Consider the following 72089-nt stretch of genomic DNA (forward strand, 5'->3'; position numbering starts at 1 on the left):
TATTCTACACCTTTCTTAACCTCTTCTGCGAAATGTTTCTTACATGAAGTTCGTACAAAAGATTTATGGCCGATCCACTTAATCACTACCTGCCCGATGATGAATTATAATTCGCACATAGTTTCTATCCATCTCAGGGCAACGTATCAAGTTATTACTTAGCTTGCAAAATGAGCACTGACAAGAAGACTACTATGATTTGCTGTACTGATGATGCTGGTGGGGAAGTATGCAATTATTTAATTGTTCTCATTCATCGCTGAATGTTTTTTAAAAGCAGGTTAGCAGTGTGTATTCGCTTCAGGCTGAGGGCACACGTTACACTGTCATGATATGTTGGCATAACGCAGAACAACACACTGTATAGACACAAGTTTACAAGGAGCGTAATAGTTTATACTTCACCTTGAAAGCAACAGTTTGGCACAAAAAACTACCTAAAGGGCAACTTCACTGTTGTAATTATAATTTAGCTAGCATTTTATTAGATTAAAATAGACTTTTAATGTTTTTATGAAATTCGAATTCCATGTTACAGGCATATAAACATTGGTTATAAATACAGAATTTACAATTAGTTTTTTTTCTCAACAGTTTATACAAAACAACAACATTAACAAACGTGATTATTGTCAAATGTTGGCTTTGCATTGAGGCAAATATCATCCAAAAAGAATAGTATAAAACAGATATAAACACAAACCAAATAATAAATTGTAATCTGTTTTTTTTTCTTATTATAGTTGTTATCCATTGTCTTTAACAGCCACATGTGCGTGTAAGGGCTTTAATGATTAAGAGACATGACATCGTTAAAGATACATACAGATATAATAATAATTGTTCTCCTAAAAGAAAATGCATGAACTGAAGAGGAGCAGCGCGGAGCGAGGCACAGCCCTGACATCATCATCCATTCCATAACCATGATGCATTGTGTTGTATAGACTCTCTGGCAATGACTGTCCATACGTTTTATTTGGCATTTTATAGCTGTTAGATCACAGCAGCTTAGTGCCATTCTCAAAGGTGGCCGCTCGCTGATAGTCCACAGAGACCGGGCTGCGAGAGGGAGCCAAGAGATGGAGGGTCGGGGGAACATTGGCAACATTGTTGGGGAAAAGTGAGAGTGTGAAAGGGAGGGATGAGAGAGTGAGAAGAAAAAGAGACCACCACCACAGTTTCAGCTCGGTCCCTCTGATGCCGAGCCGGCCTTTCATCTTCTTCACGAGGATTTCCATCCTATTTCCGCTCAGCAGATGCGTAATTGCTAAATGACAGTGAAGCAAAATGGCTTAATACGATCCAAACCCTCTCTTCTCTGTAATGGAAAAAAAGACTTTAAAATGAAAGCGGAGGTCTGATGCCTCCTCTCATGTTATGCTGGTTTTATGGTTATGTTTTGAGGTCATTGAGGATTTTAAAATAAAGTATGTAAAAGATGTATCTATAATTATCCACTTGTGACAGCTGGTAAAAAGGCTCCTTTACTACTTTAGTCTGATAAGCTGAAATTCAATAACTGTTTTATTGAGAAAGGAAACAGTAATTACAACAAAAAAAAGTCTAACCCAAACTGAAATCTTTCTCCTTAACTAGCCGTCCAGTTTTTCTTTTTTCAACATAATTGCCACGGCTTAGTTTCTGAGATCATACTTTCACTTTAGTTCTGTCCAACTAAAATACGAGTGCAAGCAAGGGACATTTTTGAGTGTCTCTGTTGTTGTTGGAGAGAACAGAAATGTGTCTGAGATTTGCATGAAAAACTGACCAATTGGCCCAACGGAGGGAAGTTGTAAGCCTCACCATCGCCAGGAAAAAAATTGAAATTCATTGACTGAATACTGAGGCCAAGCAAACAGTTCAAATGTAAAAAGAAAAATGTGTAAGTCCTTTTTAAATGTTCTTCCTGCTCCATATATTATTCTCAAATAATCTAAGACTGAGTACTGTATCGTTTAAATATCCAACTGTGATCTATTGAAGCCCATAACTTTCATCATAAATGGAAAGTAAACATACTTCAATGCAGATTAAAGGTCTAACTTAATGCTATTACGGCAAAAGACATGTCCCCCTATTCAGATATTTTTTAACTACCGGCACACCGTCTCCAAACCCAACTTTTTACGACCGGCTTCATAAATGAAACCATTCTCCTCAAATGTGCCCGCGTCCTCTCCTGTGACCAATAATAGCCCTCAGTCTGATTGAGTGTGCCATACTGTAATTTGGATATTAGAGTGGGTTAGCTTCATATGTATTGGCAGACCCTCTGGTCTCTGTGCTCAACTCAACCGCAGGACTTAAGGATAATGTTTCCCACTACCACCATTAATATCAATGGCTTTAAATACTGCCGAGACTCAGACCAACAAGTAATATCGGGCCTACCTGGCACCTCGGTCTGTTGACATTAAATCTTATTTCTTATTCAATCTTGGATGCCGTCATTTTAAATGTTTCCTTGGTAACATTGACTGTTTGGTAACACACTGACTGGGACGGTCATTGAGTCAGAAGCAGAGTGACTTTATGGAGAAGGTATTTGTCTGAGCAGTCACAACCTTGAGGGCTGTTTTGAAAGATGCGTCATCAAAACAATCACTTATTGTCAAATGCATCAATGCTCTCTGCATTGTACACTCAACTCGGATTTAATTAAAAAAATGAGATCTGCAGTCCAGTATTCACACAAATAACCTGTTAAGCCCCAAGGTCCCCACCGGCGGGTACCCTTGTTTTTTGTTTCACGACACTGTGTCTCAGGGGACCTTAATATTTAAGAACCTATTAATGTGTTATACCAGATTAACGGGAATAATCTCAGCTAACTGACGAACATGTCAAAGCAAGATATGCATGCAGAAAATACAACTACAGATGCATTGTTGTTATATTTGTTCTGTAAAGGTTAATTGTCTTTTTCCAGGTATACATTGTAAAACACAAATGACTTTTCTTAAATTCTAATAAAATAGCTTATTTACTTTGTCGTCAAAACTCAACCCCTACAAAAAAAAATGCAAAAGCCAATACTAATTTATCGTGACTAACCTGCAGCATTAGTCATACCATTTCCAGATTCTATTAACACATTTTCTGAAAATCATTATTTATTTCCGTGTGTTGTATTCAGATAAATATGTGTTATGTAGGGATATGGAACGTGCATCACGCAGTAAAGTAACAGAGAGAGAAAGGTAAAGTTCCTTCTGAGATTCCTGGCATGATGGCACCCTGCAATCAGACAGCGGGTTTTCGGTTGCTGTATAAACAGTTCCTTTTCAGCTGTGTGACTCATTTGATGTGCACTGTGTAATTCAGGCTCGCTGTAAGTATACCTTGTTTTAAACCGACACTGACCGTCTTTCATGACAGAGCCGGATGCATTATCTAATCATTGTCAACTCCAGAAATAAAATTACAAGGCCGGTGGATGTGTTTTCCAAGTGTAATTCCCAAATTAAATCAAATGTAAAAGCATCTCAATAGGCTACCTCTGCATGCACCTGCAAGAAATGCTGAAGGTCATAGATAATAAACACTTGCATGTGTCACACATACCTTAAACCTGTGGATGGATTTATTGCATACATGATGGATTGATGGGATAAATTGATAGCTGGCTAGTTGAATGATTTATTGGAAAAACAAGTAACCTCATTTTTGAAATGTTTCTGTTTTGTTACGGCTTAATAAGGAATCACTGGCACACGCAAAGCAATGGACCTCTGTGCTAATAGAGGGTTAGGGTATGGACTTTTGACCTACTTGTGTGTTGATTTCTGACATTGATTTGTTTTGTGTCATCAGGCTAACGTATGCATGACTGACAAAGCCAATGGATGTTGAACACAACCGCTGTGTGCACAGATTCAATCTGCAACTGTTGGGACACTCAACAACAGTCAAAACAAGGATAAAGGGCTTGGGGAGGCCCACCACCTCCTCAGATTTGTCTCGAGGCCCCGTCCCCCCCACTTTGAGGGCTAAATGAATCCAGCGATTGTTAAGTTTCACCTGCTGCAATGTCACCCCAAAAAATACAAAGCTTCTTTCCAACTCCTGTAGCTCGCTGAACTACTTAACCCACTATTACATCATTCCAACTGGATGTGCGCCAGACAAAAATGGGCTGACTGCCAACTTACTTTCTATCGCTCCGTCCTTCTTTCTTTTACTTTTTTTTTTAACTGCACACAGAGGCAAACGTTTCTTACACTTTCTCTTACCACTTGTATGTATTTCACCACCTGTTGGACACTGGGTTTGCCCCCCTGTTGTTGACAGTTTGTCAGTCCTCCTTGCAAGGTTGACAGGTTATCTTTTATTTATGCCAGCTCTCACCTCATGTGTGCCCCTAGAGAGACAGATGGACGTGTGTAACACCAGATTCTCTGCTGAATGGGGAATTGTATGTCTCTCTAAGTAGGCCCCGCAGGAGAATGCACGCTGAAAGATGCCCTCCTCCTTATCAGTCAATGGACGTAAGTCTATCAGCGGCTTAGGCCTGGAGGAAGGGCTCTGTTTTTTAACTGTTATGAATAGGTGCTTTTCTTGCTTCCTTTTCCTCGAACTCTTTGCCCCAAGGCAGATACTGTAGATGTCTTTAACTCCACAGAACTCTTAAAAGAGAACTGATACAAACAAACCTGTGGTGCTTGAAGCTCGTAAACTTTCCTAGAAATGTGTATGTTCCATACTAAAGTTTTATTGTTTGTCAAACAGTTTCTTTGGCAGATCTTAGTAAACTCAACAATGTGCCGCAGAATATTGTTGTGTTGTCAAGGTTGAGTGTGTTTTTATTTTTGCATTATTCAAATACACGTTTTGTTTCCAAATCCCATTTTCGCTTGTAACTCTCCTTCAAAAACATTGAAAAAGTAAATGTTATTAAATAGAAAAAAGTAAAAGCAATGGTTGATTGTGTATACTAAGTCTATTCATTCGCAAAAGTGTCTTTCAAAACTACATTTACTTTACATTTTCAAATGAGCCTATTTGTATTGTGTCTATAAATAGCTTTTATGCTGATGTGCTTTGTACAGAATATATAATAGTAATCTGCAAAGTAACTGTTAAGATAAAAAAAGTGCTATTTATTCCTCTTTGGTATGATTTGAGTTCAATTACCAATTCAGTAAACCTTGAAATTGTACTTTAGTGTTTAGTATTTGAGTTAAGGTAAATTCAGAGAGGCCAGCAAGCGGAACAAACTACTGACGTGAGGTTTAACAAGGACTTTCTTTTATAATGAAACTTTATTATAAAGACATTTATCATTATGAGCAAAGAAGAAAGTCCTCAATTCAACTTGTTACCTTTTAACTTATCCTTGATGATTTTCACCTAATACGTATTAAGACTTAATGATGGAGACAAACAACTGTTTTTCCTCCGTCTGCATCATTATTTGTCATCATCATGATCCCATGATGAATGTACCTGTTGATGGAGGTTAAGTCTTTTCTCTGCTCTGTTAGCTCAGTGCTATGTCCAGGCATCAATCTGTCTACCATGGATTTATTAAGCATTATCCCTTAATACTGTCTACTCTGCTGTCAGAAACTTCTAGTTAATCTCAACTATGCACATAAGGGCAAGGCAAATATTGTTCATTGTTGGGCAGGACTGTGAATTTTTTTCTTCATATTTGTAAATCCTCTTAACTTGTCAGGAGGGACCTTGGTTGATGCTTCCAGGTGAAAAAGAGTTGAAATCTAATCCATGGTTCTTTTTTCTTATGATTATTGCTCCTTAGCAACAACTCCGAAACCCCTATTCGTCAGTTTTTACAGCATATAATAAATGAGTGACAAGTATTGATCGGTTGGGATCTAATCCTGTGAAATGTAATGGAAGAAATGGCAGCAAAGTGAAAGGGGGAAATCAAATTGAGCAGTGGAAAAAAACAGCATACCCATCTTGTAAAATAGAAACAACCTTGAATTCACCTGGCGGGGGAAAGAGCAGAGCATGTCCAGTCCTGAGGATCAATGCCAGTGCCGTGATCTCACCTGTTTGATTAAGCGCTCAGCGGCGAAAACCGTTTATGCTTCATATAGCCGTGAGGCATCTCATCTAAAATCAAGACAGTTTGCTTGTAACTCTTTGATAATCTTCACAGGCATCTGATGAATATATATCAGTGAGTGGCGACTGTTAAATAAGGACATGCAATGAGAGAAAAACAAGCTCTTAATCTGAGATTGTGCATGTATTGTGAAGCAAAGCTCTACATATTATGACAAGTAAGGCCTGGCTCTTTCTCCAGAGAGGAGGATTTACAAACCGCTCACAACCAGCCTCGTCCGTGCCTTATGTGTTGACAGCAATGCCAACATGTCAAACTCAAACTACTTTGTCAACCAGTTGTCTAATTGTTAACTAATTTATAGACCCAGAACTCCCCGCAGGCAAACTGCAAAAGCAGGCTGTTCGCAGGGTGTAGTGATGAGGGATTTTATGCATGGGCTATATGACAGTTCACGTACAGCCCGTATCTCCCAAACAAGGCATGATTGATGGAGATCACGTTACACCCAGACAGGTGTCTCCATCCCCATGAATCCTTACATTAATGTTGCCGTTTCTCCATGGTTTATCATGCTTAAAGAATTTGTCCCAGGTCTTCAGACACATGTCTTCTTGTGTAGAAACATGGGGGGCATACCTGGGGGTAAAAACATGTGGACCACCAAGCACCACAGGATGTGTCTTATTAACTGCAGCACAGTTATTAGTGCAGGTGTCAGGTATTAAATTAGCATTGTGCCACGAGAAGCTGAAATTCTCCGAGGTTTATACGACTACTTTTTGCGTTGCATTTTTTATGTTTTGAGCAAAACTACTTCATGCCTTTGGATGATTAAAGCCAATACAGCATTCCATGTTTAAAAAGGTTCTTTAAAAGTCATTGTATGTTGCATTCTTGCCCTTTCAGTGGCTAAAGGATGCATGCAGGCCTCTGTTATTTGTGGGAAGGCACACGTAATAAGATAAGAACACATTAAAATCACTTTACACGGAACAAAAGGTGTTAAATCTGAAGTGTTTTATACATGAATAACTGGGATTTTTACCTCAGGCAAAAGGAAAGTTAAAAGACGTATCTAGAATGAAAAAGAAAAACAGGCAATTAAAAAACAATAACTATCAGATTCTGACCGATCCATTAGTTTAAAAAAAAAAAAAAAGGTTTTTCTCATACAATATATATTTCCACAAACTGGATCCATTTATTTAGAACTAATACTAATAGGATAATTTGTATATTTCAGTACATTTTCAAATGAGTAAACTTAGTAAACTGTTCATAATTGTATCCTTTATCATGTTTTTGTGGACAGTGACGAGTAAAATGTGATTTGAAACATTCAAAGACACACTAAATCTGCTGGGCTCAGTTGAGCTATTGCATCTGCAGCAGACGTCACTGGAAGGGCCTTGAGAATCCAAACGAGCAGCGGAGGAGGGAGAGTTCCAGTTGAAGGATACACCTGGGCCTTTAGGAAAGACTTGTCAACGATTCACCAGTCGAGCCATGAGATCTCCCGGGACGCTCTCTCTGCTGAACGGCTTTATTAGTGCCTCTGCAGTCATTCCGGCTTCTCTTAAATGGAGCAACACTTAGAAGTGCGATGAAGTAACGCGGGGCCCATTAGCTCACTCCGCAGCTCGGCACCGCGCCGCTGGTGCCGAGTGATGTTGCCAGCAGCTGGGCTGACAACATCCAGCCCGCATGAGGCTAGGAGCTATAAGGTGACCAAGAAAAGCAACCGCTCACTTTCTATGCATGCGCTTTAACCTAAACAGGAAAACGAAACATCTGGCTTTTAGAAATAAGTTAAAGTGTCGATATCTGGGCCTTGTGTTTAAAGCCTGCAGCATGCCAGCATTGATTAAATCTATTTCGACCCTGTCTATAAATAGCATGTGGTGTTTGTGTGGATATTTTCATGACTGAATTCAAGCTTTCCTTTGAAATCCGAGACTTTACTTCCTTGAACTTGTATCTGGTACTCCACTTGACTTGTTTGTCAGACACTGCCAAATATTTCAGGTCAACAGGGTCACTTTGTGAAACTGATTCATAAAAGTAAACTGCTCGAGGAGAACTAGTGAAAAGGACGTGTGTGTGCGGTCATTAATGTATGCCTGTCAGAGGGAGATGATCCAGAGGTGCTGAAAAACAGGTCACTAAGCCTTCGTCGTCTTTTTGTGCACAATCTACAGCTTAACATGTCAAGAAGGGAAACACATTATGAGATGCTGCTGTCCCTGTGGGTATGAATTATGCATGTGACCGGGGTGTGTTTAAGTGTGTTTAAGTGTGCCCTGTTCCTTTGAGGAATGTCCCCAGTCTGCCCGGTCGAGCGAACAGCATCGAAACCGGAGAGCAAGTATCACTTCAGCTCCAGCGGTGAAACTGACAAGGCCACGGTTTAAGATCAGATAGTCTATCTACATCTCGCATTTTTACTCTTCCCTTTTAACTTGTCTGTCATCCTCCGGAGCAATTTAGGCGGAAAGAAAATTGCAGGCTGCGAGCCGAGAGTTGACGCATCGCGCAGAGTTCATGTGCGCTGCTGCGTGGCTGTAATTTGAAAAGCATATCCTCGGCTTCGAGAGGTCAAACGAAACAGTTAACCTCCCACGTGCCGAAAGTGAAACGCTTCTTGTTTTTAACAAGTTTGAGCAGGGTGACAGAGCAGTGATTAAAATGCACGGTTACAACGTGATCATTTAAAGTAAAGATTAGCAGAGGAGTGCTGCAAGAGATGCTGATTATAGGTGACTGGGGAAATTCATGTATTAGCATAGTTTATACCCAGAACTATGTTCTAAATAGAAGCATGGAAAAAGCATTTTTGCAAGTAATTAGGAAATTAATGAAAGGCAATTTAAGATGGTGCACAGGAAATGTTGCCCAGAGTTTTCATGGATGATTAAAATAACTTATCTGCATGCCCTGTTTCAGAAACAATGTGACAGATGGATGGATAACAAGAAAGAGAGGAGAGAGAGCGATGAGGCAAAGGTAAACGATTAGTCGCTGTTATTTCACGCGGGATGATACTTGGCTTGGCCTCTCTTGTGAAACTGGCTCTCTGTGCTTCAGCGACTGGGCCCTTGTCCCTTCAGGCTGATTTACACCCAACCACATCTTGGCTGCGCTCTGTTTGTTTGTCTGTTCCTTAGCAACCGCAGCTTGTTTTCTTAATGTACCTTACTGTCCTGTTTATCTTCTGAAAAGCAAGTTACATCATCTTATTTATTGCACAATAGCATTTTTGTAGCCTATTTGGGGACAGTTCGACGCGGTACACATGCACTCTTCCCGAAAGAAGAACAAGCATCCGTCTGTCTTCAGTCAAAGTAACACTTGCAGACAGTTTAACACACCGAGCCTGAGTAGGTTGTAGGCTACACATAATTTACAAATGCTTGTGTTACGGCAGCGGTTTTGGGCAATTGCAGTATTTCAGTTAACAAATGGCTTGTAATTTGGTATTTTTGTGAAGTAACTCACTCGTGTCCTTTTATGAAAACAGAGTAAAAAGTGCAGCGCTGCTCTGACTGACAAGCTGTTGGGTTCGCTGATTCCACCGCAATGCTTTAATGCTAAACCATTACATGCTTGCTCAATCAATCTTGGCATGACTAAAGGCGGTCCTTGTCCGTGTAAATACATCTGCGGGGATTTTGCAAGAGTTAGGTGCGGTCATTGTTGGGTTGAGTAACCTGCATTGTGGACATGGGAAGGTAATGGGGTGTGCGTTTGGCCCTTTTCATCCTTTAATGCTGTTATTGTATTTTAGAATTTATCTTAATCTATCATTCCTGTAATGTTCTGTCTCTGCACGATTCACGATTATGAGTCCACTGGGTTGTATTTGGTTTTACACAGAATTATGTCAACTGCATAACATTTTTTCCAACTGTGTCATAATATGTTATAAGATCGAGGTAATTCAAGCAAACTTCTCGTGTTTTATTTCCTCAAAATGCACACATAAACACGGCTTTGCATGTTCCACCTGCAAGTCGGCAGCACTTTTAAGAGCGGTTGTTAATGGCGAACGCTCTCTCCCGCCTCCCTTCCATTACCACAGCGTTAGCCGTCATTTGCACAGTTACCCATGTAAATAACTCCCGTTTTTATTAACTATCTTGACACCGTTTTCTTTTAAAATTGCCTATTTTTTTACGGTCTGCTTTTTAAAGATAATTGCATTTTAGTGAATTACTGCACACACGGCTGGTTGTAAAGGGCTTTGCAGGGACAATAAAGAACCTCCTGGGCCATACACACGTGCAGGGACATCTTCTGCCAGGGTATGAAGTCATGTTATAAAACTCAAAACACATTTCACATATGGGGCTTTAAAGTGAAATTGCTCCTTAGGTGAAAAAATAAGAAAGGTTAGGAAAACAGAGTTTAATCTTATAAATTCTCTTTAATGTTGTGTTATATAAATATCCCAAATTGGGCCTGGACTGTCCCCTTCCAGGCGGCTGTATGAGCAACAGGTGCAGCCCACTGTCTCCTCTGATGGATATAATAGCTGCTCTCTGGCTGGGATTCTCAGAAGCAGCGTAATCCAGCTCTAATCTCCCTGTAATTCAGGGAGGATTGGGTTCTTCAGATGAGCAAGTGGAAACCTTTGTTGGTGTGTGAGAGCTGAATACGTCTATATTGACCCCACATGAAAACCAGGCACAGGGTTTTTGTTTTTCATCCATGCCTTTCTTTTTTTTAATCTGTTTTAGTCTACAAGCAAAGCGGTATTCAGGGATTTGGTTGTAAAAACAACTGCTGTTTGTAGTGTTGCTACTGTCAGACGCCCTGTTTCACTCACTGAAGCCTGTATGTTTTACATCTATCTTTTGGCTGTACTGTATCACAAATGGGTTGTTCACATTGTTCGCCAATATAAATTAAGCATTATGGTAATATTCAGAAAAAATGAGTGTGTGAGTCATGTGTTAACAGCACTATAAAACAAAAATATTATTATCGACAAACCATGAACTGTTTTGGAATATCTTTAGTTTGGTTTAATATTCTTAATACATTGTTGTAAAAACAAGATGTCTCCTTTTTAGAGGAAAAGTGTTTAATTCATTAATTCCCTACTGCAGTGTCTTTTGAGCTCTAATAGTTTATTTGTTTATTTAAATAAATACTTAGATTTAACACTTAAATATGTCATGGCCTGGTTTTACTTTCGAAATTCATAAGATTTTGGTTTTAAATACGGCTACTAGTTGTGGGATTTCTACCGAGAGTTAATCCACTTTAATGTCCCATGAATAGAATATAGTGGTGGTAGTCAGTATCACAAAAGTCGTCATGGGCCAGATAATAAGCAAACCTCTCAACTTGAACTGAAAATTCCCCCATTTGTCTACAATATTTGTAATGTCTCCTCACTGATCAACTTATTTCCACAGTCATTTTCCCAGATATCCCTTTTCCTTGCGGTGGGAATTTATTAATTTCCCAGACTGTAATGTCAATCTCAACTGCAATAAATTAGGTGGGTTTTGTATCTATCTCCCCCAAACACTTACAAAAATGATTTCCAGGAGTTTCCTACCATGGAATAAAATGCTTTATGGATGAAAATGTTAACCCAGAAATGTCACAGTTGCAATAACTGTGTCTTGCATTTCATTAATCTCCAGAGATCCAATAAAACATAATACATCATAGAAAAAAAACGCTGGTGGGGACGAGAATTTGAGTCATTCGTATTAATAGTTAAGATGAAGTTACAATGTTTAACTATACATATTAGTTCTTTGCATCCTATATAACTGCAAAGTGTGTTGGTTTTGCATTCAAATGTATCACCCAGTGCAACAGCAGATTGTTCTGGGTGAACATATTGCTCTATTTAGGTATGAAGGAAAGGATAAGATAAAAACGATTTCATTTTTCATTTAATCATTTATTTGGCAGGGACAATGCACAGTAATGACACTTAAAGGTCCCATGTCATGGCAATTTCTACTGATCATAATTCCATTGTTGAGGTATATATTTATATTGCGCAATGTTCCGAACTCACATTGGTTTCTCAGATAGCATCTCTGTACAGTATGTGTATTCACTCTCTGTCCTAAACGGCTTGTTGGAACTCCTGCTCCCCCTCCCTATGAGCCCACTGTGCTCTGATTGGTCCGCTCGCCCACTCTGTTCTGATGAGTCTACCACCGTTACAGCGGAACATCAGTGATTATGTGTTACCATGGCGTTTGTTAGCAACCAGAAAATGACACCAAACAGATGAGAATGCTGCGTGGGGTCTGGGTGCCGTGTTGGCGGGACGTTGCGCGGCTCGCTGCTGCGATGAGCGGACAGTGTGAGCTGGGTTCATCTCCTGCTTGCTGCGTGGGATCTGCGAGACAGCGAAACATTGCGAATGGACGCGGGAAGCGGGGGGTGCTGAGGGGGCTGCAGCACCCCCACCTGCGAGGCTCCACTAGCCGCAGTTTTGCCGCGAGAGAGTGTGTGTTTGTGTGAGGAGCTCGACGGATTGGTCAATTTGGACCAATGGGTCCATTTGGGTGTGGGCACGTCACTGTACCCAGGAAGAAAACAATGGAAAAAGAGAAATCTCCAACGAGGCGTTCTGGGGCAGCAGACAGGTCTTTTCTGTGTTATAGTTTTACTCGCTACAGGGTGTACTTTGAGGGTTTGTGACCCTGCAGACCGTTTACATGCAGAACATCCTTCATAACACACAAGGGGACGGGTGATAACCGTGACATGGGACCTTTAAAACATTAAAATGTATCAAGCGTAACAGTGCCAGATTTAGCTTTGAGCTCATTTCCATCCGCAGTCCCTCACATAAAACATTTAAGAAGTTTACATTTTACAAAAAAAACAAAAACAAAATACATGATATGCAAAAAGTGCGAAAGAGCAAGAGCAGCATACACAAGTATTTATGACATGGTAATACAATATAGCAGCAACGACATGTAAAGTGCAAGAGAAGATACAAGAGCTACCATAGCTACTTCAACTGAATCTGCATGATATCAATTATATTCATAATTTATCATCAAAATAATAATGTTTGGGTGATTTAGCTTTATAGTTTTCCACTCCCTTTTTGTATGATTTTTTTAAAGTATTCCAGACGTTGGAAAAGGCGTTGTTTTTTTTGCATCAACTTTGACAAGGTCGTCTTTTTGAACTTCCTTCTCGCCAAAAAAGAGACAAATAAATACTCATCCAAGTGTTTAACTTCCTGAGTGTGTGTCAATAAATAGTTAGACATGAGTGGTGACTGAACAGGATGCCTTCTGCTGACATGTGTCACAGTGTCATCAGTTCAACGCTCTGGGAGCTCTAAGCTCACCCAGCAGGTTGCTGTCAACACCGACCCAACTGGCGCAAACAAACACACACATACAGCAAAATGCACACACCTATGCATACACACATACACACAGATCAGCAAGGATTACTGTCAGGGAGGTTAGTACATCATGGCTGACTGAGCAATCCACCTACATGTGCCAACAATTTCCTTTCACCTGGGGACAAAGGAGAGGGGAGGAGGAAGATGATGGCGAAGATACCAATTGTTTATTTATATGGTACATCTTTTCCGAGGGAGATGGCAAATGAAAAAAAGATTTTATTTCCTTCTGTAATGTATTGTAGAGATGATAGATTTATTGTCCCAATAAAAAGGAACAAGGATCCTTGTCTAATAGCTATTGAGAAACTGAAGACCTTATGAGATGGAAATCTACACTGATGCAGCTCGTTGTTTCCATTGTCTTGATGTGGGAGGTCTCCAAACTCACTTTGAGCTTTTAATCCAATTAAGAAAACAATAATCTATGTGTGCACATGTGCCAGAGGAGTCTGCGAGACCTTTGTTCTCAATAACTCAGGCCTAATGCTCTTTTTACAAATGAGTAGCGGCCTTTAGATCCTCGCTGATTGAACTGCTGGAAGAAACACTTAACAGACCCAACATAGTACTTTTATTTAATCTGTGAATCAACAGCACTTGAGAGTAAAAGAGATACAAATGCAAATAAAACTTTGTGCAGGACTGTGTAAGCAAAACAAATCCTAAATGACTCGATGGAGTTCAGACGTATTAAGATCTGGATTCTGTGAAGACATTTTGAGCGGAAAGAACTCAGTGTCATGGATGACAGTTCATGGAAAACACACAAGTATCAGGTGTTGTTTCGCTGTATCTCTTGGCTGCTGCTCTGTTTGGGTAACGCTGAACACGGACAAAAACATGCAACGAGGTGTGCACATGCTCCACAAAGCCATAACACCCCTTGTGAGGAATGCACGAATGAGTATTTACATTCTGGAGGTGTGTGTGTGCATGCGTGTTGGTGTATAAGCGTGTAAAACAGTCAGGGTTGCATGTGTGCAGTGCATGCTTCACATCCTCATGTATACTGAAACATGCATGTTTGTGAGTGCACCCGGTGTCCTCCAGGCTAATGCCAACATGCACAGCGCCCTGCCCTGGTATTAAAGCGGAGTAAATCATTTATGTCTCACAGATTGTGTCAGTCAACGTGGAACACTGTCTTCCTTTGTGCTTGGCCGAGCTAACAGATACGAGCAGATGTGTTTTGAGCCTGTGTAGATAGCAACCATGAGTGTTTTATCCGAGGTCTTCCCTGAACAATAGTCTCCATTGTGTCTTGTTGTCTGACTCACCCTGAAAAGACTACCAGATAATTTGATTGATGGCTATTGACAGCATTTCATTCAACATTTCCTTCGGAATATTTTTCATTTCAACTGAAAATTCACGTCACCTCAGGGTTTTCAAAGTATTTCATTTGAAACTGAGTGGATCTGTGATTGCACAATTAAACACACTCATAGACAACTACACGCATAAGATATTCAACAGTACCTTGGGGAAGGAAGAAGCCTTCCTCAAGTCGCCTCACGTCTGTAAACTCTATTTACATGTCAATTCAAACTAATTAATGAAATCTTATTCAACCTATAAAACCTGAACTATTATCACTGCAACCCAAATCAGCTCAACATAGTAGATAACAGTTATTTATGGCTGTATTAATATTGTGAAGTCAGCATTAGTGGATTCCCCTAATGTGTTTTAAGTGTCTCGGCATTCAAAACAGAAATGTGCTGCAGTGCTTCATCTTGTATCTGACCGCAGAACAGACGGGGATGAGTGGCCGTGATCTCCAGAATCCTCAGTGCTGACAGCTCCAGAGTGATTTAACAGCAGGGAGTGGAGCGAGAAGGGATTCAAATACAGGGTCGGTCACGAAGAAAGTGGAGCTGAAATGTAGGAAAACAAAGAGAAGCTGTAAGGTTGAAAAAAACTAAAAGACAAAGGTCCATTTGTGCTATCTTCGATATCCAAGCTGCAAAAAGACCACATCTGATATTCTGATGTGGTCATTTCGCCTCAACAAAGGAAATACTTAGAAGCAGGGATCCCATCCTTCAACAGTCGTAAAAGCATTTTCTTTCCGACTCGCTGAAATCCGACCCTCTCAATGTTGAGGAAGGGTCACAGCCCCGTTAGGATAACTTGGTCCGACACGCTGACCTTTGACCCCGGCACCCCGCTGCTCCGACCGCTGGATGACGAGTAAATCTAAGAAAACACTCTCCTCTACACCTTTCTGTTGTTTTTCTATATCAAGCCGTGACATCAGTTTGCCCCGCAGCCAAGAGTCGCCAAGGCCTCTCGATGAATCCGTGTGTGTGTGTGTGTGTGTGTGGTCATGTGTGTTGTGAAATACGTTTGAAGGCCCAGAAGGGTCAACGGTCTCTTCCGTCCTCTTTCTTCCCTCTCCGACGGCCCAGAATGCCACAGCACATGAGAAGACTGAGGATTAGAGAAAGTGTCCTCTCGGATAACTCGTCCATCTGTCCCCGGGATCGAGTTATAAGGAGTTGTGATATTGGGCCGATTCATTTCAATCAACAGCAGATCCAATTCAAATAAGCCCCTCAACTGTGAGGAAAATCCCCCCCGGAGGCTCTGTTACCGTGTTCCTTTGGCGGAGGAGAAATAGCACGGTGACATTTTTTTCTGTCTCTTTCATTCGTTGATGAACAAGCTTGGCTGTTCCTTTGCTTCATCAATCCCAGACCTAATCGCGGGGCCATTTTCTTCTTCTTCTTCTCTTCTTCCCTTTCTTTTCGCCTCCAGTTTGGTCGCTAATCAGGAAGCACCCAATCCCTATTTATCATGGAAATTGAATCATCACCACCCACACCACAGGAAAGACAAACATCGTCATTGCCTAATGCATTTTGGGACTGCAGTTATAGTGATTTCCATTATGCTTTTTAACAGATGCTTAATGATAATGCTTTGATCTTCTTCAAACGAGTTGGCTCGTGATGTGACCTTTACAGGTTTCCATGTTAGAGCTATCCCGCAGAGAAAATGATATTTCTATATGACTGATTATTTCCTCCCGACTTATATTCACAGTGTCATAATCCCCCCTTCCCCATTCATGTTTTTCCTTTTTTATTTTGGTATACTTCCCTCTGTCTCTTGTTTCAGATACTTCCTGTGTGTGATTGTTTTCACCTGTCCTTCATTAGCCCGGCTGTCAACTGTCTGTCATTATCGCCCTACTTTCATTGTGTAATTAATCTGAGTGTTCCCTTTATCTGTTGCCTTTGCATCCTATCTGTTTCAGTGAGAATTCAATATAGAGCTGAATCCAAGGTTGCGTTCCAATAGTCCATTTAGCTTAGGAACCTTCCTAACGGAGTGAAATGACCCAGAAGTACGTCAGTGGCAGCCATGATAAGTGCCGTTCCAATTCTCTAGATGAAAGGAAAGGAGGTTTCAAACTTCCTTTATAACCTCCTTTAGCTTAGGAACCACTGGACCTCCCTTGCCAAAAGGAGAGGATAAAATGCTGCCCCACAATGCCTTGCAGCCGCAGCATTTGCCGTCACTCAACAGTCGGCCGTTCACGGAAACAACCGATTATGACGGAGAAATTATATCATGAAAGTTACGGTGCTTATTAAGCATTTTAAAAAGTATGTGGTAAGTTGCCAAAGTGCTTTTCTCTGAACGTTCATCAGTATTATAATCAAAAAGAGAAATATGAACGTTAGTTTTTACTGAAATGATCAAATAAAGTCAACATTTCACAGTCTTTACTGAGCTGTGTGGAGTTTGTTCAACTTTTAAAAGATGTTTGAATGGTGATATACACAGTGATAGATGTTAAGGACTAACGTTTATAATAAATACATCTGTATTGATTTTAAGATCTTTTCATAGTTCATACAATCTTTGGGATCATTTGTATAAATGTGGACCGGAGGGAGAGGGTGACGAGCATAAGTTTCACTTTCCTTTTTTATTTCAATTCCAACTTTGGTCATGAAGAATATGTTTCTCTGTTGTCCCCGTTCATAAAGCAAAGCAGCAGCATCAGAGCACGGTGCAGAGTCTCTAGATGAGTTTACAGTAGTCCCTCGTTCTTATTAAACATCCATGTTGTAGTCCGCTGTATAGAAAACTGTGGTTTCCATAGTTTCCCCACAGCAGCAGACGCACATTCATGACGTCCGCTGGCGCATCATAAACACGTCGGATAGTGAAAGTGCAGTCGGATTCTCTAAAGTACCGCAGTCTCTTCTCCTAAGTCCTTTTGAATTCTCCTATCCACTATCCCTTAACCCCGTGACGTTTCACTCAGAGGTCAAGGAATAGGAGATGGGGTTAGAATTTAGGAGCTGATTTTTGGATTATCGGAACGCAACCCAAGTCACCAGAAAAGTTGTTGCTATTTCACATCTCTGCAAAACCATGGAAGAAGGAAATGTCAGCATTTAAAAAAACATTTCATACCAGCGTCGTTTCATGCTTGTAGAAGTGCAACATAGCACATGATTAATTGGTTATGTTTAGGCACCAACAATGGTGAATAAGGATTATGTTTTGAGGTTGAAGGTTAGGGTTAGGGTTAGTTAAGTTATTCAGTGGCATCAGGTGACATGTATCGCATTACATAACGTTGGCAAACTCTTTCGTTTCCCATGGCACAGGAACAGCAGCGTCATCAGCTCGTTTGATGTTTAATATGATCTTATCTTGTAATTCATCACGGCCCAGAAAAGCGAAGGTAACTCGAATTTTTTGGCATTTATGTGAAATAGAGCTTTAGGCTGACTATAAACTCTATTGACCCAACATTACCATCAAGTTAATACACTACTCACTACAGCTGACTTTTGACTCAAGCTTGTTGTTCTGGTACAGCACCATGGTTCACTACATGTCATTATAAAGAAGACAGATGCCAAAGCGGCATGTCTCAGGAATATGTCAGCATCTTTACAATTGGATGATCTATGTGAAAGATGAGGAATGAAAGATGATTGATTATTTCCATTGTATGACAAAAGGGTTGGACTCGATGACAGAAGCCTTTTGTTGCTAAAGTGCAGCACTACATGTTCTTCCAATATCATAAAAGTCTAATTGTAGGTTTCAAGAATGTTGGCAAGCTCATCATCCTGCCAATTAAGTGACTGTTGTTGACCAAGTATAACATTATTTATGAATGATGATTCACTCTTTAGTGCAGTGGCTGTGACTGGAGGCAAAGTGAAGTATGGCATCTTCAGAAATCGTAAACTCCTCTGAACACAGGTTACTAAATATATTAACCGTTCTTAAATTTTATTTTCATAACATAAATTATTATTTTCAGATGCCAACTATACACTGATGAGCTAATTCAAAAACAATTGTATCCAGAATCTTTGGTGTTTTATAAGATAAGATTTTACTTTTATTTATCCCGAAGGAAATTGTTGTGCCAGAGTAACAAAACACAATACACCCAGCAGCAGAACAGCAACACTGTACACTAAAAGTGCAGCAAAAAGAGAAATTAAACATCTACAGACAACATGAAACATAGAAACATAGAAAAATAGATGGTCACACAATCAATGCAATTATTAGCAGTAGTTAGTAGTGCACAAAATAAAACATAGTAGCAGTTACATAATTGCACGTTTTCATAGAATTATTAATAATACTAGTAATAATAATATTGCACATAGTTATATATAGCAGCGAGTGTATTGTAATGATGGTAATTATATTGATATGGATATTGCACATAGTGTTGGTGTGGAAGTTCTCAGTGCCCTTTAATTAGGGGTGAAGAGTTAAAGAGTTTGATTGCCACTGGGAGGAAAGACCTCCTGTGGCGCTGGATGGTGGTGATGGGTGATCTCAGTCTGTGGCTGAAAGTGCTCCGGTAGGAAACCAGTGTGCATGGCATGCAGGGGGTGAGACCCGTTGTTGCGTAGAATGCTGTAAATATAGATGTGTATGTCCTCAAGTGCAATGAGGACACTTTATTTATCATTCCCAATATGCAACAGTTTCAGACCCAATGACTTCCTCTTAGTCTCCCTCTGAAATTCCCCTCTATTGTTGCACACACAGAGGAGCAATCTGATTCGTGTTTATAGCGTTGATGCTTTGCTTACTGATTGGTTACAGAGACTTTTTACATTCTGGGTACTGTTGATTGTTGATTGGTCGTTTTAAATGCATCAAATCATTTCCAAACAACACACAGGCTTTCAGTTTGGAATGATGTGTCTTGTGTCGATGACCTTGGTTAATCATTTGAAACTAAATTATTTTTTTGAATTTCTAATGAGCAGAAAACGTGTTCATAGTTGATTATACTGGTCCGTTGATAAGTATAAGACTTGGTTGTTTTAATTATCGTGCCACAAGTACCAGGACTTTGTTTCTTGAAAGAAAACTGTAAGCCTGCAGAAATGAAATGAACATGAAGTGCTTGAAATCACAAGTTAATACTACACGCCTGAGCTGAAAGAATAAAGAGCGTTAATGCAAAGCGAGATCAGAACAAATCAAATGATAACAGTATTGCCTCAGGATGTGTTATGCATTGTCAAAGGCCAGTGAAAGAATGTATTTCTTTCACTGGCCTTTCCTTTTGACACCTGCTGATACTGTGATAAAGTGCGTCTGTTGTCAGTTAACACACACACACACACACACACACACACACACACACACACCATGGCCTCATGTTTCATCACCTTTAAGTGCTTATGAAATGAAATATATTCACTGATGGCTCTGAGCCTTTTCCTTTTGCTTCACCAGCCAGCAATGTTGTTTGTGCAGTCAGTCCTCGGGGGAAAGAGAGCTCACCTTGTCAGGGCCGAGGACGAAGATACACCCCCCAGCTGCAAACCCCTCCTCATTTCCCTCCTTTATTTGTTCTACTTCTCCACCATCTCTTATAATTTGAGTGTGTGTTTGTGAATAACTAAGTGTGTATGTGTTTCGGCCTGTGCATACACCCTGAGTGCATGGCACGGCGCCAGATGCAGGCAGATAACATCTTGAAGGAAATATCACAGTACCACATACTCAATTCAAATTACTCAAATGTTTATAGCAACCAGCGCCACAACAGGTGGAGAGGGATGAACCTTTGGCAGGCTGGCGGACTTGCTTTTCATGGAGCTGTGGTTTCTGATGCCTTATGACAGCAAGTCGAGAGGAACTGACTCACTTGAGCATGTCCCACATAAAGGAGGTTTTGTCTGCAGCGGCGAAAGGACTCAAAGTGCGGCGCAAACCTGCTGAATGCGTGCTCTTATATTACCCAAGTGTAATTTGCAAAACAACGGCCATTATGAGTTCATCTACTATATATTTTGTGGTACTGGCTTGCATTTAACTTTAAAACTACACCCTGTAAAACAAATTGGAGGTTACAATTATTATTATTATTATTGCATTTCCTTCTCACTTGCTTCTTGTCAGGCATACTGAATTGCCCTTTGAATTACTTTTATTATGGGACTAGCTGTGAGTAATTTCACTGAAGTTTCCCACAAAAACGAATAATGTCAACCTCCGTCTGTGCGATGTGTAATTCACACTTGTAATTTACGACAATCATAAGTAATATGTGGTATATTTTTCTTTGGATAAGCTTCACATGAGTCACACATGCATCTGCCTCACGTGTAGCAGCTTGTACATGACTTGGCTACGAGCACAGCTGTTTCAGCACATCTCATTCTCATAACAGCAGCATAATTATCTTGATTGAAAAACGGCTAATAACTATATTTAAGATGTTACGATACTTTTAAAAGAATACTGTGTTCATTTCATTCATAAAAAAAGCACATATTGGGATCAGTAGGAGGTTTTGCGAAGCAGGCCAGTGTTCCGGGCTCCACCCCCTCCATCGGTTGAATCCACCCTGGAGCTGACGGCTGACCCCTGGCTGCTCCCTGACATCAGCCAGAGTGCAGAGCCCCTTCACAGGATCCCTGACATGCTCTGCTGTCAAAGCAGTTGACAGAGGAGAGGCTAAACATGTTGAGAAAATAGAAGCTCCTCGCAGCGTGCCAATCATCGAAACCCACTCACTGTTTATTTTTCTCCTTTTTTTTCCCCAAGTGGAAATATTTGAAGAGGGCACAGATCTCTCACCTGAGCTCATTACCTGCCTGCTGGTCCAACACAACACTATTTAAGTGACATTAAGTCCTCTTCTATACACACTGCCTCACACACACACACACACACACACACACACACACACACACACACACACACACACACACACACACTCACGCGCGCTTGTCTTTGTAAGTCCACTCGTAGAGAAAAATGAAAGTCGACTGTCAGCACAGGAATGAGGCCTGGCATGGATTTGTGTCAAAAAATAAGTCTCTTTCAAAGAAATGTTGACAAGTAGGAAGTTTTCTTTGCTCTCTCAAAGAAGAGAAGACATGAGTTGGTAACATGTGTCTGGATGTGAATACAGAACTAAGAACATCTCTTAGAGAAGGCAGAGAGAAGAGAAGACCAACACACACACACACACACACGCACACACACGCAAACGTTTCCTTGGTTCACTTCGTTTTATTTCAGTTGGGCGCAGATCTATGAAATGAGCTTTCAACAAATACGTAATTGCTCAGTCATTCTGCCACTTGGTTGATCCCGCATTACACAGCCGGCACTAGTGTAGATTTTCCCAACTCCCTTTGACATTTACTTGGCTTTTTTTGCGGCTTCCTTTATAAACCCGGGACTCGGTATAAAATGTGGATTACAAGCCTATTGAGCTCAGTTTTTCATGTACTCTAAATGTAGGGCTTTAGGAGCTGCTCTTTGCCATTAGGGAAACCATGAGTGAAAGCCTAGAGGAGAAAGAGAAGGTTGTGTAAAGAAAGGGACACGACGGGGAGGTGAAGTTAAAATGTATATGTGCAAAGAAGTATCCCTCTATGAGTGTGTGAAATCCAGTTAAAATGCTTTGTTTTGCACTTTGTTTTGCACTGTAAAATATAAAACAAGCTTAAGTTCCATATTTAGTTATAGTATAATAAGTATGGTGGTTACAACATGCAACTTTCTGCCTCATGTCGGTTTGGGAGAAAGAGCTTTTCTAGATATATGTACAGTATCTGCCAGCTGAAAACGATCTCCCCTGTGTGCCACACATGTGTTACTGTAAAGCAAAGTAAAGAAAGAAAAGGCCATATCAGGTCATGGTAAAAAAGAAAATCAGAACAGCAGGCTTTGCAGGATTTTGTATGGATTCCCTTGTACTCAGCTGTCCCTGAGAATGAGATATGATCACAGCGAGACGAGTGGCCCTCGTCTCGCTTTGGATTTTTACAAAACTTCTAGTTCTAGTTGTTGCTCTTTGTAAAGGTTTTGTCATTATTTTCTGGAAGCACAGAACCACTGGAAGGTTTTCTATGGGTTTGGGTCCGTGGTTCTCAGGTTAACGTCCTGCAATAGTTTGCACTAATAATCGTCTAATATGAAACACATTGTAAACATGTGTATATTTCATATTGTGTGCTTGTTGTTGTACTTTTAAGCATCTTTACATATCATTGATGTATTCTTGATACCATGACAACAACAACAACAACAACAACAACAACAACAACAACAACAACAACAACAACAACAACAACAACAGAGCAAATAGATTGGATGTTCAGATGACAATGCAACAGATTTTTTTCAATTCCACATCCTTACATGAAGGGAACAGTGCTTCCTGCATTGGCAGTCGTTGACATTATGTCATTAAAGAAATGTCGATTAGTTCAATGCTATTCCTAGGGCTGGTTTGAAAGCTCTGAATTATTGGACAATAATTGGACAGCTCATCTTAATGTTATTTAAAACGGAAATAACTATCGACACGCAATGATATTGGTCCCCAAAAATGTAAAGTTTATCTGATGTGAAATCAAGAAACAAAATCTTTCAAACCTGACCGTTATCTTTTACATTCACACATGTTTAGGCTGTTAGCAGTGTAAGCCCATTCCGGACAGGGATCTTCGTGGAGGTCTCTGGGGTTTGGGGGAGTCTGAAGTGATTTGGACATAGCCGTAGCTTCTGGGTAAAACTCATCTGACAGGTCTATTACCGCCCACCTCCTCAGCAGACGGATATACACCCCTGAGCTAGTGATCATGACTTCCATAAGCCCTTCGATATCCCTGCAGCAAAACAGCATGCAGACACACACACACACACACACACACACACACACACACACACACACACACACACACACACACCATGTATACATCACTTCAGGGGACATTACATTGACTTACATGCATTTCCTGGAGTTGTATCCTAACCTTAACCATAACCAACACATGCCTAACCCTAACCCTAACCCTAACCAAGTCTTCACCCTAAAATTAATGATTCCCCTCATGGGGACCTCCAATTTGTCCCCATAAGGGAGGCGAGTCCCCACACGTGACTGTGTAAACAGATTTAGGTCCCCACAAGTATAGTAATGCTAGACCACACACACACACACACACACACACACACACACACACACACACACACACACACACCAATGCTTAGTGGTTGATGTATGGACTTAAGAGCCTGGAGGTGGGAGGCAGTGTCTTCTTCTCCCAGACATGTTGACCAGAGCATTTACTGCCGACAGACGGCAGAGAGGCGGGCAGCACTGTAATTAACGCACTAAATACATTAGGCTAAAAGATCCCCCAGTACATCAACAGGGGCATGCTTAGCACACTCGGTCTGTACGTGTTTGGGTTGTTACATTTCTGCTCTTAGGTAATACATTTTTGAAAATAGGTACAGTAAAGCAATCCATTGACTTCCATTAATAACTAACCCTTCACCTTCATTTACTTTAAAATCTGTGGTAGTGACCTCTAGTGGGCAATGGATGATGTTGGATGTTTACATGTAGGTCGTTTTATTTTGGAAATCTTGGGACATAGATTTCCCAATGAAACCCTAACCCTAACGTTAACTGTCTGTATTTTAAGGCCTTTTTCCTAACTTGTTCTAAGTCAATGAAATAATCAGATTCCCTTACATGTAAAGAATATCAATTTGCTTTTCTTAGTTGATGATGCAAATAATAAAAACCTTCTGCAAGTAAAGCAGAACTGCCAAGGGCGTCCAGAAGCATGTATCAGAATCAGGTCAACACAGTGAGTTCTGAAATGAATTTCAAAAATATGCTAACAATCCTGTCAACGATCTATCAAGGTGAGAGGGATACGCCTATTTAAGTCTATAGTCATGTTCTTTCAGAAAACAGCTCTGTAGGAAAATATGCCGCTCCCTGATTCATTTGAATGTCAATTTGAAGGGTCGAGCAAAAAAAAAAAAACAGGGCTGTTTGCCATAAAAAGCTAAACCTGGCCCAATGTTTGCTGTAACACTGCAGCGTCGTCCGTTAATGTACTGCAGAGGCCAATCAAGTGAGTGCCAGCAGTCATTTACGATCATCGTATTTCTACTATTTATCTTGGGATGGATTTCCCTCTTGCCAAGGGCTTTGCAGAGTTGTACAATTATATCACATTTGAAGAAAAAACTTTCTGCAGTGTTTTTGGTGTGTCTTTACCTTTCAACCTCTCTGATCTGTTACTCAAACCAGCCTTTGTATTTCATGACCTGCAACCCCCTATATCACGTACCAGTACAAGGTGAGATAACACAGTTTGATCATTTGTTTTGTTGTTCACAGACGACACAATCTTGAACTCATAAAGTCTTGTCCACTTTTCATTATTCAACAGTAGCAAAAAACGAAATCAGACTGAATCAAGTAATGTGTAGGATACCAGATGTGGATTGAACTGTCTAGAAAACAAGTGCTGGAAAACAGTTTGTTATTCACGAGGGTTTCAATTTGATGACAACATCCATATGCAATGTATGCAACCATCAACAGCTTGCACTTTCAGACTAATGGTCAATTAAAAGCCGTGTGGCATTCCTCTGCACTTTGCGTCCACTCTATTTTCAATTCATAAAAATGAATCTGAACACATGCAATGTTGCTAATAGGAGTTTGAAACTAGAGTCTTAAAAGAGTGATATTACGAAGGCTAATGTAAATATGATTTGTATTTGTTACTAGCATTCCACCAGAAGGATTTATTTACTTAAATCTTGCTCAACAGATTCATACAAACAGCCACGTGTCTCACACATGCTCCTTTGAGAGGAGGTGATCCTCCTGCTATTTCCGATGATTACTGCTCTCTTCAACTGCTAATGCAAGACAATGGTGAGCATTGTGCACGCCGTAGAAAGCATCCGCCTTTATTGACTTTGGTAAGCCCTGCTGCTGCTCCTGCACTCAACATTTAGAGATAACTTCCTCTGTCATGAAACAAATGAGGGTGACACACCGTGAGCTCCACCCACTCCTCCCCTCACATCAGCCCCTAACTACCTGAGTGAACGCTAAGCTGACAGTTGAAGGTGTGCAATGGATGTCTTAGTGGTAGGAGGGAGTGTGGGGGGGGTCGCTAGGCTTGACAGCACTCCACTCCTGTGACCTGCGCCTGAACCAAGACCTGTGAGAAAAAAAACTGGTTCTCCAATTAGGCCGCCAGTTTCTCATCTCGCCACACAACAATTAGCTCTGCGGCCTGTGGAGACATGCAAAGTGCGGTTTATCACAGACCTGCCTGCCAGAGCCTGTGTGTCCACAAAGGATATTTAATTCCCTGCAATCAAGGCCGATACACTTAACATGCTCCAGTGGCTGTTTAAAGAAAAAGGGCAAGGCCAGTTCTGAACAATCAAAGTTTAATGTATTCCAATACATAGTTACTGTCCTGTATATGTCAACAGTTGTCAACATAAATGATCAAAGGCGTAATACAAGTTCCTTTAAACTGGCAGTTGAATGTTTTCTCTTCAATAGTAAAAGCAAACAGGACAATACAAGGGTTATGACTAATATATCATTGTTTATAGGAATCCATGCACACACCTTTCACGTTATACTATGCTTCTAATGTTTTTATTAGTTATTCAATTAAATATAAAGGTCCCTTGCGTAATATTATATGCTATGGTCATTGTGGATTGTTCTAGACAAGTTCACTAAATCAAAACCAATCACATTCAAACTGTATGTGTTTGCATTTGTTGTAATCACACTCAACAAGTGTGCTAAAATGGCAACTATGCTTCTAAATAGGCTCCAACAGGAAGCAAAAGGTGCTGCATGAATCCATTTGTATTGCAAAGGGAAAAAAACAAGAAAGCACAACACAAGATAAGTCACTTTTTTTGTTCGATTTCTTGCCACACTTCTTCTTGGAAGTGTGGCAGCTTCTTCTGTTGAATGCATCGCACACACATGAAGCATACTTACAATGTTTACACAGGGCGTTCACACACGCACACACACTTCACTCAATGCAAACCTGTGCTGTTTGCTTTACAAACCATCCATGTCCGGTATCAGGCACTCAAAATACTCTTCAGGCGGGCTCTGGGTCACAGGGAGCCCGCAGGTTCATACAGGCCAACCTGTTTGCTCTGCAGATAAAGATGATAAATGTCAAAACACAAAGTGCTTAAAATGCTTTGTTCTCTTGATCGTGATTTATGGCAAACTCTGACTACAGATAATACATCTTCAAAAGCTTCCTCAGTAATGGATCTGCCCGAACTTCAACCGACAGTAACTGTTTGTTTTACACACACACACACACACACATACCATGTATACATCACTTCAGGGGACATTACATTGACTTACATGCATTTCCTGGAGACTTATCGTAACCTTAACCATAACCAACACATGCTAACCCTAACCCTAACCCTAACCCTAACCCTGAACCTAACTAAGTCTTCACCCCATTTGTCCCCATAAGGGAGGCGAGTCCCCACACATGACTGTGTAAATAGATGTAGGTCCCCACAAGGATAGTAATGCTAGACCACACACACACACACACACACACACACACACACACACACACACACACAGTTATATGTTATGTATGCACGATGACATCAAGTCAAATTCCTAGTATGTGCGAACCTACCTGGCAATAAACCTGTTTCTGATTCTGATTCTGATTAGCATGACGTGACAGCACTTTTGACCTGTAGGCAACTTTAGTTATTTGTGGAACTGTTCTCATTCGAGACGCACCCAAAAATATGGTGTTTTTTATCTCTGGGCAATCTTAACTAATTTGCATCAAATAAAAACAAGTGGAATTTATATGATTGTTTTTTATTAAGTGTATTTAAATACATAAACACACACTTGTATATAGTAAAAATGATTGTACACAAACCTAAAAAAAACTGCAAGCAAGCTTACCAAACAAGCATTATTTACATCAGAAAAATACTGCACTTTTTCATATTAAACAATAACAAATAAAAATAAATCTGTATAATTCAAAAAGTGAAAGGCTTTAATTACAATTCTTTGGAGGGAAGAGAGTACAGGTGCACAAGAGAAGTCAGTGACAGGCAGTTAGAGTTAGAAGTCTAACATAGTGATTTGGGTACTCGGCCTACAGGCTAAAAAAGGTCTTAGAGATTTTAAATGTTCAGCATATGCCGTGCGTCTCTCGCACAGGTTATGAATTATTCCATCTGAAAATCTCTGACAGCTTAAGAGTGTTTATGGCCTCGTGACAACTCCCATGAAACTTCGGAGAAAGAAAGCTCAGGGACGGCAGTAACATACATACAAACTATTTTAATCCAATTCAAATCAGCAGTTAAAAATACTGCTTTACATTTATATCCAAAAGACCATATATTTTAAACTTTATACACATTTCTACAGTATGATACAGTGTATGGCTTGGCAGACATTGTTCAGATTTGAAAAATAAAAAAAGGCAAGCTTTACTGACCAAATAATAAACACCTTAAAGCTGTGCAGAAGAACTCCAATGTAAACATGGAAGTGTTCTTCAAAACGTTACAACTCTGTCTCAAAAAACGGCACTTGTAATCGAAAACCACTGTAAAAAATATATACTTGCATTTTATAGTTATTTTACCCACATTTTAAATGCTTTCCTCTGAGACCGACAAGGCACCGTAGCCGTTTAATGGTATAGGTTTTGGCAGTGAAGTCATTTATAATACATGGATATACAGAGACACCACAGTAAGGCAAATCTTGATATTTTGGCACATGCACGATGTGAGGCAGCTTGGAGGCGGTGTGTGTGATCACTGTAATGCACAATAAGGTGATGAGGTGATACCTGTGTTGCTTTGACACTTGCTTTGATCTGACGCTCCTTGTACCAGGTACCTGTTCAAATAAAAATGTTACGGCCAAAAACATTACCAGTGCAATCGGTGTTTATGCGTTTCAGCTTTTTGTATCTAAAACACAAAAAAAGGCTGCATTAGGTAAAGACTGGACTCCAGCAATATGTTTCCAGTCAAATCCCTAAAGCAAAGAAACACCACACAGGCTTTGTACAGTGATCCTGAGGCACTTTGTTTTCAGGTTGGCTTCAGTCTTTGGTTTTGTCCTGGCTTAGCTAGCTGCGTGGCTCTCTGGCTGCACCAGGAGGGGCAGCTCCCGCTCGGACCCCCCTGTCGCCGGGTTGTGAGTTTCTGAACTGAGATCTTGAGGTTCACTCTGAGACGCCTCTCCTCCGTGACCCAGCACTGACTCCTTTGTCACCCACCTCATCTTATCCTCCTGCTCCACCTTTACTCTTCGCTCTTCAGCCTCGATTTCCTCCGTGGTTGGAATGGAGTTCTTCTTGGGTCTTCCCTTGGGCTTAGTCGGGGCCTCGTGACCTCCTTTGAGCACCTAGAATAACACAGAGACAATCTTAGTGGACTGGTGACAAATGGCGGCAGCAGTTGCTATTATAGTAATTAGGAGAAGACGTATTGCTTCGAGCTGCCCCTTGTGCACTCATATATCTTTAACGATTTCAGCTCTTTTTTGTTCTCCGAGTTGTTGACCTCACAGAAGTGTTTGCTCTCGCTGCAGTCATCATCGGTCACACACCACACCCTCCCTTCCTGTCATACCGTTTGCTACTCTTACATGTATCGTTCAAACCAGGTTTACATGGATTGGTAAGTCAGCAGTTAAATCAATGCGTTTTGATTAAAAAAAAACATACTTTTAAAGATGACAATGTGTATGTCTCTTACCATTTTCTTCCACTTCATACGCCTGTTCTGGTACCATGTCTTCACCTGGAGCTGTGTGAGGCCGAGTGACTGGGCCAGGTCTAACCTGCGAATCACAAATGAAAAAGAAATGCACATTAGATGGACGTTTCATGTACTTCTTTAACTTGAACAGGTTATATAAACCCTGACACATGCTTTAAAAATCAGCAAAAAGACAGGTGTCTCCCAATGATAGGCGAATACAGAAAATATAAGAATCTTGACACTAATTGTGTTTTTTACCTTCTAGTCAGTATACTGTATAACGCATTTTCATGCCTAGAGGTTGCCAGGATTTCAGGCTACAGTATAAGTCCTATTCTTATACTCAGTCTTTGAATCTCACATCAAAGCTGATCTGCTAGTAGCTGCAGTTTGACACCTGCAGCACAGGAAGCACTGTTTCAAACATCTGTACAGAAGTCAGTAATCCAATCACAGCGCATGTAGTCGGACGATTGGGGCAGTCTGGAGGAAACTCTGAATGCATCCACCACATGTGTTGATCCATGACTAATACGGCTATTGGAAGTGTGTGATGTGATACTTCAGGAAGCGACAGATAAAGTGGACACGGCATCAATTTGTAAAGGAAATGAAGGTTTATCTGGGTTTCTTAAAAATGAGATTTCCTATTCGCTGCTCTTCGTAGCCAGATGAAGGGGTTCACACCCCCACCACAAACCCCCAGTGAAAGTAGCTGGCTTTCATTTAATGGTGAACGTGGAAGCCGAGACGGAGAGAAAGGCGTGAACTGAATCTAAAAAGCAGAGCAGATACAAACCCCTTAAATTCAAGGGATCATCGACAAACCCTTATACTAACATAAAGGGCTGTGTATGGTTTTCATGTGCGTGTATGGGGTCTGTGCTTCAAAAAACACCAGACATAAAGGCAATCAAGCTGTCGATCACACTTCACTATCATGCGTGCCCCAGTCTGTAGCCGTTCAACAACTGGAGGCAAGGAAAAGTAATTGCAGAAAAGAAAACACCCCTCTTATTTATGGTCATTAGTTTTCAATGGAGAGAAACCACACACTCAAAGCAACAGAAACATTATCGAAGTCCCTGCAGGCAATTTGGTTACACATTTCAAAAAGGGAATCTTTGGTGTATCCGAAGAGTTTTTCCACAATGATGATGATGATGACAGTTGGGATCATTAAGTTACTAATTATTATAATTGAACGCTGCTTAAAATCGTTATTCATCTATGATATAAATAAGTCTTTACAGGGATATTTTTAGTTTTGGTTTCTCTTGCCCCCGCATGTCATCTCAGTTTTAAAACCGCACAGGTTACGAGCCAAGAGAAGGTTGAGAAAATAAAAGTTATCTTTTGATCATAACAAACCCAAGTGAGGAGCATGCCACACCTTTGATGTGGGGCTTTAAAGGGGGATTTTCTATATTGATGTTTTTCCTGCGGTATTTAATTAATTCTCTACACAGTGTCAGAATCTAATATTTTGATAGGACATATTATGTTGGCGCAGCGATTCGTAAGGTTGCTTGGGTTTGATCACTGAGTAGTGCTCAGCCTCGGGCTTCTGCTTTAAGATCAGGCATAGCGTCTTTCCAACGGCTTCAGGCAAGCCAAGATGTGATATATTTAATAATGCATCGTGGGAGTTTTTCTGTATGTGGATGGAAACGCCATGACAAATAAATCTGGTTTATTTAAAATACGCAAATGTGTTTTCAGATGAGATGGGGTTGGCAGATACATTGCCAACAGGATACATTGTGTAAGATGTTTGTGTAGCTATTTGCCTTTCTAAATGCATGCAGATACTTTACATGAAGTTGTTTCTGTTTTTAATCCCAGCTGATTTACTCTCAATAAAAAAAATGGATGAGTAATGGGGAGAGTGTGCAGACTTCCAATTTCTGCTCGATGCAAAGGCACACAGGAAGTTTAAAATTCCTACTGCGCATGTGAATGAACGTTTTTATAAAATATATGGCTCAATATTATTCTGAGTTATATTGGAAAAAAAGCCTGTAGGCAAAATATAAAAGTGAGCCGTTCAATAAAATAAAGTCGAACCTCATGTCAGGTCCACAAGTTGAACCAAAAAATGGAACTTAAGACATGGATATTAACATGTAGATTACTTCATATTATGGTAGAAATGTTCTTTTTATACACCTGCACATGTGTGAAATGATTGGCAGTAAATCAATGTAGTGCATGTGTGTGTGCTTGTGTTGGCCTCTGTCCCTGCTCTCTTGAATAAGGCAGTGTTTCTTTGTTGGGGCTTTTTTTGCTTTTGGAGAGCTCAGGGTTAAAACGTTCCTCTTGTCTCAACTAGAATGATGAGGTAATGCTCTGGCTTTGACAACATGCACATTACATTAGCGTTCCCCACAGGATAAATCAAAAATTATGATGTGGGTTAAAACCACTGCTTGATAATTGCAGTTGCGGCATTATGAATGTGTGTTTGCTGTGCTTTCATTATGTGCTCTATGCCAGGTATGCAGGTTATCAAAATGTCACAGTTGAGTGACGCCTACAAGCTGTAAGCGTTTTTTACATCTGGTTGAAATGAAAAAACTGTGGTAGTTACCTTTCACACATGGATTTGTTAAATGTCATGTAACTCATTTCATTTCATTTCATTTAATCGTTTATTTGAACCGGGCCGGTGCACATTGATGAACACTTTCAAACTAAATAACGGTTACAAGCGTAAATGAGCCGGATTGTAGCTTTGAGCTAATTTCCATCCGTAGTCCCGTCGTCACATACAACATATAAGAACATGACATTTATATACATAGCAAAAATAAATACATGATATGCAGGAAGAGCATGAGCAGCATAGCATTTACCACATGGCAGTACAATGTGGCAGCTACGACATATAAAGTGCAAGATAAGATAAAAGAGCTACCTAAAGTGCAAGAGGAGATGCCCCTGTGTTAAAGTGCATTTAGCGGTGATTGCACGTCTGTTTGTTGCTCAACCATTCTTTAAGTTGTCCTTTGAAGCTATTGAGAGTGGGACAATCCCGTATCTCAGTTGGGAGGCTATTCCAGAAAGAGCTGCCTTTAACGGAGAGGACATTTTGTCCAGAAGTGGTCCGTCTACGGTGGACTTCACAGTCTCCTCTGGTTTCTGACCTAGTGCAGCGTCCAGTGTGTTTTCTGTGGATGAATTCCCCTAAGGGGGGGGGGGGGGGCAGTCCATGTAAACATTTATAAAAAAAACACATACTTTTAAAAGACTTAAAATTGTCAAAACTCAAGAAATAGTGTTTCTCAAGGGTGGTACAGTGGTGGTATGAATTTGGCTTTCTGTCAAACACCTTGATAGCGCTCTTGTACTGCTGTTCTATGTATTCACAGAACCCGTAATAGTTGTCAATGAGGTTAGCATTAGCATGTGAGGTTTCTGCTTTCAGTGTGTGTGCGAGTGTGTGGGGGCTGAGTTGGAAGAGTTTGTCAGATCTTAGTAAAAGTAGCCAAAATACTATGTAAAAATACTTGGTCACAACTAGTAAAGTCCTGTATCCAAAATATTAAGAAAGTTTCAGAACCAAAAATACTTAAAGTACCAAAAGTTAAAGTATTCTTTTTGCAATATGACACATTTGAGAATTATATGAAAGAAAATATTGGATTATAATTATTAATGCATTAACGTTTTCATCACATTGTTGTTGCTAAATGTTAATAAAGCTGTTTTTTTTACTATAATATTGATATATACTTTTAGGTTAAGCTACCCAACAGTATTTAAACTTCTGGGTAGCTTAACCTAAACTTATATATCACTTTTTAGTTGATTTAAATCTGCAAAGTAGCTAGTAACTGATGCTATATAATAAAGTAGAGGAGAAAAAAAAGTACATTCGCCTACAAAAGGGAATTGGGCAATAGTTTAAAATAGCATAAAATACTCAAGAGAAGTACCTCAAATTTGAACATAGTACAGTACTTGAAAAACATGCCACTCCTGTTTTGAGGTTTTTGTGTATTTCCCTGCATTTATACGTCCTTATCCACCTATCCAATCACATGTGTTGTTTCTGCACTGACCTGTCAGGTGTGGACAGGTACTTCTGCTTCTGGAACTTCTTCTCCAGCCCCATCAGCTGCAGCTCGGTGAAGATGGTGCGGCTGCGGCGCGGCTTCTTCAGGCGCGGCGAGCTGTGCTCCGTGTCCGACTCGCTGCTGATGCTGAGGGGCGTCTGGCTGGGGGAGAGCTCGGACCCTCGAGGGTGCTGCGAGGAGAGCAGGTGTGAGGGGACCCCGCCCGGGGAGGACGGCTGAGCGAGGTGGAGGGGCAGGTTGTGGGGCTGCCGCGTGATCACCGAGAGGAGAGGGTAGGCACGTAGTGAGGTGGACCCTGAGGAGCAGACAGAAGCAGATAAATGCTGAGTAAAAATAGGACATGGCTAGAGATCCTTTTGCATCACTGTTGGTTTTTAGTGTACCGTTATCGACCGGCTGTAATTACTTAGACAGCTTCATTTCTAATTGCCCTATGTTAGCAGTGAAAAGTGTTTTGCTTTTGACCTCCTCCATGTAGAGGGCCGTGATCTCAATGACGCAGACTGTGTTTTACACCGCTCCCCTGCACCTTCCAAATGAATGATTCTTTTTCAGAGGTTGTTAAATGATAACTGGTTTCCCAGCATGCACACACTGCGCCTGACAGCATGATGTACACAGAGAGAACCCTGCAGACACAGAACGAGCTGTAATAAAATCCCTCAAAACTAAATCAAACCGTTCAGCTAATAAACGTTTCTCGCTCACTCTTGCACATGTACTGTATGCAGCCGATACAAACACATTTGATCACGGCGGACAGAGGCAGCAAGACGCCAGAATCAATAAAAAGTTACATTTGTCTGGAGCCTAGGTGGGAGGGTGGGTCAACCAAAGTGAATAGGAGATCTGTCAGAAAAATCCCCACGGCTTCAAGTATAAAATCACCCATAACCAAATGTAAAGGCTCACTGAGTACACACTGTAATGCATGTGCTGATAAGGAGCACGGGGATTATGGGAGTAGAGATAAAAGATTTGAGGGAGATCAATGGAGCAGAGAAAATACCTGCCGCCTTCATCTCTTTATCAATACCAAAACACAACCTAAACACACGCATACATTACGTTGCTCAATTGTTTGCTGTCTTTTTATCATTAAGGCCGGTGAACGTAGTAATGACTAGGACAACGAGTAGAAGAAGATGAAGAAGAAGATGGACACGTAGAAGAACAATAAGCTACCAGAAGTTGGAGCATGTCTATTTTTAAAATCTTACAGTTGAACCCTAATGCAGTATTTAACACAGACACACTGTGCAATGATTTATATTATGCCCCGACAATTAGAAATAAGTCAATCATGAGGAGCATAAGCACCGCATTCAAGTGCATCTGCAGGTATAGACACAGTTGCTCTACACTCACGTGTACACACACACACACACACACCAGACACTGCCTTGGGCTCATCATGACATCATGTTAAGGTGCCAAGGTCATTACTAATCCTCCAGCGTGAGACTGCTGCTATTGCAACAAGTCTAGACAAGAAGACCACTTTTCTCCCGCTGTGGACTCTCCATTTATTCCTTTCCATGTTATATTGCTCTCTCCTTAAATCAGGTGTGTAAATGTTCCATATCGTTGAATCGTTGAGCTGCTTTACAGGGGGACTGTCACACGAAGATGAGAAGGGGAAGCGTCATTCTGAATGGGAGAATCCTCTCGGTTTGTCTTCGTGAGTGTCAGGAAATCTCTTGTCAACAGAGAGCTTGAGGTTGTCTCCGGACAGTCCCTCAGAGGGAAAGAGAAAGAACGAAGAGAAAGAGAGCGAAGAGGGAAATGTCAGTCTTCGTGGTGACTTTCCATTGACGGGGAAGATGTCTTTCTGACACGTCGTTGACAAGCGCCAGTGTCCTGTCAATAGTCTACAAATAAACGGTTTGAGTAGCTGCAAGAGAGCAACTCGGCCCCACGCAGAAGCCCACTGATACTCTTGATAATCACAGATGGAATGTAAGGACCGGCACAAGTGCTTATGGTGACCGTTAGAGAAGACATACCGGCTAAGAATAGATCAAAAAGAGGCGTTGGTCTTTGTACTAATAATTGGTGCCATTCATCAAGTAGTTACTGTGACATTTGTCTTCATTAACGAACCTTATTTCCTGCATCAGCATGCTCTTTATAAAAACATCTACACTTTTTTTGTCAATGGGACGCTGAAAAGGATGATTTATTGCTAAGCTATGATGAGTGTAGCGAACGTTTGCCTGTTTTGGGTGTAAACTGAGTGGTGACAGATAGGAAGAGAGGAAGATAGGACTTCATTTTATTTATTTTGATCGCAAATTCAACTCTTCCTAGGTGGGTAGAGAAACAGACCACACGTCTTATTTATCTCACTAATTTCATTGCTTTGATCGGAACTATTCACCTCAAGGACACGACAGATTTAAGTGAAGTAATACCAATTCTTAACGAATGGTAGAAGGAAAGTGAAAGACACATCCTGTTGAGTTTTACTGTCAGGTTATTTTACGACGAACACTCCTGCTGAAACTCCACACCGTGCATTACATTAAACATTCGCATTAATTGTTTAATCTGAAACCTGATACAGATTATTTTGGATCAGGATCCAGTGCAACCCGCAAAACCAACTCTTTGAACTTCGAGCGAATTTTCGCAACTAGTGACTCTTAAATACTCCTTCTTTCCGAGAACAATCCGAGTGGACTTTGCTACCAGAAGAAGCTGTCATCGCAGAGTGCTTCCGGACAATTTTAAGAGACATTTAGCGGGATCATCCATCCCCCACTGAGCGTGATACCTCTGGGTTCTGCTCAGTATTAATCCAGATCCAGATCCAGATCCAGATCTGATTCTTGTTGAGATAAAAAAAAATCTAATGGCAGTGCTTGGGCGGGTTGTCAATCTTCTTCTTTTTTGTGTGCCAAAAATGGAAGACGTGCACGCATTTTGCCTTTGTGTGTGAGCCTACTTGCCCGTGTGTGTTGACATGGGTGTAATCAACCTTCTCAACTGGCTTTATGCTTAATGGGAGACTTTATTGTGCGCAGAGGATTAGGGTTTAAGAAGGGATGAAAACCTTTTGCTCTCTTGGATTCCTCCTAAGCCTTCAGCCTGTACTCCTGTAGCCGCCTGCGCACACTTTTTCACTTCTTTTTTGTGTTTTTTTCATCATGCTGTCAAGTGAGATTACGCCACAGTTGATCTTAATCTCTCTCACCTCTTCCAGAAAGCGCCACTAAAAGCCCTGCCCTGGGTCCTGCTGAAAGATGGGCCTCCAAATGAAATATTGTAAACTGCCATTACGTCGTTCACCGTTCAGAACCAGGTCAGGGCTCATTGTCTCTGATCCTGCTGTAACTGACGGGGAAGTAACTCCACCAGCATCTGCTACTTTAACTATTAAGAATTAAAGTACAAATAGGCTGTGATACAAAGTCAAGTATCACAGGAGAAATACTCAAGTCAGTCCATCTGTCAATCTATCATTGGAGATCTAGATAATGACCATCTTAAAGAGAGGGAAATGAGAGAACGCACTCACAAGATGGAAGAAATGGTAGGTGGTGATTATCATTCAAATGAATCATCTTTAAAATGTTTTATTCTGTAACCTGCCATTACGTTGTTCACCGTTCAGCACCAGGTCAGGGTTCATTGTCTCTGATCCTGCTGTAACTGACGTGGAATTAGCTTTTCAAGCATCTGCCCCTTTCACTGTTAAGAATTATATTCAAAATACGTTGCGATACAAATGTAAGTGTCACAGGAGAAACCACAGGAAGACAATTATGTTTGAATGTTTGAATGTCATACCAGAGGTAAAGAAAACAAAACCAACAATTCATTCCTTCTTCAGGTAGCTTAATAGGCTTCACTGTCTTTCAGCGGCCTCCACTGGCAGCAGAGGGTTATAACATCCCAACTTTCCCCGTTCAGGATCCACGCAGGAGCCTCTTTGTGGCCCAGGAACTGCAAGCCAGTCAGCTTCTATATCCAGCACTAAAAGCCATTGATGTTAGGGAATATACGGTGTCTCACACCCCAGCAGCTACAAATAAGTGGTGGGCACAGTGTTCTAATATGCAGGGCGGGTTACTCTATCCATCGCAACAGAGGGGTGCCAAAGCCCAGTCATAGTGCCCTCTCCCATACACCCATCCATATCTGTTGGATGAGGGAATTGCTTCCCCTATTTTTATCCACCCACCGCTGTCATCATCAAATTGCAGTGGCTATTATTTCAGACTTTGGAGCAATTATCCTAATGGTTACTGGAGTGTGTAGTAGCAGTTCAGTTGTTTGGATTCATCTGGAGGTACAATTAAGTATCGCACCAGACGTTTTGTTTTGACATGTAACATGTGCTGTGTGATCCCAGCTTTGTCCTACTATGTTGGTTACTTTCAACCAGGACAAGACAAAGCTAAAGGGCTGAAAATGTCAGTCTATCTGTCAATCAGAGATCTAGATAATGACCATCTAAATGAGAGGGAAATGAGAGACTGCACTTCACAAGCTGGAAGAAATTGGAGGAGAGTGATAGTGGTTCAAGTGAATCTTCTAATTTACTTTTTACTTTTTTGTTCCATATTTCTTTTTAAATCGAGATAAATAAGGGTATAATATTTTATTGCGTAACCATATGGACACCTTTTTTGTTCTCAACTTTACTTTGCTTAAGGTCATATTTCTATCAAAGCAACATTACAAGATCTCATTTGTAAATGTCCAAGAGCAGAAAAACGCATTATTTAAGGCCACTAGTTTAGGAGAAATAATCCATTGAAATTAAAAGAAATAAACTGCAGTTTAAAGACAACTACCCCGGGCTTCTAGTTTGTTTTTAATCGCAGTGCCACTTAAATTACCTTTTTGTGTAACAACAACGCATTATCAGTTCAGTCATCAGTTCAACAAAAGCCCTGAAGCATCGCTGACATCCACTCTCTCTCATGTCTTTGATTTTCCACACTTTCAGCAGTGATTTATAATGTCAATGAGAAGGTGCTGAAACTTTTGGGAGGAAGCATGCATAAATTAATTTTAAACTAACTCTTTAAAAGAGAACATCTGAGGCAAATTAATAAACTTCAGTGATGATAAATTATAGATGCTTTGAACTTGTCACAACAATATTCTATTCCTTATTTCAATATGTAAAGTTGCATGCACAGTACATGTTTTTTTTTAACTAATTGAAACTTGATAATACGAAACACATATTGTCATTCCACCAGCAATACACTTCAAAACAATGTACATGTCACCTGTCCCCCATAGAATGTAAACGTTATGCACCTTATATTCAAATGTTCTCATTCATGCACCAATTGTATCATCTTTTTTCAAATGTCAATAACATAGTAATAATTAATCTGATCTCATGTGTAAAATAGTCAGAATGTCTAAACCAACACTTGTTTTCTTCAAATTCCATATTAGCTATTTTGTTCTTATTTCTTAAATTCTAAATTAGTCTCAAGCAAGAGTCCTCTTACCTGAGCATGAATGGAGAGGCTTCGGCCGTACAATGAGCGAAGGGCACACGGAGTAGAGAGAAAGCTTCTCGAAATAATCACAAGTCTCCTTGGAGAGGATCTCGTCGATCATGAAGGTCTTGTAGCGCCGCCTGGCCACCTTCAGCTGGCCGGGGGAGGAGAGCCTCAGCTCCGCTTGACAGTGCATGATGTGTCGCTGTTCGCTGCACTAGCTTCTCTTCAGTAATATCTAAAGCTCTGCAGGTTTAACCGTGTGGCAAATGCGATTATTGTAGCTCATGCGTTTAAATAACTCATTGTTTGTCTTCCTAAATGCAGTGTATCTCTCTCTGAAGTGTCCTGGGGAAGATAGTCTTCAACTTGAGCTCACACACACTGTTATCAACTGACTGCGATCTGCGCTCACACCCACTGCTATATAAACCATCCCTGTATTCATCTCTACCGCTCTAACGAACCTCTCTCTCTCGCGCTCTCTCTCGCGCTCTCTCTCTCTCGCGCTCTTACAAATACATTCATGAACTGTAGCTGCAGACACATGGCCACCTCGCAAACACTCCATACCACAAAAACACTGGTCTTCTCTTTCTCTCTGATTTATTTTACATATAAATTGAAGCCTGCAATTTCTTAATTCGACTCCAAAAAGCTATGTTTTTCGTCAGATGTAGGTCATAGTTTCAACAATTTACAAATCTCTTCAAGTCTATGTTACACCTAATAATCACCGTTTCCGATTAAGGTTAACTAAAATCGGACAGCTTTTATTTAAAAACGCTTTGTATGGATCAGGCTCGGTGTATGTATTATTGGCTGAATTATTAGTTTAGATATTAATTACGACGTGTCCCATTTATTTTCTTATTAACTTGACTAACTCAGATTAGGCCTACTCTAAATTGTATTAGTAGGCTACAATACAATATATATTCGTTATTTTGACTTTGGATTTACAGAGAAAGAAACACTTGAAGTGCCGTACCACAGACACACAATAGTTCAATTATCTTTTCTTTCTTTATGTTCTTCTTTATTCTTAAACCCTGAACAAATAAATGGGTTGTGTTTTCGAGCCAGTCAATCGGTTTACATGCATGATTAACAATTTTAGATTCAACCGTGCATTTTTTAAATGTAATTATCTAAATGACATCATGATTGTTAATATTACATATACAAATAATTATTATAATAACATTTGACGCAACATTTGAAATATATTGTTGTTAGAGTATGGTACTTCTTACAAGAAGAACATTAGAGGCTGCTTCTAAAGGAGAAAATAGTTAGTAAAACTTCGGTTAAAGGCCAGGTCAACTGTGCCATTTTCTCTAATGAGTTGCCAAGAATAATGACGCAATATTTTATTTATTAATCAACAATTGTGCGCACGGGATAAAGCATGCCGAGTAAACAACTAACTATTATAACAATACATTAACAAAACACATCTGTGACTCGTTTTTAAATTCATGATTTTTCCGCAAATATTTTTTATTTGAAGAGAATATCTATTTGTCAGTCAGATCAAACAGGCTGATGATCCTGACATTAATGTAATAAATACTACACATAGGCTACGGGCACTTTAAATTAAATGTTGAAAGAAACATTTGTGGCAATAACATTGTTTTATATGCATGTAAATCTCCCTTTAATTGTGGCACACATATCGTTAACAAGTTGTTTAGATATTGCAAATTGCTGCAGATATACTTGCTTGAATATACGAGGTTTCTTTTTATCTAACATAAATATAAAACGATTAAACCCTGTGAGTAAACCCAAGTGCAGGAAGGGTTTTCAAATAATGTCGGAGTCCGAAAGGAGGCGAACCGATTATCATCTAAAGAATTGGGAATAAATGGAACCCTCTGGTGCCTCGGAAGCCGCGGTGCTCAAAGAGGATTATTGAGCAGGAAATATGGAGCTCTGTTTGGGAGAGCTCGGCCTCTTCAGGGGGTTTGATGGCTTCATCAAAGAAGGGGGATGAGAACAACTGCTGTGGAGAACATTATATATTTTAGGGTGGAGGAAAGCCACTCCAAAAAAAAAACGGAGCTAAAGAGTACACATTAAATCGCTTTTAACTAGAATTTCGAAAACTTTTGTGTTTTTCCTTCTTTATTTTGAGAACAACGTTCATATTCTGCTTGTTTTTACTAAATACAAGGTTTGTTTGGTTTTACTGCTTCCAGAAAACCTGACACTAAGATTTTCTCACAACTTTCACACATTTGTTTTTCTCAAATAATCCTCTCTTCTTTTGAATACACCGTTCATATTCTGTTTGTTTTGACTAAATACGAAGTATATTTTGTATTAATTTTAGTGCATGTATTGCTTTCAGAAAACCTTAACCTGACAGTATCCGATTTTTTCAAACATTTGAAAGAGATCACGAGTGCATGAAAACACAAAGACTATGAGCAGCTAAATTAGGCTCAGGCTTTTCCTCGGGCTACTGTGGCACCGATGAACCCAACAACCTGAGTCTGTGCCAAGATCCGGGCCTCGCGGCTGCTGTCACTTCGCGGCGCGGGGCTGCTGCAGAGGGAGGGGAGGGTCTCTGGATGTTTGGAAGTGGATCATTTGAGCAGACACGCTTCTATATAAATCCACACAGCAGCGGCTACTGAGCGGCCTCTCTAATCCGCCCGCTGCAGGGCTGGAGACGCCAGGCAGATCAACCAATTAAAAGAGCTGTGCCGCAGCCAGGAGCGTAATAAGGGCTACTGACACTGAGCAGAGGATACTCTCTATTAGAGCCGTTTGGGAGCATCAGGATGCAATCTGACACGAGAAAGATTACAAGCAAGACCAGTGCCGAAGGTGCAAGTGCAAACCCACTTTTGGACACTGGGATATTTATTTGCGGGTATATTGTCGATAGCGCGCACTAGCAGTGGCATAAGCACTTTCGGAAGGGTAGATTATAACCTCAACACCGACATTAACGGATATGATCATCACATTATTACAGGCAAGTCCGAACAGAGACACTGCGGTATATGTTGTGAAAAGCTCATCGCAACATGATGTGAAGGATCAAAGTGCTGCTAATTCTGGGATGGCACATTTCTTTCACATCAGTGCATTGAGAAAAACACCTAAGTGGTGTTAAGCCTCTTCCGTTAAAAGAGAACATGATATCAAGTGTTCAACTATGGTGAACAATAAATAAACCTTAACATAATTGCATGCTGTAAAGTGACCAGGCTGAGTTTCAAATCCATGTAAAGACTTGAAAGCATCCTAAATAGAAAGGTCAGATGTAGGAGCTGATCATGTGGCTCAGTTATATTTAACATCTTAATTGATTCAATAAAAGGATGTGTGTGGCGCCACCTGTAGATTACTTTATAAACTCACGGCACAAGCATATTAGTTACACGTGGGCCATTTTTAGGTGCAGATGAGGCTGTGTGTGCATGCATTACAGCATGTAGCATCAACATTCAATAGCTCACTTGTCAAATACACAAAGGGCTGCAAATAGCATTCATGATTTACAGCCAAGACCCAGGCGTGTGTGTTGTGGCCAGATGAAAGACACTGCAACAATCAAATGAAAGGAGCTTTATAGTAATGGACATTTTTAAAACAGTTTGTCTTACAGACTCAGAATAAAAAAATTAAATAAAGCTCTTTTGTTTTTTATAAAGAGCATGGTCAACAGATCCAACATTAAAAAAGGATGGTGCCCTATTATTGTAAAACTGGTGCTGGTGGAATCTTTAGCTGTCGTATTTGACAAAATACCTGAAGAATTGCAGCACCATCTGAATGGTTTTTGCATAACATAAACTGTCTAATATTGCAAATCTTTTTCTATACATGTGTTTTTTTTTTATCTCGATCATCTAAAATGACGAGTCGTGTCCAATAACGTTTCCTTGCTCTCCATCAATACAGCTCAAAATATTTTCTGTGAGGACAAACTCACATGAAAGTAGAAGATTAAAAACACCTTAAAAAGTAAACAAAAATGTCTCTAAGGCATAAGTTACCAAATCTTCAGAGTGGTGGAACAAACAACCTGAGGATACATGTGAATGTCAACAAAAGCCATGATCTCTTTTTTTGTGGAAGTTGTCCATAAATGTGTCAAGTCTCTACGGAAGTCCTTTGCATGTCTCAGTACCGTCGCCATCTGTTATCTTGGTTGCCACGGTTTCCGCCCTTATCTTCATGGTGTTTTTTTGCCACCTCGGCTGTCACCGTGACGATTACCGCTCCTGTCTTGTTGCTGATAGTTGTCCCGGCCTTGTTGCTGGTGACGACCGGTAGTTGGTTCCTCTCCGTAGCGCTGGTTTCGGCCGCCGCCCTGCATCTGGGCCGGGTGGCGGTAGGGGGCGTTGTCATGGTGACGGGAGCCCCCGCCTCCTCCCGCATTCCCCCCCGCCGACGGCTGCCTCTGCACAGGCTTGGAGAAACCGCCATTTAACTGCTCAATCTGCTGCATCTGGATCTGCCACATCATGTTGTTCATCTACGAAGGATTAGAAAGTGTATCGATTACATGAGCCTTGTTTTTATTTTCCTATAATTGTATATGTTCTAGATTAGGGTTTAAATGCCCAATATTTAGCATGTACCATCATTTTCACTTCTTCCAAAAATGTAATAAAATGAATGTATTGAAAAAAAGTATTTGAAATAAATAATCTGCCCCTTTCATAATATTGTAAAAAATATATTTTTTTCGTCACTACTTAATGATTTGTAATTGCATAACTGAAAGAAAGAAGCCCTTACACTAAAAAAAACGTTGATAGAACAATGACAGACAGCAACAAATCACATAATATGAAACACCGTTTGTGTTCAGCAAGTATGTGCATGACTGTGTGAACAGGCGAAAACATATCTGTGATAACACGACGCGTTTCATACGGTTCATTGAGGCCTAAAAAGGTTGTTTCTAGTCCCGTCAGATCATACAACGTAAACATGTCTTCATTTTTTTGCAGAAAGCAAGCCTCTGCATGTCACCCACATAAGAAGCTCCTGTGAGGCGTTGTGTGAAAATAAAAGAATAAAACGGTTACCATGACATGCTTCTGCAGACTGTCGGGAGACGAAAGGGACCTGTTCATTTGGGGTGGAGGAGTGTATGGTGGAGAGCTGAAGTGGACCGGGGTCCTGCAGGAGGGAAGCAAAACACTGTTAAATATTTTAAAGTATTCAGAGTGGCAGGTGCACGCTACACACATACACTACCCATTTGGGAAGGATCTGCATCACTTTTTCATTATTTGACTCAATGTATAATTCATGCTTTGGACTTATTTCACTTCTTTGGCATTCATGGAAAGTAACACATTTTAAAGTGTGCTAGGATTGCTTTACAAATAATCAGTTTTAGTCAAGTTCACATGTAAATTCAGTTGGATGTCCAAAAGAGGGCTGAAAATTAATCTGGAGAATGAAGAGCAACCGTTCACAGTGAAGGCAGCATGAGCATTAATGACTACTATGAATACAGTAGCCCATACTGTAGTGGTTTAATATTTCTTCAGTTAATCTGACCACACAATAATTATAAAGATCCATTGTTAAGAACATGATGCCTGTGAACTCGAGCTGAAAACTATTTCTTAGCATTGTTTTGATAATGTAAACTCAAGACTTCAAGCAAAGAGTACCGCGTCAAACAACAAAAGTTAACAAATGATTTATCCATATACACCGAGCCAAGGAAGTCAGATATTCAATCAATCAATGTTTATTTATATAGCCCAATATCACAAATGTTACATTTGTCTCAGTGGTCTTCACAGTGTGTACAGAATATCAGTATGACAATACGACACCCTCTGTCCCAGTGTCCTTAGACCCTCTGTCCTTAGACCCTCACATCACCAACGTTGCAAATTAGGTCATATAACGTTTTGTTGGATGTAGCCTGCTGTTTGAAGTAATGAAGAATTATTTTTCAGTGGTTAGAGATGTGCCACGATCCATCAGCACGGGGAGGAAGCCAAGTCTAACTCATCTGGTTCCAAAGAGCTGCATCCACCTGTAGCTAGTGTTGCAACGAGGGGATTGTTCACCACCATCACCTCAATATGCCCCGTCGAGATGTCTCCGCTTGCCCTCACTCACGACTCCTTGTAAGCATTAATGCCACTTATTGTTTAAATCCATGTTGGTTTGGTATATAGCCACGTGAATGCAGTCGATACATCTTTATCTTGACATGTTTTTGCAGACAGTTCTGTTATTCTACGCCTACATTATAATTGATTTTTATACCGAACTGTTAGACATCAATAAAATCTGTTCCATTAAAGTTATATTTACACAAATGTACATGAATTGAACCAGGAATATATTCTACTCACTAGGGATGGATATCGTTAAGGTTTTAACGGTACTACTACATTTATCGATACCGCTTTTATCGGTCCGGTCTTTTAACGGTTCTTTTGGAGAAAAAAAATAAGGTAAACTAACTAAACAAATTGTGAACAAAACTAACATTGCTTTTTATTTAAATTAAATAAATAATATTTCACATCTAAAGTAACAATAATGTTTTAACAAATCGTATTAAATAATGTGATGACAGCACTGTAAACAGAATAGCTGAAACTTTAACAAACTAAATAACTCAGTTTCCTCAAATCATTAACCCATGTTTGTATAATGTAGTTAACTCCGTGTGTAGCTGCTAGCATACATAACGCCTGACGTGGAAACGTTACTCGTGGACGCGGGGGGGGGGCTACAGAGCTGCAACAAAACGGTGCATTTCTCCGTCTGAACGTGGAGCACTTTTGCTAAATGTTTAGACAAATTGCTCGTGCGCCCTTACATGCTAAACTCTTATTGCACTTTTGGTAACGAGCATTGTCCTCGTCGAGACGGGTAAAGTTTAACCACACCTCGGAGCGCGTTCTCTCCGCCGTGTGTGTGTGTGTGTGTGTGTGTGTGTGTGTGTGTGTGTGTGTGTGTGTGTGTGTGTGTGTGTGTGTGTGTGTGTGTGTGTGTGTGTGTGTGTGTGTGTGTGTGTGTGTGTGTGTGTGTGTGTGTGTGTGTGTGTGTGTGTGTGTGTGTGTGTGTGTGTGTGTGGCTGCATGTAGCAGCTGAGCAGCTGCGTGTGTGTAAACTGCACCGCCCCCTTGCAAGCAGGCGGGGGAGAGAGATCTCTCCCCTGGATTGGAAAGATCGAAAATACTAAGACGACGCTTTTTGCATTTTAGAAACTGCAATATAATGTTTGTGTAGCAATTAGATATTGGTTTTTTGAAACCGATAACTTCCTGCTTCTCAAGACCGATAATAATATAATATATATATATTAAATGTACGTGTAGTTTTTGCACACCTGGTGGTAAAAAAAAAGACTAGTAGTGAGCAAATGACATGAACATTACTACTATGAACAAAGCAAAGCCAAGAACAGTTCTGACTCTTCAAAGTGACCATATTTATTTTCCCAAATAAAGTGCCTTTTTCAAAAGCCTCGTCGATAGGTAAAAGCCCCGGTGCCTTTGCAGCTGGCTTTGGATTCGCCGCTAGTTTAGCAGCGCAGGCGTCTTCGTACGCTTTTAACACACCATCGTAGCCATGGCGATGTTTCAGGCGACTAATCAGGTTGGAAGTATTGTGGCTCGTTGCCTTTTTCCCCTCCTCGTGGAACTTCCGCATTGCATTTGTTAATACAAATAGAAAGCGAACTATCTAACTCTGAAACTTTGAAATAGTCCCATACTACCGACGACCTGTTTGTTTACTGTCCTGGTTTCACGGCCGCACACCATTTACGTCACAGCCAGGCATGAGTTAGGGAGCGCTGGATTTGTGAAAAACTCCCCTCTTCCTAAACCACTAATACCACAGTACTGGCAAAACGGGAGGAGCCGAGTGAAAAACAAGCGCCCCTCATCCCAATCCACCCACACCGCAGTATTTTTTTCTTTCTTTTACCCAAAAAATATATTGTATATTATCGGGGCTATTAATACTTTTATCGGGATGACGTCATAATTCCTAATATCGGACCGATAATTATCGTGCACCACGAGTAGCAATAATAGATATACATATATTTTTTACATGTCTCCAGTACCGATAAAAAGACCGTTAACTTCGGAGCTTAACGGTACCATGGTCTTTAATAATTCAGCCCCGGGGCCCGTTTAATACCGGGGCTCGGTACCCATCCCTAGCAATCACTCAGGTTTTCCAGTATATTCTGTTAGCAGGCAGTGCTGCATGATGACATCTGGCATAAAAAAAATGGAAAGAATTGCAGAGTCTTCTACAAAAGTAAATACAGACCGGTCCAATCCCATTTCATGCCACCTTTTTGGCCAGAGCTCCAATTGTTGTGCTGCCAAGAGCAGCAACTCACAAATATCTCTCTCTCTCATTTCTCTCTGTTGGTGCGCAAATGCGCTTTTTCAAATGATCCGGTGCTCCTTTTTTGGAGGGGGGTGCGCATGCGCACCAGTTATGTGCAGCCCTGTTTATAAGTAATAACATACTTGCTCCAACCAGGGCTCGAGCTTAAGGACGTCCCGCCGTCGAAAAAAATAGTGTCGGGGAGGATTAAAAATAATGTTGGGACGAGAGTTAAAATAAAAATACCCTGCTAACTCTACTACAAATGGCGATGAAAATGAAACCGACTGCACGTTTTGTGTAGCACATTAAACCTCCTTGTCAACATAAACACACACGCACAAAACATTTAGAAACCCGCGAAATACACACATGTAGCTACAGCTGGCTGAGCCTGCGAATTCCTGGCCCGCAAATTTGCGGGTCTAGCTATGTACCGAGTGTGTGTATTTCGCGGGTTGAGTGATGTACAATGGCATCCCGTGGAGGAATTCTGAAATGTTTTACCGCTACATCACAAAAACGCACAGCAGAACCAGACCCTGGAGCGCCGGCCTCTTTATTTACTTACTCCTCTTCATCCCCTATGGGTAATAAGGCTGAGAAGAGAATCCTCCTTCGTATTTAGTCCTTAGCAATATGCCGCGCCTCTCCCCATGTAGGGATGGGTACCGAGCCCCGGTATTAAACAGGCCGGAATTATTAAAGACAGTGGTAACGTTAAGCTCCGACGTTATCGGACTTTTTATCGGTACTGGAGACAAAAATATATGTCATATGTATTATTGCTACATATTATATCGCATTCGCAGTTTTAGTTTCACCAACTCCGTTTCTAATATGCAATAAGACTACAACATGCGTCTATGATGTATTTTCGAGCTTTCCAATCCAGGCGAGATCTCTCTCTCCCGCCTGTGTGCGAGGGGGCGGGGCCGTTTGTAAAGGTCTCCTGACTGACAGACTGTCATCCTGGTTAGTGGTTACTCTGGGTTCTGTCTTCAGGACAGTGTTGGATTTGTTTGTTAATTGGATGGGACTTGATTGGATTCAATTAGAGTCATTTTCTCTTTTGTGTGTTTGTTTAAATATATTTGGCCTTTGTTTATGAGATTGAATGATTTACTCAAATAAAAAGGTTGATGAATTATCATCTAATGATTTGTATGATGTTTTATTTATGTTAAAGGTCACTTTGAATGATTTTAACTAATGATAATGTAGAAAAAAAATAACATTTTAAATTCGGGACGGTCCACATTAATTTCGGGACGGCTTAGATTGTATTTCGGGACGGTTCCGGGAGGATGGGGAAAAAGTTAGTCGAGAGCCCTGGCTCCAACTGATTCGCAAACCTCTCTGAGAAGGCGAGAGGGGATGCTGTCTGAGGTGCAGTTTCTTTCTTTTTTTCAAATACATTTTTTTTTATTATTGGATTTTCAGTTGAATTATACTTAAAGTTCAGGGGAATCAACTGTTAAAAACATACTGTTCAAAAAAAATGTCTCCAATAAATTGATGTTTTCAAAGTAAATGGATAATCGTTTTTAATAATCGTGATATCAATTATTGACCCAAATAATCGAGATTATGATTTTTTGCCATAATCGAGCAGCCCTGCGTAGTCGATGGCACAACTGAAGAAACATCACAGGGATTAATGATAGAGTTAAGGATATTAAACAACCTGCGGTTTATGGCTGTTTTTGGAGATTAACAGAGAAAGGTGCTCTGTTTTGGCTGCTTTGACTGCTGTCTGGTAGTCGGAGAGGCAAGCACGAAGGATTTCTAGGGAGACATGGAGTTTATCCTTTTTCCATTTTCTCTCTGCACGCCTGCAAGCGCACCTGAGAGCACGAGTACAGTCATTGAGCCACGGCTCTGAGAGAACTGTGGTGCGTCTAAGCGTAAAAGGAGCAACAGAATCCAGTATTAGTGTACATGTCGAGTCAAACATGGAGATCAGCTCATCCGCACTAAGAGCACAGTTTTCACACACACGGTACGATGAGACATTCTTACCTCTGTCCGTGCGGATTTGGGGTATTTCCTGGACTTGTATTCTGTGAGTTCCCTGGACTGTTGCTATGACTGCTCCCTGTGATGGGGGGGGAAATAAAAGCACTTGATTAGTGATGGATAAATGAATGTGCTTTGTTAATTACCAACAGTGACACATATCATTGTATCAATCAATCAATGTTTATTTATATAGCCCAATATCACAAATGTTACATTTGTCTCAGTGGTCTTCACAGTGTGTACAGAATATCAGTATGACAATACGACACCCTCTGTCCTTAGACCCTCACATCGTACAAGGAAAAACTTCCAAAGAAAACCCAGTTTAAAGGGAAAAATGGGAGAAACCTCAGGGAGAGCAACAGAGGAGGGATCCCTCTCCCAGGACGGACAGACGTGCAATAGATGCCGTGTGTAAATTGAAAAGATAATACATTTGCAACATAGGTAGTCCAAATGTTTGGAAATGCATGTGTGTATAATAGGAAGATGAATCCACGAGGATATCCATCCAGGACCTATGATCCAGGACCACAGCCACGACTCAAGATCCAGCGCTCCCAGCGTATATAGACACCAAAAAGAAAGACATTTGGGGAAGCTGGGTTAATCGGAACATGAGTGTACACGGGTATAGACAGAGAGAAGGAAGAAGTAAGATGTCCCCCGACAAACTAAGCCTATATCAGCAAAACTAGGGGCTGAATCTAATCAGCCCTAACTATAAGCTTTATCAAAAAGGAAGGTCTTAAGCGCACTCTTAAAAACGGATAGGGTGTCTGCCGCCCGAACACAAACTGGAAGCTGATTCCACAAATGTGGAGCTTGATAAGAAAAGGCTCTGGCTCCCATTGTACTTTTAAAGATTCTAGGAACAACCAACAACCCTGCATTCTTGGAACGCAATGCCCTAGTAGGACAGTAGGGTATAATGAGTTCTTTAAGGTAAGATGGCGCCTGCCCATTAAGGGCTTTGTAGGCGAGAAGAATAATTTTAAATTCTATCCTGTGTTCTATAGGGAGCCAGTGTAAGGCAGCCAGAACAGGAGTAATGTGGTCCCTTTTCCTAACTCTGGTTAGTACACGAGCCGCAGCATTTTGAATCAGCTGAAGCGACTTGATTGACTTCTTGGTACTCCCTGATAATAAAGAGTTACAATAATCCAGCCTAGAAGTAACAAATGCATGGACTAGTTTCTCTGCATCGTTTTGAGGCAAGATATGCCTGATTTTTGCAATGTTACGTAGATGGAAGTAGGCGGTCCTTGAAATTGATTTTATGTGGGCGTTAAAGGATAAATCCTGATCAAATATAACACCAAGATTCCTTACAGTCTCACTGGAGGCCAAATTAATGCCATCCATAGTTAGCATGTCTTTAGATAATTTGTTTCGTAGATTCTTCGGGCCAAGTACAATAACTTCAGTTTTGGTCGTGTTTAACATCAAAAAGTTTAAGGTCATCCACGTTTTTAAGTCCTTAAGGCAGTCTTGAATTTTATTTAGATGATTAATTTCATCAGGCTTGATTGATAAATATAGTTGAGTATCATCCGCATAACAATGAAAGTTTACAGAATGATTCCTTATAATATTGCCTAACGGAAGCATATATAATGTGAACAAAATAGGTCCGAGCACTGAGCCCTGTGGCACTCCATGGCTAACTTTGGTTTGCGTGGAAGATTCATCGTTAACACGTACAAACTGAGAGCGTTCAGATAGATAGGACCTAAACCAGCCTAAAGCAGTTCCCTGTATGCCAACTAAGTGCTCTAGTCTTTGCAATAGGATATCATGGTCGATAGTATCAAATGCAGCACTAAGATCGAGCAAAACAAGAATAGAGACAAGTCCCTTGTCTGAGGCTATTAGAATATCATTTGTGACTTTAACCAGAGCTGTCTCTGTGCTATGATGTGTTCTAAAGCCAGACTGAAAATCTTCAAATAAATCATTGTTTTTTAAGTAATCACACAACTGTTTTGCGACCGCTTTCTCAAGAATTTTTGAGAGGAACGGAAGATTAGAAATAGGTCTATAGTTGGCTAAAACCTCTGGATCGAGGTTGTGCTTTTTAAGAAGCGGTTTTATCACTGCTACTTTGAATGATTGTGGAACATAGCCTGATAATAAAGACATATTCATAATATTTAATAAAGAAGTGCTAATTAATGGAAAAACTTCCTTCAACAGCTTAGTTGGAATTGGGTCTAACATGCACGTTGATGGTTTAGAAGAGAGAATCATTGAATGTAATTGTTCAAGGTTAATGGCTGAAAAGCATTCTAGTTTACTATCTAGTGTAATATTAGAACTTACGATTCCGGGAGCTGTTGATAACACTATACTGGTCGAAGGCAAGAGGTCATTAATTTTGTTTCTAAGAGTAACAATTTTATCGTTAAAAAAGCACATAAAATCATTACTACTGAGTGCTAAGGGAATAGAAGGCTCAATCGAGCTGTGGCTCTCTGTCAGCCTGGCTACAGTGCTGAAAAGAAATCTTGCATTATTCTTATTCTCATCTATTAATGAAGAGTAGTAGGCTGCTCTCGCTTTACGCAGTGCTTTCTTATATTCATTGAGAGTAATATGCCAAATTAAACGAGATTCTTCAAGTTTAGTGGAACGCCATATCCTTTCAAGTTGTCTAGACTTTTGCTTTATTTTGCGGGTTTCGGCATTATGCCATGGAGCTAATCTATGTTGTTTTATTTTCTTCTTTTTCAAAGGAGCAACAGAGTCTAATTTTATTCGCAGCGCATCTATAGCACTATCAACAACATGATCAATTTGGGGTGGTGTACATTTTGTATAAGTTTCCTCCCCTACATGAAGACATGCTATCGAGTTAAGTATTGGTGGAATCTCTTCCTTAAATGTGGCTATAGCACTAACAGATAGGTTTCTGCTGCAAGAGCTTTTGACTAATGCTTTGTAGTCTAGTAACAGTACTTCAAAAGTTACTAAGAAATGGTCGGATAAAGCAGGATTATGCGGTTCGACTAATAGTTGCTCAATTTCAATACCATAAGTCAGAACAAGGTCGAGAGTGTGATTATAACAGTGGGTTGGTTTATTTACACTCTGACAGAAACCAACAGAATCTAATATAGAGTTAAATGCAACAGTAAGGCTATTTTTATCATCGTCAACATGAATATTAAAGTCACCTACGATAATTACTTTGTCTGTTTTAAGAACCAAAGTTGATAAAAACTCAGAGAATTCTGATAAGAATTCTGAATAAGGACCTGGTGCACGATACACTGTAACAAATAAGATTGGCTGCAAAGTTTTCCAGGTCGGATGCGTAAGACTAATAACGAGACTTTCAAAAGAGGTATAATTACATTTTGGTTTAGTATTCATAAGTAAACTTGAGTCAAAGATTGCTGCAACTCCACCTCCTCGGCCTGTGCCTCGAGCAATATGAGTGTTGACATGGCTGGGTGGAGTGGCCTCATTTATGCTGACATATTCTTCATGTCTCAACCAAGTTTCAGTGAGACAGCATATATCAATATTATAATCTGATATTAAATCATTTACCAATATTGCTTTAGATGCTAGAGATCTTATGTTTAAGAGACCACATTTAATCATTTAATCTTCTTGTATGAGAAAATGACTAAATGATAACTATTGAATTTGTTTGTGCCAATTTGTGTTGCTGATCATCATATGACACAATAGTCAAAACCATCTTATTACCACACACAGGAAGAATATGAGCAATATTATCTGACTTGAAATAGCCGAGATTAAACCTTATTTATTCAACATGTGAGAATGTTATGTTGGTTTTTAGGCCTTATTTCTACATGGCATAAGACATGTCGAATAAAATATAGGCTTGAAAGGATACACTAGGGCTGTGCAATTAATCGTATTTTAATCGCGATTACGATTATGGCTTGCGACGATTATGAAAACAGCATAATTGACAAAATACGATTATTTTGCTGGGTGCGCTTTCGCCCCTCCCTAAAAGCCCACTCGGCCACCTGGGAGTGACATGTGTTGTGAGTGATCAGCGCGAGCGAAGATGTCAGAACAAGAGCAGCAACTCGTTAAAAAGAAGGGTAAAACTATTTCCACTAAGTACTTTGCCATTACATTTCACATCGCTAAAGATATGTGCCCAGTTAGCACTGTTAGCAACCAGGGCTTCAAGCAACTTGTCAACACGTTGGACAAGCGTTACGCGATGCCGTCTCGGTATTATTTCAGCAGGTCTGCGCTGCCTGCACTATATGACAAATGCCGTGGGGAAGTTGAGAGAGATGTGGCTTCAGCTGACTACTTTGCGACCACAACAGACCTATGGTCTAGCCCAGGGGTGCTCAACCAGTCGATCGCGAGATGTGTCTAAAAATAGAACAACAATATTCTGTTTTATCGTTAATGTCCTGTAACATAATCTTCCTGTGCCAGAATAATGGCCTTGAACGCATCAAAGCTTTGTGATTGGCCGGCGTCACCCCATGTGTCGGGGCGTGGCTGAGGGTCTTCAGTACAGGTGGCAATATTGTCACCTGCCTGCGTTCATCTCTGAAACCAGACCATGTAAACAGGCTGGTGTTTCTTACATCTTTAAGAGATGACATGAGCAGCCCTACCAGCATTTGCCATGGTGGCCTAAACATTTTTATTTGGTCTTAAATTGTAGTTCAACATTTATTTCCTGTTACTTCTGGACCATGACGGTTGGCCAGCCTTCAACGTTTAACTGAGTGGAATATGTTGAATATGTTTTACCAAAATGTTAGCTATATGTTAAGGAGTTTTCAGTAGGTTGTGACAGTGCACTGCATCATATTTGATTTAATTTATTTTGGTCTAATTTATTTGTATTTATCATATTAATAATATATGTTTAGTATGGTTTTGGAAGTGCGCTCCAACATATTTGTTGTTCTTGTTTATTGGTAAAATATTATTTGTTTTAAAGTTCAATAAATGGTCAATGAATAATCGTGATATCAATTATTGACCCAAATAATCGTGATTATGATTTTTGCCATAATCGCACAGCCCTAGGATACAGGGAACTCAAAGTTTAGCAGTACCACAACCTGACAAACCACAAGCTAAAACGTTTTTTAACCCGTTTCTTTAGTAACATTTGCAACTCAAAAACGCGCTTAAATAAAGAGTTAGTAGATTATTAAACCAGTTTATTCTAAAAAGATATCCTGAAAGCACCCGTTAGTATTTGTAAATGACCTCCTGGTTGTTGTTTTTTAAAAGTTATAATATATTTAAGATAACCTGGCTAAGCTAAGATGGCACGAATGTACTTCATAGACGAGGCTGACAAACTGTGGCTAATAATAATAATAATAATTCCTTACAGATAAGGCTAAGGCTAAGATTACTAAACACGTGTCTAGAAGTGCAGCTCCGTTAAAAGGAATATGTTCGAAGTACTGACTGACAAGTTGTCAAAAGAGATCAAAATAACTCACCTGATCTGAACTGCACGTGAAGGGTTCTCCCGTGCACCGATGTCCCGTCCAGGAGCTGCATGGCATATGGCACAGACACTTCATGTTTGTAGACGGCAAAACCAAATGTTTTCTGTTTCCCATCCACATCTTTTGGAATCTTAGTTTTGGTCAGAGGTCCTGCCTGCAAAAATAAGCAAATACTGTTAATGACGTATATAAACAACAAGTAGCTAAAGCAAACGCTAGCTGCCGTTAGCAAACAAAGTCAGTCCCTCTTAAAATTGCACGCAGCGTGTGCATAAAAACATTAGGGTAACATCATATAACCGAAAATGAGCGTATGTATTCATGAATTAACATGGTTTGGACATTTCATATGTGACACGCTTTCGGTTTGTTAGCATTATTGACATTTGCTCGTTAGCTATGTCTAGTTTTAGCGACAACGGCACCTGTACAAATATTACAAAATATAGATCGCACGCAGCGTGTGCATACAAAACATTAGCGTAACAACATATAGGCGTATTACTTCATAACTTCACACTTTTGTATAATTTCATCCCTGAAATGCTTTCGTTTGTTAGCATTAGTTAGCATTAGTTAGCTTTGTCTAGTTGTATCCACAACAGTACCTGTATAAACAGCTCGAACAAAAGCTCCTCCGTCACTCTTGAATCTAAATTTCTAATGAAGAGCGTCCGGTCCGCTTCGTCCTCAATCCCCATTGTATATTTGAACAGATACTGGCCTCGCAAGCAACTTAAATGATAACGTGAGCGTTATTAAAAAAAAAGCGCTCCGCTAAATACAACCGGAAGGCCTGTGTTGTCGTAAAGTGATATGTTGTCACACCGGAGCTTCTGTCGCAATCAACAGTGGCGTCTTCACGACACAGAAAATACGGTACTTATGTTTGATATGTTCTAAATTAGCTTTGAATAAACCTTTTTTCTTTGAACTCCAAAAGTGTATGCATTATATAATATGTTTACATTATATTACGTTGGATACAGGCATTTGAATTTAACCTGGGAGCTGTATCTGTAGTCTAGCCCAGATAAGCCTAAACAACACATAGCCTAACTGGAGGGTTGCTAAAGTGGAAATATTAGTTTTCACTTCACCTTTACAACTTGATGTTTACTGGTGATATATGATTTTTATAATTAGGCTTGTAAGGATGCAAATGTTCATTGAATTGTTGATTAATGGTGTAAGTGTTTTGTAAATGAATCAATTGATTGTTAAGTCTACCTAAACATTGTGAAAATCCCAGTTTACTTTTTTTTTTTAAATTAAACTGCTTGTTAGTCTGGTGGTTTAGAAACTTTGGATTTACAGCCAAAAAACATGCAAATCTATAGCAAATAAAAAAGCAGAAAATCATCTAATTTGACCAACTGGATTCAGAAAGAGTCTGTAATAATGTTCTGATAGATAAAAGATTAACGATTATAAATATTATCTTCCTGGTTTAGTAATTGATTAATCAATCGTTTGGGTTCTACGGGCAACTTCTAGCTAACATGACTCTGTTACTGCTTTCTCATTTCTATTCTGTTTTGTTTTTTCTTTCGACAAAGAGAAGCATTACAATTGGTTGTTGAATAGTGTACAACATCATCTGAGTAAGCTATTAAGAATTAAAAAAAAAACAGCAGTTTTTGATAATAATAATAATAACAGGTGATAATAATAACAATAGGGATGTCTTTGCTCTGATTATATCTCGCTGGGACATTTTTACTTACTCTAATACTAGGGCCCTGAAACTGAAACAGCTAAATGGAATTCATTGTGTTATTTACACCTGCGCTTTTCCTATTGGGGCATATCTAAATCATAGACTACTTATATTCAAATGATTGCTGGCCTACAAAGACCAGTACACAAGTGAGTGAGTGCGTGTATTTCTTTTTTTAAACGTCCCAAAACACAACCTCTAACTTATGATTGAAGTTTCTTAAGACAAAATGTTACTGTCATTAACATTCTGTTTTTTTGTTTTTTTATCCCATTATACAGAAGGACTCAGTCATTGAAACAGTCCAGGGAACATGCTGAATTCAAGTCCTGCAAATACCTCAAATCAGCATGGCCACAGGTAAGAACTTCTCATAGACAGTTCCTCCAGCAATGCCAAAAACAAGATGCCATCAGTAGCATTAAAGTAGCTACTGGCTCTTCTCTGCCTCTCTGTCTGAACTTGGCTGGAGCTTTTGTGTCCCTGTATGCTTTGCACTGACATCTAATAATAATAATAATACATTTAATCTCAAAGCGCTTTTCCAGGTGCTCAAAGACGCTTTACAGTGGTTTGATAAAACATGATAAAAAAATATATATATTAAAACAGCAACACAACATAATTCACAAATTAAAAGCCAGTCTGAAGATGTGTGTTTTGGTCAGTGTTTTGAAAGTGGGGGGGGTCGGTGCAGTCTCTGATGTGTTGTGGAAGGGAGTTCCAGAGGGTGGGGGCAGCGATGGAGAAGGCTCTGTCCCCCCAGGTTCGGAGCTTGGTTCGTGTGACATCTGCCTTTCGATGCAATGTTCCACCTTTTTACTTTGCTAATATAAAATAATTCTGCTCTTCTTATCTCTTCTCTTCTGTGGCTTAATCAGTTTCTCACTGTTGCACAGAGATAAGGTTTTCTTTTTTTCTTACCCTGTGGCCCTCTGATTGGGTCAGCGACTCAGGCTCAAGCGCCTGGAACCAAGTGGTTTCAACATCATTGAGTGTGGAGGTCAGGCGAGCGGCGTGAAAGGCTTCACTTCCACACTAATCAGATGGGCCGGGGTGTCTGTCCTCCATATTAATTAGATCAATTTAAACTAATGATTTTCTCCTTCATGCCTGGAAAAAGATCCTCACAGAATTGGGCTTGTTACAGCTCAAGGAAGAGAAATGGGCATGGTACATCAGCGACAATCTGAAAACAGCCTTTCTTTCACTTTTCCTGCTGTTTAATTTATGAAAGACCAGAGGGGACTGCATGTTAACCGTGCAATCTGTATGATATATTTATTCCATGCAATGTGCTGTTTCCATCACTTAATTCTCACGTGGCAATAAACACTGCAATTTAACACCAACATCTTGGCTGTCAACATGTCATGGGGGACCTTTGCTGCCGTGCATAGTTGTTAACACTTGACGTATTGGGTGTATTGGCACTTTCCCACAAAATGCTTATGATTTAAAATACTGCAATGTTGCAATGGAAGCAGTAAAATAAGCCTAAACCATAAAACCACACCTGTGCAGTATACTATTTGATGACTAAAGCCCTTGAATCTATTTTAGATCCCTACATTGCCATTACCCAATACATGTCCCTGATGTATTCCCTCCCTTTTTATAACCATTGGAAGGAATTCAGCAGTGCACTATGAAAGTGCTGTTCCACAGAACAAAGTGTGCAGTGTGGAAACAGAGAGAGAGGAGTAAGTGAATTGAAAGAGAAACAGGCAGACCTGCTGAATGTGTAAAACCCCTCATTACTGCCCACAGAACCTTACTGGATGTACTTTTGTTTTGCTAATAAATACATTTACTTTTGATTTCTGTACTGAACTCAATTAAAAAATCAATTAAATGTTTTCACACCACTCCATTGATTACTCATTATTCTTTATACTAAGAGTGGAGTAGCTGAAAAGTACCAGTGGATGGCAGCATAGATCCAACTGTTAGGATCGTGTGGTTGCATATCTCTGTGGGGATGTCAGAATGGTGCTATGCACTGAGGAAGAAAAGATACATGCTGAATTTAAAGAATTTGATTGGTGTTCTTTTACATGTGGGGATAGGAAGTTTTATAAGAATATTCTCTATTTATGTTTCTCTGTTGGCCTGTTGCCCACTTTAAGATGTTTCCTCTCATTAAAGGATAGAGCTTGTTAGGAATGTGGTATTGTTGTCCATGGAACTTTTCTACAGTATTTTTAGTTTAAGCAGTGAGCATGGATCCTGAATGAAAGTCAGTTGTCCTCCCAGATATATATATATATATTGCATTTTACAGTACATGTATGTTGGACATTTTCAGGAATATACACATTTTTGGATACCCTGCAGGATACAGTTTAATGTATCATACGTCACTTACTTACATTACCGTTCGTTGAATACTAGATATTTTACAAAGCACATTGGCATTCAGCTGCTCCAGTTAAATGTACTTTTGATGCTCAATGTATTACCCGACATTCACTTATGATCCAAGACATTGACAAGCAGAGCTCTTGTCATGCCTTTTGATCTTTTGTCTGTGAAATAAGTATTGCTCAAACAGAAAAACCATTGTGCTAATTTATAGCATTACAAAAGCCCTGTCAGAGCTAAAAATAAAACAGCGCTATGCACTTTAGCTTGAGAACAATCAATCAATCAATCAATCAATCAATCAATGTTTATTTATATAGCCCAATATCACAAATGTTACATTTGTCACAGTGGTCTTCACAGTGTGTACAGAATATCAGTTTGACAATACGACACCCTCTGTCCTTAGATCCTCACATCGTACAAGGAAACACTTCGGAGAAAACCCACAGTTTAAAGGGAAAAATGGGAGAAACCTCAGGGAGAGCAACAGAGGAGGGATCCCTCTCCCAGGACGGACAGACGTGCAATAGATGCCGTGTGTAAATTGAAAAGATAATACATTTGCAACATAGGTAGTCCAAATGTTTGGAAATGCATGTGTGTATAATAGGAAGATGAATCCACGAGGATATCCATCCAGGACCTATGATCCAGGACCCACAGCCACGACTCAAGATCCAGGGCTGCAGTCGGATAGTTTAAAAATCAGCTCCTAAGTTCTAACCCTATCGTCTATTCCTTGACCTCTGAGTGAAACGTCACGGGTTAAGGGATAGTGGATAGGAGAATTCAAAAGGACTTAGGAGAAGAGACTGCGGTACTTTAGAGAATCCGAATGCACTTTCACTATCCGACGTGTTTATGATGCGCCAGCGGACGTCATTGTGTGCGTCTGCTGCTGTGGGGGAACTATGGAAACCACAGTTTTCTATACAGCGGACGACAACATGGATGTTTAATAAGAACGAGGGACTATAAACTGATCTAGAGACTCTGCACCGTGCTCTGATGCTGCTGCTTTGCTTTATGAACGTGGACAACAGAGAAACATATTCTTCATGACCAAAGTTGGAATTTAAATAAAAAAGGAAAGTGAAACTTATGCTCGTCACCCTCTCCCTCCGGTCCACATTAATACCAATGATCCCAATACGTATGATTGTATGAACTAAAGATCTTAAAATCAATACAGATGTATTTATTATAAACATTAGTCCTTAACATCTATCATGTGTATATCACCATTCAAAACATCTTTTAAAAGTTGAACAAACCCACACAGCTCAGTAAAGACTGAAATGTTGACTTTATTGATCATTTCAGTGAAACTAACGTTCATATTTCTCTCTTTGAGTATAATACTGATGCACGTTCAAAAACAAAGCACTTTGGCAACTTACCACCTATGTTTTAAAATGCTTAATAAGCACCGTAACTTTCATGATATCATTTCTCTCGGTCATAATCGGTTGTTTCCGTGAACGGCCGACTGTTGAGTGACGGCAAATGCTGCGGCTGCAAGGCATTGTGGGGCAGCATTTTCGCTTCTCCTGTCGGTTAGGGAGGTCCAGTGGTTCCTAAGCTAAAGGAGGTTATAAAGGAAGTTTGAAACCTCCTTTCCTATCATTCTCATCATTCTAGAGAATTCGAACGGCACTTATCATGGCTGCCACTGAGGGACTTCCGGGTCATTTCACTCCTTTAGGAAGGTTCCTAAGCTAAATGGACTATTCGACTTCAGCCCAGGTCTCGCAATGCAGGACACAGGACCGCAGGATCATCCATGACTCCGGATCCCGGCGTATATAGACACCAAAAAGAAAGAAATGTGGGGAAGCTGGGTTAATCGGAACATGAGAGTACACAGGTACAGACAGAGAGAAGGAAGAAGTAAGATGTCCCCCGACAAACTAAGCCTATATCAGCAAAACTAAGGGCTGAATCTAATCAGCCCTAACTATAAGCTTTATCAAAAAGGAAGGTCTTAAGCACACTCTTAAAAACGGAGAGGGTGTCTGCCGCCCGAACACAAACTGGAAGCTGATTCCACAAATGTGGAGCTTGATAAGAAAAGGCTCTGGCTCCCATTGTACTTTTAGAGGACTCGAGGAACAACCAACAACCCTGCATTCTTGGAACGCAATGCCCTAGTAGGACAGTAGGGCATAATGAGTTCTTTAAGGTAAGATGGCGCCTGCCCATTAAGGGCTTTGTAGGCGAGAAGAAGAATTTTAAATGCTATCCTGTGTTCTATAGGGAGCCAGTGTAAGGCAGCCAGAACAGGAGTAATGTGGTCCCTTTTCCTAACTCTGGTTAGTACACGAGCTGCAGCATTTTGAATCAGCTGAAGCGACTTGACTGACTTCTTGGTACTCCCTGATAATAAAGAGTCACAATAATCCAGCCTAGAAGTAACAAATGCATGGACTAGTTTCTCTGCATCGTTTTGAGGCAAGATATGCCTGATTTTTGCAATGTTACGTAGATGGAAGTAGGCGGTCCTTGAAATTGATTTCATGTGGGCGTTAAAGGATAAATCCTGATCAAATATAACACCAAGATTCCTTACAGTCTCACTGGAGGCCAAATGAATGCCATCCATAGTTAGTATATCTTAGATAATTTGTTTCGTAGATTCTTCGGGGCCGAGTACAATAACTTCAGTTTTTGTCGTGTTTAACATCAAACGTTTAAGGTCATCCACGTTTTCAAGTCCTTAAGGCAGTCTTGAATTTTATTTAGATGATTAATTTCATCAGGCTTGATTGATAAATATAGTTGAGTATCATCCGCATAACAATGAAAATGTACAGAATGATTCCTTATAATATTGCCTAACGGAAGCATATATAATGTGAACACATCTCTTACACTCATTAACACGAGTGCATCGGTTTCCCTTATAATGACTGGGTTTTTGGATGCCTGTTCACAAGTCTTGGCCGCATTGTTTTAATTAATAGAGGCGGGGAAAAGCATGACAAAATGGGAGCAATGCTCAAGGGCAAGAGCCCCAGATAGCAAGCATTCAGGGCCGGACCCCAGAAATAGGCCACCACCAGCCACCCATGCTCTGGTCCCATCAGGGTGAAATCTTATGGCCGTTTAGCTTCTGTAATGAGGCTTACATACACACACGTACACACACTGTGCTGACTTTCAATTATGACCTCTGGCCTGGAGGGTTTGCTGGGGACTGTGAAGAGATGGACTAGTGGCTCGACACATCCTCCTGCAGCTACAACCACCCCCTGCTTTAGGCTCCAACCTATGCACAACCCATCTTCCGCTGCCCTTCCGTCTTGTGCATTAATAATCATAATTCATGTGGAATGAAGTGATTCAGGATCATTAAACGCACATGAATATTTGTCGGATGAAAGTTTAATTAAGCCATTCCTCTTTGGCAGTGTGATGTCACAGAGCGGCTTCCCATTCACTGCATCCAGTGCACAATTTAATGGCCTGTACCTTTTTTTTATATAAGTGCTACTCAGCACTTATCCTGCAACAACCTCCAGCTTTATTTTACACCTCCTGCGCTGCGGGACAGACTCAATTGATGGGGATGGCTGTTTTAGTGGTTCCTATAGTTCCAGTGGCAATATGTGGATCCATCATACTTAATTAAAAGAGCAGGAGAACCGCTTTTGTGGTGGATGTCATTTATTATTCAGGACTGCGGACTATAGGATCGCCTTTTAGATTGTTGAGTAAGTGGGATGTACATACGGCTTACAATGTGTCTCTAACAATGTGCTGTATGCTGAGTATAAAATACAATATGCATAAGGTCTGTCATTTCTATAATCTTGTATGTGATTCTGAAAGCAATTCTTAGATTACAGCACAGCTTTGAGTGTATTGTAGTCGGAGAAAATCAGCATGACACACACACACACACACACACACACACACACAGTGGACTTAAAGAGGCCCTGTTAGGCCTTTTGGAGGTTGTCCCTTCCCTGTAGGGGGCTATATAGTTTCTGTGCATGTGAATGGTCTGCGAAGGCTAAACCCCCAAAGCTTTCTCCAGAGGGAGTGTCTCTCCTACCCACTCCCTCCCGCCTGAAACGCCTCCATTGCACTCCTTTGTTTACTTCCTGAACATAGTGACGTCACTATGCAACACTGGCGATTCTATTGGCTAGCTTTCCATGACATTTTACATAGGCTAAGGGCGGGGCATCTCTACGTGGTTGATCAATCACAAAGAAGCCGGACCGCTAACCAAACAGAGCAGACTGGGCTCTGGTTTCGGACAGAGGGTGAAAAGAGGTGCTGCAGCACAGACAGCATGAGAACAATAAAGACCTTTTTGAACATTAAAGCATGTAAACATGTCACAGTAGAGACACAACATACATGAACCTGAAAATTAGCAGATGAGGGCCCCTTAAGAATTACTGATTTTCTTCCTGGCAGAATAATTTCCAATTAATCAATTTCTAGAGGTTTGCCTACATTTTTAAGTGTGGGACTCTAGGGAAAGTTTCTGTCCTCACTTTATGAGGAACGTCTAATGAAGTGACTCTCTCTCTCTCTCTCTCTCTCTCTCTCTCTCTCTCACTCACACACACACACGCAGACAAGACCTCATCACTGGCAGCTTGCCACCCCGATTCAACACCCTCTTAAAACAAACGGATGCAGAAATCTTCTGAGGGGTGTCCGAGCCGCTTTGTTTCTTCACAGTTTCTCTCCCCCGTTTCAACATGCTTGTTATCTCAATGTCGCCGCTGCATGTTGCTGCCGCCCTGACAAGCTGTGACTTCATTTTCATAACTGCTTCTCCCTCCCTCTTGCGTTTTGTTTCCCTCTCTTAAACACAAGCACACACACACACACACACACACACACACACACACACACACGCATTAAGTGAAAGATCCATCCTCTTGCTACAGTGCTGCAGTGCTGAGTAGTATCAGAAAGAGAGAGAGGGGAGAGTGTCTGGCATCAGTCCCATTCCACAAAACAGACTGCGGCAGGGCATCCAAAAGCCTTTTTACTTTTACATTGCTTCACTTAAACAGCCTCCTCTTATTCCCCAGTGCACGCTATAGAGGGAGACTAACATTACCTAACAGTATGTGATTAAGAGCATGGAAGTAGCATCTGTTGCAAGGAAATAAAATCTTTGCATTTCCTCTACAGCGCTCCTCCCTTTACCTCCAGCCCGTTACTGTTCCAGAAAGTCAAGTGTCAGCACATTTCAGATGGCCATGCTCACCCCTAACGCCCGCCTGTTGAGGAGCAGAATCATGCCCTTTGCCAAAGGTGCCATATGGAGGGTGTTTTATAGCTGAGGAGAGGAGGGGAAATGTCTGTCCTAGAGGAATAATTAAGAAATGGTTCTCCACAATCTCATTCAGCACTCTCTGGATATTCCATCTCCAAAACCGCTCCTCTCTCTGGAGCCACCGTGGCTTTTTAAAGCCTCAAACACCTCCAGAGAAGATAATGAGCTCTGTCAAAAAGAGACCGCTTCTCCGTTTTTTCCACTTCCAGAAGTAAGCTTTTTGCATTTCCCCCCCCACTTCGTTATAATCAACAGTGGAGTGTCCCATATTCCTGCTGCTGAGCACAACATGCCCTCGGAGACAGTCAATATTGCAGCTTATAACCTATAACTTTGAGCTCAACCCCCGAAGCAGAAAGTTTCCCCCTTTGAAGATTCTCCTCACTATGGTAATCAGCTGATCAGAGGATGTTATGCCAACTCCTTGTGATGCAAATATTTGCGTTACATGCAAAACCTCCGGATTTCGACGATTTCTCTAATTTGCACTTGGGTTCAGTCTAGCACTCTGAATGCCATCAATGACTTTACTGCACAGAGGGAATGTCACGTATTGGATAAAGAAACCCTGCAATCAGTCAGACCAACATCTGTAATGCCAGCATATTAAAGAACAGTGGGTTTATATTTTTAGTTTTAGAGTCGATAAGACATAAATAAGAATGCCATTGAGAAACGATAACAGCTGTTCTCAAATAGATCGTTACTATCGATCAAACGCCACTTGAAAAGCTGAATATTCATAATTCCACTGAAATGCTGGTATAATCAGCCTTTTAATGTTTTATTGTGGTTTTAAAAAGAACTCGTATAAACCATGCGTGACTGGCGCGCAGTTAACGGGTTGTTAAAATACCCTAGGCTTTGTCTAAAATTGCCAACAACTATGAAGTCAATGATGCAAATGAAGTAAAATGCGTTTCGCCTTGCCAGTTCATTTAGAGACTTTGTGAGGGAATAATAAGGTCAACATCTTCTCAGTGTGATGCTCATTGTGTAAATGAATCCTCGACTGTCTTTCTGGGATACTTGAATCTTATATTGGCATACAACTGCAGAGCTAACCTTCACATTCAGAGGACGCTCTCCGGAGACCTCAGAGTTGTTGTTTTTCCTCCTCACCCCCAGCTCTTTATCTTGACTGTCAGGGTAAAGCACATTACTTCAAACCCATGCAGGAGCTGCCGGAGGCTCGACTGTGTTCCTTTACCGCAAGATATTAGAAAGGAAAGTTCAAGAGCAGTTTGACAGATCTGGCAAGATAGGACCATGTCAAATCCATTGAAGGCTGTTCCAGGGGTTTAGAGCTGTCATTGTCACAACTAATACAGTGTGGTCCCTCCATCCTTGGCTTGTGGGTTTCTCCGTACGAGCGTTCAGCATTTCAACTAATTTATTTATGGTGTCGAGAGAGTTGTAGGCGAGCCATGAAACTATAAAGGACTTCAGAAAAAGATGTTGTGAGGAATGTACTAAACAGTTCTTCCACACTGGTACCACTACTTTTATAATGCCCATGTTGTAAACAGGTAGATTATAAGTGATCAGCAACACAACATGCATATATGAAGTGCAACATACAATATTCTACAGACAAAATGTTACATCTCTGTTTGAAGGTCCTGGCTAAAATCACAATTATGATTAGTGTCCATAAAACAGTTAATCTTATCACAATTGCAATATCAGTCAAAATAATGGAAATTAGATTCCTTTTTTTCATAAATCGTTTTCTCTCATACTGTATGGTAACAAACTAGATACAAATGTAAATGGTCTTCATAAGTGAACACTCATTTACATGTTTCACTCTTTTTCCCTATCAATATTGTACATTACAGTGTTTTAAATATCATGCTATAGTTACTGTGTTGGTACTAACATTCTAGACAAATAGGCTTTTAGATCTTTCCTTATTATTGTTATGTGAATTGTTTTAATGTATTCAGATTTCAAAGGGTGGGAAGTAACTAAGTACATTTACTCAAGTACAATTTTGAGGTACTTGTACTTTACGTGAGTATTTCCATTTTATGCTACTTTATGATGAGGTAAATTGTGTACTTTTACTCCATTTATGTTTTACCTTTAGTTACTTTGCAGATGTTGTTGAATGGTGTGAAATATAATCAACACTTAAATAAGACTTAAGTTACACCTGGACTAAAATTCACAAGCTACCCTGCCGAATGCAAAGTAATTAAAACTAGCTACGCCTTTTACCAACTTTCATAACACTTTAATGCATTAATAATTATAATCAAAACACATGATACTGTATATATTATTCTGAAATGGACCAATCTGCATAATGAGTACTTTTACTTTTGGCACTTTTTATTTTGATGCTAATACTTTTGTACTTGAGTAACCTTCGAATGCAGGACTTTTACTTGTAGAGCAGAGTATTCCTACACTCTGGTACTTCTACTTTACATAAGTACAAGATCTGAGTACTTCTCCCACCTCTGGATTTCGTGTCCTTGCCGCTCCATCCTCTCGCCTCTTGCTCTGAGACCTGCAGGAGAGGACAATGACACTGAGCAGAGAGTACATGATCATTTCTGCTCATTAATCTTTCAAGACATTGTTACTGGATGTTGGATTCAAGATTGAGATGAAGCAACTCTATTGTGTGTAAAGTATTTGATTAATTTTTTTGAAAAGTAGATTTACTATATTGTATAATTTAAACATTCTCAATGCCTTAACTAAACAACTGTCTGTCCTATCAAAACCAGTTAATACAATAAGTCACTGTAGCATGACAAGATGTAACCTAGCAGCTAAAAATAACACTTTTAAGGGGACAATATTAAAAAATAAATGTATATTTGAATATACAAAAAAACAAATTGGTCAGAAAATTGGTGTTGGAGCTATATATATCTCTTTATATTATTTAATAGTTTAACATTTATTTTCTTGGTGTTTATAGTGTTTATTATTATTATCATGTATTTATATGTATTCTTAGTTGGTGTCATAAATTAAAGTAGTTTCTATGCTTTTATTTGAAGGCATGTTTTGGCACTGGGTGATTAGAGCACCTGGTGTCATGTATATATTGGAGGACAGGTGGTGGTGGGAGCGAGAGCACTAGTAGGCAAACCAGGGTGTTTCAAGCCACACAAAGGAAAGCCATAGGAAAGGCTTAAAGAAAAGAGATATAGGAAACCTGGTCATTGTATTTTGTTATTGGAATAAAATGCACAAATGGAGGTTCTTGTCTGGACCTGGATCGTTGCCCTGCGTAAAATCCGCTAACTAGTGCCTCAGCGGCTGTATTATTTTAAGTTAATATATATCTGATTTTGGCCGCTACAATTGGTTTCTGTAGTTAATAGTTTGTAGACTAGAATGAATGGATATTTCAGATTAACAGTCTAACCAATGCTATTCAATAATTTAATCTCATGACTGAGCATTATGTTTTCTTATAATAACACCTTAGGGCTTCACTACTTTGCCGTACTTAGTTCCCAGAACTAAAGAGCAGATCGCGTTCACACCGGAATAAGTCAAGCCCTAGGAAGTGCGCCGGACTCTGAGGAAAATATTCGTTGTGGACAAACGGCGGTACTACACTTCCGTATCAGTCGCTGGGCCCGGAAAGACTTTTTCCCATTGACTAACATTGGGAAAGAGACGTCTGTAAATCGTTTTAAACTAAATAAACTACCCAGTAAGAACATTTGTATAGCCCTTATTAAAAACATTCGGTCCTTAAGTTGTAGAATGTGCTAATAACGTTATTCTGAGTTATTTCCCTCTGCATTATGAACGCGGATCTAACCCACGGGACCGCGCCGCCCGGCACGTTCATGTGACGTGTTCAGTACCTTTACCCATGGATGCACAATAAGAACGGATTATATGATAATATGAATACTTTCATGACGTTTCGCTCTCTCAAAAGTTGGGCCATTTTGTCATCCATGCGCCAATAAGCAGCTCTCATAGGAATGAACGAGGCCCCGCCTCCCACGCTGTGGCGAAGTCACGCCCATCTACTTCCGCCCCATGGGACCTTATTTCTGAAAAATCATGCATTGAAGTCAACGGGAAGAGAAAGATTATCTTTCGATCCCGTTTGAATTGTGCCATGAATTACTCATGTTGTCAATCTTAAATAATAATTTCCATGTCAAAAAAGTCACAGTTTGTCTTAAAACTGTTGAAATTTAAGACGCACGCAGCGTGTGCATACAAAACATTAGCGTAACAACATATAGGCGTATTACTTCATAACTTCACACTTTTGTATAATTTCATCCCTGAAATGCTTTAGTTTGTTAGCATTAGTTAGCATTAGTTAGCTTTGTCTAGTTGTATCCACAACAGTACCTGTATAAACAGCTCGAACAAAAGCTCCTCCGTCACTCTTGAATCTAAATTTCTAATGAAGAGCGTCCGGTCCGCTTCGTCCTCAATCCCCATTGTATATTTGAACAGATACTGGCCTCGCAAGCAACTTAAATGATAACGTGAGCGTTATTAAAAAAAAAGCGCTCCGCTAAATACAACCGGAAGGCCTGTGTTGTCGTAAAGTGATATGTTGTCACACCGGAGCTTCTGTCGCAATCAACAGTGGCGTCTTCACGACACAGAAAATACGGTACTTATGTTTGATATGTTCTAAATTAGCTTTGAATAAACCTTTTTTCTTTGAACTCCAAAAGTGTATGCATTATATAATATGTTTACATTATATTACGTTGGATACAGGCATTTGAATTTAACCTGGGAGCTGTATCTGTAGTCTAGCCCAGATAAGCCTAAACAACACATAGCCTAACTGGAGGGTTGCTAAAGTGGAAATATTAGTTTTCACTTCACCTTTACAACTTGATGTTTACTGGTGATATATGATTTTTATAATTAGGCTTGTAAGGATGCAAATGTTCATTGAATTGTTGATTAATGGTGTAAGTGTTTTGTAAATGAATCAATTGATTGTTAAGTCTACCTAAACATTGTGAAAATCCCAGTTTACTTTTTTTTTTAAATTAAACTGCTTGTTAGTCTGGTGGTTTAGAAACTTTGGATTTACAGCCAAAAAACATGCAAATCTATAGCAAATAAAAAAGCAGAAAATCATCTAATTTGACCAACTGGATTCAGAAAGAGTCTGTAATAATGTTCTGATAGATAAAAGATTAACGATTATAAATATTATCTTCCTGGTTTAGTAATTGATTAATCAATCGTTTGGGTTCTACGGGCAACTTCTAGCTAACATGACTTTGTTACTGCTTTCTCATTTCTATTCTGTTTGTTTTTTCTTTCGACAAAGAGAAGCATTACAATTGGTTGTTGAATAGTGTACAACATCATCTGAGTAAGCTATTAAGAATAAAAAAAAAACAGCAGTTTTTGATAATAATAATAATAACAGGTGATAATAATAACAATAGGGATGTCTTTGCTCTGATTATATCTCGCTGGGACATTTTTACTTACTCTAATACTAGGGCCCTGAAACTGAAACAGCTAAATGGAATTCATTGTGTTATTTACACCTGCGCTTTTCCTATTGGGGCATATCTAAATCATAGACTACTTATATTCAAATGATTGCTGGCCTACAAAGACCAGTACACAAGTGAGTGAGTGCGTGTATTTCTTTTTTTAAACGTCCCAAAACACAACCTCTAACTTATGATTGAAGTTTCTTAAGACAAAATGTTACTGTCATTAACATTCTGTTTTTTTGTTTTTTTATCCCATTATACAGAAGGACTCAGTCATTGAAACAGTCCAGGGAACATGCTGAATTCAAGTCCTGCAAATACCTCAAATCAGCATGGCCACAGGTAAGAACTTCTCATAGACAGTTCCTCCAGCAATGCCAAAAACAAGATGCCATCAGTAGCATTAAAGTAGCTACTGGCTCTTCTCTGCCTCTCTGTCTGAACTTGGCTGGAGCTTTTGTGTCCCTGTATGCTTTGCACTGACATCTAATAATAATAATAATACATTTAATCTCAAAGCGCTTTTCCAGGTGCTCAAAGACGCTTTACAGTGGTTTGATAAAACATGATAAAAAAATATATATATTAAAACAGCAACACAACATAATTCACAAATTAAAAGCCAGTCTGAAGATGTGTGTTTTGGTCAGTGTTTGAAAGTGGGGGGGTCGGTGCAGTCTCTGATGTGTTGTGGAAGGGAGTTCCAGAGGGTGGGGGCAGCGATGGAGAAGGCTCTGTCCCCCCAGGTTCGGAGCTTGGTTCGTGTGACATCTGCCTTTCGATGCAATGTTCCACCTTTTTACTTTGCTAATATAAAATAATTCTGCTCTTCTTATCTCTTCTCTTCTGTGGCTTAATCAGTTTCTCACTGTTGCACAGAGATAAGGTTTTCTTTTTTTCTTACCCTGTGGCCCTCTGATTGGGTCAGCGACTCAGGCTCAAGCGCCTGGAACCAAGTGGTTTCAACATCATTGAGTGTGGAGGTCAGGCGAGCGGCGTGAAAGGCTTCACTTCCACACTAATCAGATGGGCCGGGGTGTCTGTCCTCCATATTAATTAGATCAATTTAAACTAATGATTTTCTCCTTCATGCCTGGAAAAGATCCTCACAGAATTGGGCTTGTTACAGCTCAAGGAAGAGAAATGGGCATGGTACATCAGCGACAATCTGAAAACAGCCTTTCTTTCACTTTTCCTGCTGTTTAATTTATGAAAGACCAGAGGGGACTGCATGTTAACCGTGCAATCTGTATGATATATTTATTCCATGCAATGTGCTGTTTTCCATCACTTAATTCTCACGTGGCAATAAACACTGCAATTTAACACCAACATCTTGGCTGTCAACATGTCATGGGGGACCTTTGCTGCCGTGCATAGTTGTTAACACTTGACGTATTGGGTGTATTGGCACTTTCCCACAAAATGCTTATGATTTAAAATACTGCAATGTTGCAATGGAAGCAGTAAAATAAGCCTAAACCATAAAACCACACCTGTGCAGTATACTATTTGATGACTAAAGCCCTTGAATCTATTTTAGATCCCTACATTGCCATTACCCAATACATGTCCCTGATGTATTCCCTCCCTTTTTATAACCATTGGAAGGAATTCAGCAGTGCACTATGAAAGTGCTGTTCCACAGAACAAAGTGTGCAGTGTGGAAACAGAGAGAGAGGAGTAAGTGAATTGAAAGAGAAACAGGCAGACCTGCTGAATGTGTAAAACCCCTCATTACTGCCCACAGAACCTTACTGGATGTACTTTTGTTTTGCTAATAAATACATTTACTTTTGATTTCTGTACTGAACTCAATTTAAAAAATCAATTAAATGTTTTCACACCACTCCATTGATTACTCATTATTCTTTATACTAAGAGTGGAGTAGCTGAAAAGTACCAGTGGATGGCAGCATAGATCCAACTGTTAGGATCGTGTGGTTGCATATCTCTGTGGGGATGTCAGAATGGTGCTATGCACTGAGGAAGAAAAGATACATGCTGAATTTAAAGAATTTGATTGGTGTTCTTTTACATGTGGGGATAGGAAGTTTTATAAGAATATTCTCTATTTATGTTTCTCTGTTGGCCTGTTGCCCACTTTAAGATGTTTCCTCTCATTAAAGGATAGAGGCTTGTTAGGAATGTGGTATTGTTGTCCATGGAACTTTTTCTACAGTATTTTTAGTTTAAGCAGTGAGCATGGATCCTGAATGAAAGTCAGTTGTCCTCCCAGATAT

General features: G+C 40.2%; 2 protein-coding genes across 2 annotated transcripts; both read right to left on the reverse strand.

The window, feature by feature from the left end:
• Positions 1–27839: 27839 nt before the first annotated feature.
• Positions 27840–39493, reverse strand: barx2 (BARX homeobox 2). The gene is made up of 4 exons (XM_034098009.1): positions 39124–39493; positions 33632–33941; positions 29562–29646; positions 27840–29208 (listed from the first exon to the last, which is right to left on the reverse strand). Exons 1-4 carry the CDS (start codon positions 39308–39310, stop codon positions 28927–28929), a joined length of 864 nt encoding a protein of 287 aa, XP_033953900.1. The 5' UTR covers positions 39311–39493; the 3' UTR covers positions 27840–28926.
• A 3194-nt stretch (positions 39494–42687) lies between these two features.
• rbm7 (RNA binding motif protein 7) lies at positions 42688–55809 on the reverse strand. The gene is made up of 5 exons (XM_034098165.2): positions 55589–55809; positions 54972–55134; positions 49498–49573; positions 44175–44268; positions 42688–43615 (listed from the first exon to the last, which is right to left on the reverse strand). Exons 1-5 carry the CDS (start codon positions 55679–55681, stop codon positions 43313–43315), a joined length of 729 nt encoding a protein of 242 aa, XP_033954056.1. The 5' UTR covers positions 55682–55809; the 3' UTR covers positions 42688–43312.
• Between the last annotated feature and the right edge of the window lie 16280 nt (positions 55810–72089).

The sequence above is a fragment of the Pseudochaenichthys georgianus genome, chromosome 13 (assembly GCF_902827115.2).
Source record: "Pseudochaenichthys georgianus chromosome 13, fPseGeo1.2, whole genome shotgun sequence".
Lineage (NCBI taxonomy): Eukaryota > Metazoa > Chordata > Actinopteri > Perciformes > Channichthyidae > Pseudochaenichthys > Pseudochaenichthys georgianus.

What these genes read in the sequence shown, in the direction of transcription:
- barx2 (XM_034098009.1), bottom strand. Translation starts at nt 39,310, where the DNA reads ATGCACTGTCAAGCGGAGCTGAGGCTCTCCTCCCCCGGCCAGCTGAAG. An exon ending in TACCTGTCCACACCTGACAG is followed by an intron (nt 29,647 to 33,631) that starts GTCAGTGCAGAA and finishes TGTGATTCGCAG; the next exon opens with GTTAGACCTGGCCCAGTCAC. An exon ending in GTATGAAGTGGAAGAAAATG is followed by an intron (nt 29,209 to 29,561) that starts GTAAGAGACATA and finishes GTGTTATTCTAG; the next exon opens with GTGCTCAAAGGAGGTCACGA.
- rbm7 (XM_034098165.2), bottom strand. Translation starts at nt 55,681, where the DNA reads ATGGGGATTGAGGACGAAGCGGACCGGACGCTCTTCATTAGAAATTTA. An exon ending in TCACGTGCAGTTCAGATCAG is followed by an intron (nt 49,574 to 54,971) that starts GTGAGTTATTTT and finishes CCCCCATCACAG; the next exon opens with GGAGCAGTCATAGCAACAGT. An exon ending in GTCTGCAGAAGCATGTCATG is followed by an intron (nt 43,616 to 44,174) that starts GTAACCGTTTTA and finishes AATCCTTCGTAG; the next exon opens with ATGAACAACATGATGTGGCA.